Source organism: Hyaena hyaena, unplaced genomic scaffold (genome assembly GCF_003009895.1).
Source record: "Hyaena hyaena isolate Hyena2069 unplaced genomic scaffold, ASM300989v1 scaffold_480, whole genome shotgun sequence".
NCBI lineage: Eukaryota > Metazoa > Chordata > Mammalia > Carnivora > Hyaenidae > Hyaena > Hyaena hyaena.
Genome location: NW_024081108.1, coordinates 1,114,440 through 1,186,528, shown reverse-complemented (window position 1 = coordinate 1,186,528; position 72,089 = coordinate 1,114,440). Strand labels below are relative to the sequence as shown.

Genomic DNA, 72,089 nt, shown 5'->3' with positions numbered 1-72,089 from the left:
TAAAACACTCTTTTTACAGCAGGCTAAGAAAGGTTCAAGAACCCACAGGACTGGCTGCAGCAGAGAGAGGATACAGGTGTGAGAGCTCCATTCAGCAGAAGTGGCTGTAATTGAATGAATGGACTCTTTTGCAAAGGCTGAGTGTATAACACAGAGAGTAAGTCAGCAGTTTATTACAGGGGTAGAATTTAAAAAAAAAATGAAAAGAACAAAACCAAACAAACACCCAGAGAAAAAGCAATCATCAGAAGCCATGAGACAATAAAACCCAACAGTAGTCAGAAACTATGAATGGCAAAAGCTAAGAAAGACAATGGAGAGAATCGAATAGCAGCTACAAAGAGTAGCTGAGTCACCAGAACGGTATAGGACTGCAATAGGGATCCATGGCAGCAGAGAACACAATGGCATAAACTGCTAATGTCCTGAATGACCTTCCAGATTCATTCCAGTGGGGGTAGGGGGTCTGGCTGCGGGACAGTATTTGTCTGCCTTTCTTTAAAGCCCTATCACTTAAGCTTCTCTAGCATGTTATTTTCGCTTGTGATTTGAAAGAGCATATCATCGTAGCCACTAGGATTAATTTGAAACTTAGAAGTGACCTTGGTACTTTTTTTCTGATAACGTGAGGAGAGTGCCTTGTAAATCTCCATCCACGGATACAGATATAGAAAAATGTTCTGTACCAAGCGACTTCCTGGTGCGGAACCCTACCATCATCTTTCCATCAGGTGTGTGGAAATGTAAGTGTTCATTCTTGGAGCTGACCCCAGTCTACCCAGGGCTGTTCATGGTTCCAGAATCATATGCAGTGCCAAGGCATTACTCAGGTGGAAGAAAGGTCCATTGGCTGTCAGTCATCTCTTCACAGCTCTGACCATGCTCTGTCTGTGTTATCTCTTCAGGTCCAGCAGCTGTAAGCTGCTTCTGCACTAAGTCTGCAGGATGGATATTTTTACCCAGAATTCCAAGCTTGGGCTCTCATGTGCCCTGCAGCCTTCACTTTCTGAGGTCCATCTTGCTTCCTCCCTAATGATACTACCTGAGAGCATGATCTAGGTTCCGGCATCCAAAACCCAAGTCCGTTGGCCCCCATTGGCGTGTAGAATCTTTTTTTCTAAACTGAGAGAAGTTCTTACTTCAGCTTTCTCCTAGCAATTTTGTCTCTTCCTGCAATTTCTCTCTTCTACTGAGGCTTAGCCTTTTGAAATAAAAGCTAGAAAGTTTTCCAGGCAACTTCACTATCCATTATTAGTGCACACTTCATCTTGCTGTAGAAAGCACAGATCTGCCCACTTACTTAGAGGAAGGGAAAGGGAAAAATAAAAAGATAAAAGTTAAATGTTTCAAAGTATTTTAGTTCTCTTTTTTCTTCGATATCTGGAAGCTTGGGTTCAAATTTTATGCTCAATACACATAGCAATTATAGGTCCTTGAAGGGAGAACATTTACCAATTTATTTTTCTTAAGTTCTGATTTTAGATTCTTATTCTATTATTAATTCTATGAGGTAAATCATGTAAACAAATACATTTCCCTACTTATTCAAATCAGTATTGATTTTTTAAAAATTTTTAATGTTTTAATTTATTTCTGAGAGAGACAGTGTGAGCAGAGGAGGGTCAGAGACAGAGGGAGACACAGAATCTGAAACAAGCTCCAGGCTCTGAGCTAGCTGTCAGCACAGAGTCCGACGCAGGACTCAAACCCACGAGCCATGAGATCATGATCTGAGCTGAAGTCGGATGCATAACTGACTGAGCCACTCAGGTGCCCCAGTATTGATTTTTTTTTTTTTAACTGACAAAATTCACTGCAGTAGTGCATGTGGTAGCTAGGGTCCACTAGACTAAGGAATAGAGACATACTCAAGTTACCAGGACTCAAAGAGACAGAATCTGGCTTGGGAACTGCAAGGTCCATCATGCTGTTCAGCACTTCTTGTGGCTCAGTAATCTTCCGGTGACTTTTACTCTATGTTCAGCCATAACAGAGACTCAATGACTCTGTGTCTGATTGTGCTGTTCCAGGTGCCACCAATATACTGATCGTGCTCTTCCAACATAAGGGCATCTGCTTATTTCAGCTTCTTATTCTTGGCTTCTGCTTATAGACTTCTACTAATTACCTTTTCTCAATCTTTGTTTTTCAGTTTTTGTGTTTGCTACCATTTGAACACGTCCAAGGAAGGATGATATTCATCAGCTTAACTACAATTATTCCCAATTGAGTTTCTATGAAATATCAACTCATATGTTATTGACTAAATGGGTTATTGGCTTTCCTTGGATCAGATAACTGCCTTTGTTCATATCAGTTGTGACTAAGATGACTGGGTGATTTTATACAAGAAGAGAATTCTATGTAGAAGTAAAACTCTAGAAGAGTATTATAGACAAGAAGGGGTTGTTGGCAGACAGATATCCTTAGGCTTAGCTTGTTCAGTGCTACTGTCAATGGTAGAGTAAATAGAGGGAATATTGCTTTCAGAATATAAACATAACCTTTCCGTTATGGGATAAAACTTCATCCTGATCCATGTTAAACATGGTTGGGTTCCATAACCTCTATGAGGCAATGATCAGAGTCCATACTCGTTCCTTTCCCAAAGTCTGGGTTATTTAGTCTTAAATAAGACCTTATACAACAAGGTAGCCTGCGATTATAAAAAGAGATGACATGTTCTATTTGTCTCAAAATTATTATGACACAAGTTCGCTTTGAATATCCTCAATAGTCTCATGATGACTTCCGATCTCTAGATTATTTTATATATCCATTTGTCCAGCTTCCACCAGCTTGTAGATGCAAATATGGTCATGTTAAGAGGAATGGCCCACTAGTCATCAGCTTATGTCATCACCTGCATAATGCAGGGGTTCAGTCCTTTTTTGAAATCTCACTTTCTTGAGGTGTTTTAGGCATCTTCAGTGGGTGTCTCCCATATGCTCACAAACACACCCTGATTCAGCAACCACCCACCAGGTATCACATTTGCTCACAGGAACCTGGAACTCTTCCCCCAGCACCGTTTCCCTAGCGGGCTCTGTACGTGGCAATTTCTGCCGGGTTCCACTGATGTGCAGGGAGGCCTTGGGATCACTTGATGGGCGCTGCAGGCACCAAGTTCCCCGTAGACACTGCTCCTGTTCCGTGGGGCATCCCAGCTTCTGCTCTGTTCCATCGGGCATGGCAATCCGTACTGGTCTCAGCCATGTTTCTGCCTGCCAGGGTCTGTCACCAGACACTACCACAAAGGTAGTAAAGGAAGATGCTTCTTCCTTATCAATTCCGATAAGAGGAATCCAAGCCAGCAGTGTCAGTGTTTTATGGCTTGTTCAATTTTCACTTAGAGCCCTGTTCTTTGCTAGCTCCCAGACATCTGCTTGTAAATGAGAATGAGCTAAATAATAGCCACCAGGCGGCCCACAGAGCGCTATTCTCTTCCTAATAAGGCTCTCTTACACACTCAAGTCCCTTGTTTCTTACTTGGTCTTTCTTCAAGGTGATTTCTCCCACAAGGCGACTTTGTCTTCATATAAACGGTTCGTAGGGAGCTCACCCTACCAGTTTGGCAGACATCCCTGCTCATGCCTGAAACTTATCCTAAATTCAGATCGAGACTCTGAGCTATATACTTCTATACTCTTTGGTATATTGTTCTTTCCCAGCTCTATCTTTCGTAATAAAGGAGATCTTCAAGTAATGTGCACAGATACATATGCTCTTTACACCACTAAAACAGAAACAAGACATTCCGGTAGATAAAGAAGTGATAACATAGTGACAGAAAATACTGTAGAGATGAGAAAAACAAAACCGGCTTCATGTCAGAGCCAAATGCTTAGTCTAATACATGTAATTAGTTATAGACTTGCCAGGTTTCAGCAGCTTTGCAGAAATTATTGTACAAGTAACAAACCATTGCACTCCAGAATCTCAGAATAATTTAGAAAACTGTCAGTAATTCACAGAAGTGAAGAACAAATAGACTGAATCTATTATGATATCTCAAAGAGAGTGACTAAATTAGGTTTGCTTAAAGCAAAATTTTAATCCAAATTAAACAGAATTAGACAAAATAAAATGAAGTTTTAAGGACAAATGTCAAAAGCATTTGTTAAAGGATTCAAGAACAATTTGCCATGAACTAGGTTAAAGTTAATTGCAAATCTGATTATAATAAAACACTAATATAATTGATTAATCTGTTTTACTTCCTACTGAGTTTACATATTTCTTCAGTTTCTGTAGTACTTGCTAGTTATTTGTTTTTTGCTTTTTAATGTTTGTACCATTCCCAGAAAAGCGTTTATTTTCACAGTATGCATTCCAAATAGTATGATAAATGAGGGAGGAAATGAATGGTTGGCACATGTGAAAGAAGGAATGTTTCGCTTCAATATTTTGGCCTGTGGTCTTGCAGCAGCAGGGAGCAATGGCTGTGGGAGAGTCATGTACTAGAGCCGGACATTGTGATGCTGCCCTTGTTGGAGGTGTGAACCTGTACCACGCACTTCACATCTCCATGCCTCAGTTTCCTCATCTGAAAATGAGGATAATAATAGTACCAATCTCATAGGGTCGTGGCGAGGATTAGATGAGATTTCACATGTTAAGTCCTTAGAACATTGCCTGACAGTTGGCAAAGCATAATTAATTTCTACTATTATTCCTTTAATTTATGTATGAATACTCTTCAGGTAAAAAAAATGTTAAACATTTTTGAACTTTCAAAATTATCTGACATTAATTTGTTTTACATAAGCTGGAAACTAAACTTTTTCGGGATTGAAAATGTTTCATGCACTGAAGAGAAAAAATATTCAGGAGATGTGGTACTGAATTAGAAAATTCTGAAGCTAGGGACACACGGGTGGCTCAGTTGGTTAAACATCTGACTTCAGCTCATGTCATGATCTCACAACTCATGAGTTTGGGCCCCACATTGGCCTCTCTGCTGTCAGCACAGAGCCTGCTTTGGATCCTCCTCTCCCTCTCTCTCTGCCCCTTCCCCACTAGTGTGTGCTCTTTCTCTCTCTCTCAAAAATAAGTAAACATTTAAAAAAAAGGAAGAAAGAAAATTCTGAGGCTTGAGGGAAATCCTGGTGGCAGGAGATAGTACTGATGGGCAAGGCCAAAAGCAGTGGTGAGAGATCCCAAATTACAAAGGGATTAAAGAAAACCAAAGTCAAATATTACCAAAGACACACCAGAGATCCGGACACCATATGAACTTGCTCTTAATAAAAGATTTCAACACAATCTTTTGGAGAGTTTTTATCCTATGGAATGATTTCTGCCATTTCATAAATAGCCTGTATAAGCAGACACTTATAACGCCATGTCACATCCTTGAGGCCCACCGCTGATTTGTACCACAGGTATGGTTCACAGTTACATGTAAGTTAAGAGTCAGACTAGTAGAGTCCCACCTCAATCTCTCCTTGTGTGTGTGCTTTTCTGCATCCATTTCAGTGTCCTGCCCAAATATGTAGGTGCTCACACACAGTAGCTATTATCACGCTACAGAGCTCGCCCCCACATTAATGCTGTTGTCAGCTTACATTTATCACCATACTTGCATTGCTGTGTTTCTTCAAGTAAAATTCAGAGGACAGGAAATCCTTCTTATATTCAGGTGTTATATATGTCTTGAACAAAGAAAATAGGATTCTTTTTCTGCAGAAAAAATATTATATCCTGGCTGTGTCACGCATTTATGCAATCTGCCCAGTCTTGTAGGTATTTAAGTTTCCGGGCTATATTCAGAAACTTTGCTTAAGTCAAAACATAGAGAGGGGCGCCTGGGTGGCTCAGTCGGTTAAGCGTCCAACTTCAGCTCAGGTCATGATCTCACGGTTCTTGGGTTCAAGCCTTACGTCGGGCTCTGTGCTGACAGCTAGCTCAGAGCCTGGAGCCTGTTTTGGATCCTGTATCTCCCTCTCTCTCTCTGACCTTCCCCTGCTCATGCTGTCTCTCTCTCAGAAATAAATAAAAACATTTAAAAACTTTAAAAAAAAGCATAGAGAAAGTCTTAACAACTATAATCTTGGAAAAGATTTCAAAAAGATTGAAAATGCCCAGGAGTGACTTCAGAAGAATGATTGTAGCATTTCAGTGTGAAGAATGACACTGGCTGTTTGCTTCAGGTAAGTAATGATAATAAAGAAGTAGATTCCAATTTCTCGTTTGAACCTGAAGTGGGCACGTAATTCTTATTAAACATATTTCCAGTATTTATGTAGGTGACTTTGTGAACTTTTTCCTTTAACTGTTTAATGCCATTAATTTTATATATGATACGTGCATACATATATTGGGCTTTTAACAAATGCAGTACTTTGCATTGTTGGAATAAATCACTTTGCCATGATTCATTTTTTAAAAGTCTATTTTTTTTTGAGAAAGAGCAAGAGAGAGAGAGAGCAAGGAAAGGACACAGAGAGAGAGAGAGAGAAAGACAGAGAGAGAGAGCAAGAGAGGGGCAGAGGGAGAGGGAGAGGGAGAAAATCCCAAGGAGGATCCTCACTGTCAGCATGGAGCCTAACCCTGGGGTCAAATTCATGAACCATGAGATCATGACCTGAGCCAAAACCAAGAGTCATTTAACTGACTGAGCCACCCAGGCACCCCGCCCCCCAAATTAAAATAATGTGCTTTTTCCAAATTTTGAGAAACATCTTCCAAACATGGAAGCATTTGGACTAAATTGAAGAAAAATAAAAGGAGAGGTATAAACATTAGAGGTTAAAAGCAAATCTCTGAGCAAGACTGCCTGAGTTCATTTCTAAATCAGAAGGCCAAGATCCACAAAGCCTTGAAGCTACCCATGGCCTTAGCCCGCTTTTTCCCTCTCCCAACCAAGCCACAGGAGAGTAATATTCGTGATAACCCAACACTTACAGGTCCTTGCCAATGCACTAGGTATCATTTTAAATGTGTTACAATCATAAAATCATTTAATCCTCACAATAGTTTCATTTTACAGGTAAGAGAACTGAGCCACAGAGATAGCAAGAAGCTCAGGGGCATGCAGCTAGTAAGCAACGAACACAATACAGCATTCTGGCTCCAGAAGCTGGGAGCTTGGTTTGTACGTATTATATACCACAGTAAGGGATAGTAGTTGTTATAACAAAGAGAATGCACTCATCCTTAATGTTAAAGGACAGTTTAACAGTTCCCAGGTCTAGAGAGAGTGAGCAATCAATGAAAATTCATCAATAATATGTTTTGAACAAAAGACAAGACTCATATAGACATGTTCATATTATAGCAGCACTATGGACAATAGCCAAAGTATGGAAAGAGCCCAAATGTCCATCAAGTGATGAATGAATAAAGAAGAAGTAGTATATGTATACAATGGAATATTACTCGGCAATCAAAAAGAATGAAACTTGCCATCTGCAACAATGTGGATGGAACTAGAATGTATTATGCCACACAAAATAAGTCAGTCAAAGACAAATATCATAGGATTTCACTCTAATATGGAATTTAAGAAATAAAACAGATGAACACAAGGGAAGGAAGCAAAAATAAAATAAAAATAAATAGGGAGACAAACCATAAGAGATTCTTAAATACAGAGAACAAACTGAGGGTTGCTGGTGGGGGTGTTGCGTGGGGGGATGGGCTAAATGGGTGATGGACATTAAGGAAGACACTTGTTGGTGTGAGCAGTGGGTGTTATATGTTAAGTGATGAATTACTAAATTCTATTTCTGTAATCATTATTATGTTAACTAACTTGGATTTAAATTTTAAAAAATAAATAAAAGTAAAAAAGAACTGCTTATAGATGCAACTATGAAAAAACCCTACAATAATAAATAATTGCACAAACTAAAAGAAAGAAAAGAACATATGGTATAACTGGATGATAACTTAGAAAAATAAAGTTGGATTCTTATGTAACAAATTCCACAAAAACTACAAATAGTTCAAAGACTTAAACTTAGTATATAAAAAGATATAGCTACATAGAACAAAGTTTTTTTTAAGAAAACATACTCTTAGAGGGACCCCTGGCTATCTGAGTTGGTAGAGCATATGACTCTTGATCTCAGGGTCATGAGTTCAAGCCCCATGTTGAACGTTGAATGTAGAGCCTACTTGAAAAAAAAAACAATAAGAAAAACCATTCTCTTAGAATAGGACAGAGCATTCTAAGTATGAGATAAACCCATAAGCCATAAAACATAAGACTGATAAAATGAATCACATAAAAAATCTTTTAAAATTCTTGAATAGGAAAACCCATCAACAGTTAAGAAAAGTGACCAACGATAAACTGGAAAAAAATATTTGCAATTCTTATCACAAAGAGAAAACTTCCTTAATACATAAAGGGTTCCTTAAAGTCAGTAATAAAATGACCTAACAACCCAATAGAAAAATGGACAAAGATATGAAGACATTTTGTCAAACTAGAAATTAAACATGGCTCTTAAATATATGAAGAAACACTTGATTTCATTCATTAGAAGGGGCATACAAGCTAAAAGAATATTATAATACTATATTTTATGAAACTACTAAAGCACAGAAATTTTGATAACTTAATGTTATTCCTGAGGGTATGAGTCAGTAGTCGCTGTAAAGCGTTGCTAATGAGTATTACATAATTTGTTATCTTTCCGGGACATATTATAATATTATGAGAATCACATATGCCCATATATTTTTACCTAACAATTCCTTTTTTGAATTCTATTCCATACACATACTCACATATGAAATGATTTACATATATGGAAATTTATTGAACCATTCTTTGCATTAAAAATGTTTTTAAAATGCATAAAAGCCTCTAGAATACTGGTTAAATAAATTATCCTTCATCTAAAAAATGGAATCATCTATATAGTCAATGAAAAGAAGGAAGTATTTCTATATATACTTACATGGAAGCATTACTTACAAATATTGTGTGAAAATATTATATATATGAAAAAATTTTGAATATACTCAAAAATATACACACACCCAAATGGGAATACAATCTATACTGCTGTTTATCATATATATGTATATATATGCACCAAGTGAATAAATTAGTGTATATATAGTAAAGAATAAGTGGTATTTCAGAAGTAAGATTGTATATAGAAACATTCAAGGAAATCATCCACTTGATATTTGAGGATGCAAATTTCTTGTATTTCTTTACATTTCTCCATTTCTCCCTCCATATTGGCTTTATCCTAGGACTTGTTCTTCTATGGTTATGAGATGGCTACAGCAGTTTAAGTACTTACATGCAGACACAACTTTTAGCAAGAAAAAGACTGTCTCTTTTCAGGTTCACTTTCCTAGGAGTGAGGAATCTTCCTAGAAGCCCTCTAGTGGTGATTCCTTAATAACGCACTGGCCAGCTTTGGGATACCTACCCAGTTCTAAGAAAAAGTAATAAAATTACTGTAAATAGCTTACACCAGTAGTTCTCAACCCACGGTGATTTTGCCTTCAGTGGGGCATTTGGCAATATCTTGAGGTTTTTTGGATCAACTTGGGGGGAAGGGTGCCACTGGCATCTAATGGGTAGAAATCAGGAATACTGCCAAACATCCTACAATGCACTGAACAGCCCCCTACAAACAGGAATTATCTGATGTTGGGGCGCCTGGGTGGCTCAGGTCGGTTAAGTGTACAGCTTCGGTTCAGGTCATGATCTCATGGTTCTTGGGTTCGAGCCCTGGGTCGGGCTCTGTGCTGACTGCCAGCTCAGAGCGTGGAGCCTGTTTCAGATTCTGTATCTCCCTCTCCCTTTGGCCCTCCCCTGCTCACGCTCTCTCCTGCTCTCTCTCAGAAACAAATAAAACATTTAAAAAAAAAAAAGAATTATCTGATGTTAAATGTCAGTAGTATGGGGACATACTGCCTTAGGCTAATCATTGGTGGGGAAGGGAATCAGTGCTGGGGAGTCATTTACCAAGACCACTACAATAAGCTTGACTTGCAGAAGGTTATGTTTCTGAGCATATCCTTTCAAGTTATGCCTCCCCTTTTAACTTCGTACCCTAGGTCCTGTGCCTCCGTTTGTGGCTGGTATAAGATGATCTCCGAGACAGACCCCAGTAGGACCACATGATTGGAGTGGGAGTGATTAGAGTGGGAATAGGTCATCAAAAGAAGAGAATCGTTGTTACCGGAGGAAGGAGAACGCTTGTCTATGGATCTAAAGATGTCTGCTACACTCGAGTAGTAAGAATAAAGAGAAGAGGGAATATTTGAAAATATTAAAAGGATTGTTTATTCCTGACGATCTTCTAGAAGTGGAAGATGAGAGAAGGATAGTCTTTGGAGGGCTGATGATAAGACTTGTAGAAAAGGAGTAGCTGGAGGATGGTTTTTATCATTAACCGGGACAAAAAGAATTCAGGAAATGTGTGCTTATGTAGAAGAGAGATTAGTAGTGTTTTGGGTTTCACTTACTTTCATTAGCATTCATCTGGAAACAATTTTAGGATCAATTTTATAGCTACCTTTAAGTTTTATATCCTACTTAATAATGATAAGTGTCACCAACTCTGTTAGTCTGTTATAGGGAGAGAGATTCCTGGTTCCCAGGTCAGCTGCCATATTTGTGTTCCAAGGTTCTGAATATGCAGGCAAAATACCAAAATTATATTTCTGAATATGACAGGGAGACTACCGTCAACTCCCTCTCCCTTGTTAAAGTGCAATTATTCAGGCAGAATATGTTACAACCACTTCATTTCAGTTTTTTGGTTAAAATCACAATCCGGGGCACCTGGGTGGCTCAGTCGTTTAAGCATCCGACTTTGATTTTGGCTCAGGTCATGATCTCACAGTTGTGGAATTGAGCCCCACATAGGGCTTTGCACTGATGGTGTGGAACCGGCTTGGGATTGTCTCTCTCCTCTCTCTCTGCCCCTCCCCACTTGCTCATGCACACGTGAGTGCATTCTCTCTCTCAAAATAAATAAACTTTAAAAAATGAATAAAATCACAATCCAAATGTGCCTCTCTAAATTTATACCTAGGACATCTTTATTGAATTTTGTTATATTCTACTCATTATTGGAGGAGTATGCTCTGTTTTGGCATTACCTCCCCGAATTATTAAAAAGCCTAGGAACTTACTCAGACCAAGGAGACCTGTTCCAAGTCTAAACTGCTTAGCTACAGAAGAGAGAATTGGAGAAGCATACCAGTCCACTAACAGCTCTAGTTTGGGTTTATGGTTCTGTCTACTAATACAATAATTAATAGCTTGCTGTTTTATTTTTTTACTTTATTTTTTTTAATGTTTTTTATTTATTTCTAGGAGAGAGAGAGAGAGAGACAGCGTGAGCAGGGAAGGGTCAGAGAGAGAGGGAGTCACAGACTCTGAAACAGCCTCCAGGCTCTGAGCTGGCAGTCAGCACAGAGCCCCATGCGGGGCTCGAACCCACGAACCGCGAGATCATGACCTAAGCGAAAGTCGGACGCTTAACCGACTAAGCCACCCGGGCGCCCCAATATCTTGCTGTTTTAAATTGGGCACAGGTGACTCTAGTCTTGGGCCCCCAAAGCTATAACATTGTAACATATTTAAGAGCACACTCTCCAGGGCTCCTGGGTGGCTCAGTTGGTTGAATGTCTGACTTCAGCTCAGGTCATGATCTCAGGTTTGTAAGTTCGGGCCCCACGTCGGTCTCTGTGCTGACAAACAGCTTAGAGCCTGGAGCCTGCTTCAGGTTCTCTGTTTCCCTCTCTCTCTGCCCCTCCCCTGCTCATGCTTTTCCTCTCTCTGTCTCTCAAAACTAAAGAAATGTTTCAAAAAGTTAAAAAAAAAAAAAAAAGAACACACTCGCCAAGACAAGTAAGATGAGAGATAGAAAAGAGAAAATCTTCCGTGTAAGCCACATGTTATGCCACATAGGGATTTGCCCCTGTCCCCAGATGCCCCCTTTCTTCCTGGCTAATTCCTGGTATCTTTGGTGTTCTTTACTGCCAGATGCCATTATTTGAGACCATCTCAATCCATTAAATAGATAGTAATAAATTGGAATATTAGAAGAAAAGAGGTCAAGGTCTTGGTTCCTTTCCACCCAGGAGGCTCCTTGTTTTCTAAGAAAATTTGCATATGAAGAAGCATTGGGAAGGGCGGCCTTTGTCAAGCCACAAAATAAAGGGTTAGGGATGCTTGTGTTCTTACATTTACATAACTGAAAGCAGCCACTAGGGTGATTCTTCTCAAAAAAAAAAATGTGCTCTAAAGAGAAATTTTGTCTGTACTTAGGGTAGTCGCTGGCAATTTTTAAATTTGTTAAAATAAATGTCAAGTTCTACCTAAACAAGCAACACATCACACTTCTTTGTTCCACTCTCAGTGGTGAGGTGTTTTAATCACTTTGAATTACACCTTGCTTTTAGTTTCTTGAACCAACTAAATTGAACCCCCTACCCCATTTGCAGGGTATTAGTTGTAGGTTTATCTCAACAACCTAGGCTTAGAAATCTTTGAACCACCTGTAATTTTCTTTCGCCTGAGAATCTTCTAATCACTTATTTTCCTTTCTTACCTATCCAGACTTTGTGCCCTCATGTAAGTATCATACCAATTTCATCAGCTTGGATGTTATTTATTTTGCAGATGTTAGAAATAAGCCCATCAACCCAGTCAAAGGTGGGACACGGAGACTCGGAGTCCACTGAAATGAGGCTTTAATCAACGTTCTTGCCAAGAGTGTGTGTCTGATGGACAGGCACACTCAGGGCAGTTACAACAATTTATCCTCTGGCATGCAAGTCCCTCCCCTGGTTCCTCACTGGTTGAGTACTACAGAGATTACAGCCTTACCCAGAAGTCGCCTATGCCCATGTAAGGCAAAACGTAGTCTGATTGAAACAATGTACACTCCCTGAGGTGGGACAGAGACTTTTAGTAGCTCCTCCCTTTGTTCTTTGGCGTATGCTTATTGCAAAGCCCCTGAAAATAAGCCCGTGAAACTAAGCCCTTGAAAGGGAGAGGGGAAGAAGAACCAGGAAGTGAATTGTCTATGAGTTTGGGACTCCACTGGGCGAGGGGCGGGGGAGGGGTTCATACATATTTCCAATATGTTGTAAACCTATTGTTAATAAGACAGCACAGCTTTTATTTGGTATTTCTGAAAATGAATAATCTCCCTTACTTCCCAGATATTCTTCTCCTAGACAGCAGAGAGCTATTCTCTCTCTTCATTTCAAACCTACAGAATTGACGACCGTTACATTCTATAGATGTGTTTTTCATCACACAAGACATCTCTGTTAGTCTCCCAGTGTATAACATTCCTCTATTACTCCTTAAAAGTCTTTTGAGCAATCTTGAGTCTTCAGTCTTTGTTTGCTATTTCTTCACAACCTTTGGTATGCTACAATATACACATAATCACAAAAATTTCAAACACAATGGATGTGTAAAACATGGAAGTCTCTGCATGATCCCCCTCCCCCCACACACACACACATTTCCCAGAAATAACTATTGTTAATACATTGATATGTATCCCTCTGGGTATTTTCATATCATTGTTCTTTCAAAATATGCTCAGTTTTACTCTATTATTAAAGTTTATTCATCTTATAATATTTAGGTTGGTTAATCTGGTTAATTACTCATCTATGATCTTAATTAAGCTTTTTTGTTTTTCTTTTACACTAAACACTCCTTTCTCAGCAGCACATCACTCCTTCCACTTTTCAGTAACCCACCCTTCCCTCTCCTCCAACTCTCTGACTCACACCGAAGTTACATTGTTACAAATTCTATCCCTTCCCCAGGCAGAGTTGACTGGTCCAAAAGGAGTATATAACTTAAGTCAGGCCAGACATAACATCCCACCCTTGCTGGACTTCATCAATGGGTCTAGAGGTGGGCACCTGACTTAGAACTAACTCTTCCTTCCCTGGGATTACTTTAGCATAGGACCATGGGAGTTGGTGCTATTATGGTGGCAAGTCCTACAGTATGACAGTGACCTGTGGAGTTTTTGGCGGCCATGTCTACAATTTGGAGACAGTTTGCAGTGAGAGAGAATGAAGCAGACATGCAGAGCACAAATAAGAGACAGGGGAAGTTTTGAAGTCACTCAAATTCCCTATTCCTGAGACTTAGCTTCACTCTGGTCTTTTCTAAGTTCTTCCAATTAAAAGAGACTCTCAGGTAATTTCCCTCTTTTTGCTTACGCTAGGTCCCTAAATAACAAATTCTCTTTAGTTTAACGATACTCCCATTTCATCCCTACTGTCTCTGAAACATTTCTTTGTTTTAACAAAACAAAACATTTTGAAGTATGTCATTGAGGTTACCCAGAGTGTTCTGAACTTTATTTTCACCAATAGGTTCCTCAAAACTTGTAAATATGGTATGTTATTTCTTCAGGGAACACTCATGAAGCATTAACTGGATCAGACTTTCAGTACATTTTCCTTGTTACCAGTGAATGGATGAAAACATGCAGTGAGCAGAAACACAATCAGGATAATATCATGTTCTTTGAGTTAGAAATCACCAAGACTGGAGGCACTTGGATGGCTCAGTTGGTTGAGCTTCTGACTTTGGCTTAGGTCATGATCTCACGGTTTGTGAGTTTGAGCCCCACATTGGGCTTGCTGTTGTCAGTGTGGAGCCTACTTCTGATCCTCTATCCCCCTTTCTCTGCTCCTTCCTCTGCTCCCCCCCCATTTGTGCTTTCTCAAAAGTAAATAAACACTTTTTTTTTTTTTTAAAAAGGAAATCACCAAGACTGGGGTGCCTGGCTGGCTCATTTGGTGGAGCATGCAACTCTTGATCTCAGGATTGTGAGTACAAGCCCCACATTGGGTGTAGAGACTGCTGAAAAATAAAATCTTTAAAAGGAAAAAAGAAGGGTACCTGAGTGGCTCAGCCAGTTAAGCATTTGACTCTTGATTTCAGCTCAGGTCATGATCACATTTCATGGGTTCAAGCCATGTGTTGGGCTCTGCGCTGACAGTGCTTGGGATTCTCTGTTTCTCTCTCTTCCCCTCCCCTCCTCTCTCTCTCTCTCTCAAAATAAATAAAATAAACATTTTTAAAATTTTTTAAAAATTAAAAAAAGAAATCACCAAGACTGATTTAAGTAAGAGTCATGCAAACATAGTCCCTCATCTTATACAACTGTAATGTTCATAGTTTAAAGCACATTTTTTTATCAATACTATTCACAATCTCTTGATAAATTACATGGTGTATTAATTACGAGTATTCAAGCTAGTAATTCCATTTGGCAGGTTCTGACAGAGTTCCTTAACGTTAATTTCTTGAAAATTTTCTTGAAGCTGGCAAAGGGTCATAATTTTAAATCAGAAAAGATCACTAACCCTTATTAGTTACATATGACCAACAATATATAAGAGGATTTTTAGAGGTTCGATCTCTAGGACTGCAGGGGAGGGTTGGAGAAAAGTGTGATCTAGGAGGAATACAAAAGGGGTTGCAACAATATCTACAACTCTTAAAATTGTTTTATTAAGTAATCTTTATGCCCAATGTGGGGCTTAAACTCATGAATCCAAGATCAAGGGTCACATTTTCTACTAACTGAGCCACCAGGTGCCCCTGTGACACTTTATTTTAAAAATAAAACATCTGGGGAAAAAACAGCTGGTTAAAATTTGAGGAGGCTGGTTATTAAGAGTCTAACTCTAAGCTGGTGAGTCCCAGATATTATTTTTAGCTATTCGAATGTCACTGTGCTTGTTAATTTTGTGTGTCAACTTGACTAGGCTAAAGGACGCCCCAATAACTGGTAAGTCATTTTTTTGTCTGTGTGTATCCGTGAGGGTGTTTCTGGAAGGGATTAGCATTTGACTGATAGACTGAGTAAGATTGCCCAATGTGGTTGGGCATCATCCAATCCACAAAGGATCTGAATAGAGCAAATAGATGGAGGAAGGGTGAATTTTTTCTCTGTTTGAGTGGGGACATCTATCTTCTCCTGTCCTTGGACATCAGTGTTCCTGGCTCTCCAGTCTTTGTACTTACACTAGAGCTTACACCATTGGCTCTCCTGGTTCTCAGGCCTTCAGACTCAGACTAATTGTACCACTGGCTTTCCTGATTCTCTAGCCTGCAGACAACAGATTGTGAGTCTTCCTGGCTTCCATAATTGCATAAGCCAATTCCTATTCCTATAAGTCATGTGCACAGGATATGTATACAGATACATATCCTATAGTAGGATATTATTCTGTTTTGTTCTGTTTCTTTGGAGAACCCTAGTACAGTCATTTAGGGTCACTTAATGGGAAGGTCTTGTCCTAGCAGCCAGAGCTAGAATTTAGTCATGGGATTCGGAGACTATGGGGTCAGTTTGTTTAAATGCTGAGTTTTTTTAAATCTATTCTCAATCCAAAAAATAGCAGCAACATTATAAATAACATAAAGTATAATTTCAGGATTTTAGCATTTCCAAATATAGAAATGAGTAAGCCACCCATCTAAGTATAATGATAAAACACACTATTATCCTAAAAAGCAATAATAATCCTGTGGTTTGGGACATATGAGTTCGTTATACAGCAATTTAGAAAAAAAATGTGGAAATCACAGCTTAAGTTGCGAGATATATCACATTGCAATTTAATATTTTTCACCCTTTGATTTACATATTTAGCTTAATACACTTCCTCAGGGTTTTATGACAAATTATGCCATTATATCTTTTCCAATTTATTCATAAATTATGATTCAATCATGAACTTCTCCAGGCCTCTTCAATGGCTGGCACATACTTGAAACAAATATTTCATTTGAAATGTACTAAATATAGGTGTTCTACTTATATATCAAAGTACACCTGCCCAAAATTTCAAACTATTATCTACGTAGGTTGCTTGTTGCTTGTTGTACATTCTGGGGAGTACACTCTGACACAGAGCTGGGGACAGTGAGCCATTCGTTAAAGGCAAATCTCGGTGGGTCACCATTGTGTTGACAGTAGTTTATCCCCTGTGCTGCTCAGATCCACTTCTTTTTAAGTAACTTGTTTTTTCTAATTGAAACATAGTTGACACACATTACATTCGTTTCAGGTGTACAGACCCACTTCTTCACATATATTCGGGAACACCTCCTCCCAGAGCCCAGTGAACCTGTTTTCCAAGGGAAATTTGGAAGTGGGAGATACGTGGGAGGAATCGCAGATACCACCACAGCAGCTGACGTCAGGTCTGTAGCTGAGTCCCACCATTTCCTTTCCTCACTATCCACTTAAGATTCTCCTCACCCTTAGAGAGCACCTGTGGTGGTCTCAGTAGTTTGCCCCATGGTTTGGCCCAGGTCCTTATCCAATGAGTCTGGTTCCCAGGGTGCCATGCCTTCCTTTGTCCACGTGCCTTCAAAATTAGTCAAGGCAGCCCTAGGAGGCACTCAGGTGGATCTCCTGGGTACCAAGCATCTCCTCCCTGCCTCCACTGCCTGATAGCAGTTACACTTCTTCCTGTCTGGCAGGGTCAATGGATTCTGACAGAATGATGAATGCTCTTTTTGTCTGCCAAGTTGGAGCTTGACAGTGGCAGGAACTAGATCAGCCTTGGTGAGTGAGTTCATCTTTGGTGGGCCTTGTACAGCCTCCATTCACTGCCACCTGGGTGTTCTGTTCATGCATCCATTGCGCAACCGCTGAGGTAGCTCATGACAGAGGCTGGCCAGCATCAAGTGGCCAAGCCATTTTGGCTTCTTGGTAGTTTCGAGTCTCTTCCATGGTGGATGCTCTCTGGGGGACATTAACATGTGACGCAGGGACCCTCATACTTATATTCACAAATGTTTATCTACATGTTCTACCCCAGATCTGTTTGGCTCTAATCTTCTAGTATTTCTTTTTTCAGGCCCCTTTCTAAGAGGCTGAGCCATTGACCACTGATATGGGTTTTTATACATTCTATCCCTGGGCCACTTGTTTTCCACACAAATCAGAGGACCCAGTACCTCTGTGCTCATTGGAGGAATTTCATTCACCAGTGACTTTTATTTTTAAATTTTTATTTTATAATTATTTTAATGAAAAAAATTATTTTTAACATTTATATATTTTTGAGACAGAGAGACAGAACACGAGCTGGGGAGGGGCAGAGAGAGAGGGAGACACAGAATCTGAAGCAGGCTCCAGCCTCTGAGCTGTCAGAACTGAGCCCGATACAGGGCTTGAACCCACGGACCGTGAGATCGTGACCTGTGCCGAAGTCGGACACCCAACCAACAGAGGCACACAGGCGCCTCTATATTTATTTATTTTTGAGAGAGAGGGAGTGCTCGAGTTGGGGAGGGGCTGAGAGAGAGATGAGACAGAGGATCTGAAGCTGGCTCTGTGCTAAAAGCAGAGAGTCTGACGTGGGGCTCAAACTTATAAACAGTGAGATCATGACCTGAGCTGAAGTGGGATGCCTCATCAATGGACACTTGGACTGCTTGCATATCTTGGCTCTCGTAAGTAATGCTGCTATAAACATGGGGAATCCATGTATCCCTTTAAATTAGTGGTTTTGTATCCCCCCACCCCTTTTTTATGTGGGCTCTACACCCACATGGGGCTTGAACTCATGACCTGAGATCAAGAGTCACATGCTCTACCAATTGAGCCAGCTAGGCAAACCAGTGTTTTTGCATTCTTTAGGTAAACACCCCAGTAGTGGGATTGCTGGATCATAGGGTAATTCTATTTTTAACTTTTTGAGTAACCTCTGTACTGTCTTCCATAATGGCTGCACCAGTTTGTATGGCCACAAACAGTGCAAGAAGGTTCCTCTTTTTCCACATCCTCACCAACATCTGTTGTTTCCTGTGTTTTTTATTTTAGTCATTCCAACAGGTATGAGGTGATATCTCACTGTAGTTTTGATGTGTATTTATCTGGTGATAAGTGATGATGCGCATCTTTTCATGTGTCTATTTGTCATCTGTATGTCTTTGGAGAAATATTTATTCATGTCTTCTTCCCACTGTTTAATTGGATTATTTGTTTTTTAAGTGTTGAAGTTTACCAGTTTTTAAAAATATATTTTGGATACTAACCCTTTATCAAATATGTCATTTGCAAATATCTTCTCCCATTAAGTAGATTGCCTTTTAGCTCTGTGGATGGTTTTCTTTGCTGTGCAGAAGCTTTTTATTTTGATATAGTCCCAATAGTTTATTTTTGCTTTTGTTTCCCTTGCCTTCAGGGGATGTCTAGAAAAAAGTTACTATAGCTGGTGTCAGAGAAATTACTGTCTGTGCTCTCTTCCAGAATTTTTATGGATTCAGGCCTTACATTTAGGCCTTTAGTCCATTTTTAATTTATTCTTGTGTTTAGTGTAAGAAACTGGTCCAGTTTCATTCTTTTGCCTGTTGCTGTCCAGTTTTCCCAACACCATTTGTTGAAAAGACTGTCTTTTGCCCATTGGATATTCTTTCCAGCTTTGTTGAAGATTAATTGGCCATATAATTGTGGGTTTATTTCTGGACTTTCTATTCTTTTCTGTTGACCTATGTGTCTATTTTTGTGCCAGTACCTTATTGTTTTGATTCTATAGTAATACAACTTGAAGTCAGAAATTGTGATACTTCCAGTTTTGTTTTCTTTCTCAAGATTGCTTTGGCTATTTGGGTCTTTTGTGGTTCCATATAAATTATAGTATTGTTATTCTAGTTCTGTGAAAAATGCTTTTGGTATTTTGATTGCATTAAATGTGAAGATTGTTTCGGGTGGGATAGACATTTTAATAGTATTTGTTCTTCCAATCTATGAGCATGAAATGTCTTTCATTTCTTTGTGTCATCTTCAATTTCTTCCATCACTGTTTTATAGTTTCCAGAGTATAGGTCTTTCACCTCTTTGGTTAGGTTCATTCCTAGGTATCTTATTTCTGGCACTTACCAGTGTTTAAGGCCACACCCATGTGGGACTGCAGTGAACTTCTATTTTCAGCTTGCACCCACTTATTGAGTGGACCCAGCCATGACTCAAATTTAAGCTTTCCTCCTCCACCATGGGCAAGTACTCCCCTTGTATCAGGGATTAATGGCATGCCAGAAATTGTTTTTAAAAGGAGTAAAATTCTCTGCTGCAAATGTCATTGCCTTTCTCTGGAATCCCAGAGGCTTACATTGTGATTATCCTACTGCAGCTTGCCCAAAGTTCCACATGGCATCTTTTACCACTACTGATACTTCTAACATCATAGGTCTTTTAGTTCAGTGGTCCAAAGGGCAGGACTGTTTGCACCATAATCTGGTCCTCCTCTAGAACACTTTCTCCTCTGGGCCCTATTCAAAGCTAGCAGCCTTTATCACTTCATCCCAAAAGCAGAATATGCTGCCTTCGGAATCAGAAGAAGCATGTATCTGATGTTATGCTTTCTTTTTCGTTGCAGTGTGAGATGCAATAATTAGTCCCTTAGTTTGGATGAGATACCTTGGCATGCCACTGGCCATCGAACCCCTAAAAATTGTATCGACATGTCAGGCTCCTGAATCTTAGTAGGATTTATCTTCTACCATTTGGTGCTTACATGTCCTATCAAAATATCCAATGTGCTAGCCCATTTGCTCATCCAGTTTGATTAGAATGACGTCACTGATACAGCAGGTAAATGTGAGATTCTGCCAGATGTCCATTCAAGCCTCATGGGGCTATATTATGACAGAGGCATATAATATACTGTATTATAACATAGCCTGAGGGCAAAATTATAAATGTATATATCCTGTCCATGTAAATACAGTCTTTCTTCTTTCCAATCCACATTTTGGATATGGATGGAAAAGGAATTTCAGCAAATTAATGGATATATATGGTGTGCTGTGGCCATATTAATCTGCTATAGCAAAGATATGTTTGGTAGAGCAGCAGCAAATAGGGCTTCTAGTTAGTTGAGTTTCAAAGGTCTAATATGATTTTGGTGGGGGAGGGGAATCTATGCAGTTTTTAAATGAGCAAGACTTGCAGATTAAATCGAGATATATTGCAGACCACCATCTTTGCACCTTTTTGAGTTTTAGGAGCGGTAGTACCATTGTTCCCAGAAATATACTGCTTCTGGCTTATTATCTTAACTGGAGTCAGTGGGGAAAGAGGAGCCGTTTCAGAGGTTTTCACTTGTTCTTGACTACTATGAAATCTTTTCTCCCAAGAACCAAAATTCCGACTTCCAAGTATGACTATTCCAGTTATATATTCAAGGAATGGTAAAATAACCACCAGGTGGCTTTCTTAATACAGTGGATTTACTGCAAGCTAGACCCTAACCAGGAATTACTTGAATTCTGTATGCCCTCATTCTAAGAGAAGAGCCAAGATGATGTTTCAAGGCTCTGAGTATCAATGTAAAGTCAGACATGAGTCTAACAATATTAGAAATACTCAGGTATTACCTTTTCCAAGGTGTACAATTACCCGAATAAATGGCCATAGATCCATTTGAGGAAGAACTAGGAAAACCATTTCCCCATTATTGTACATGGTTCCTTTCTCTCGGGCATCCAACGTCTTCAGTCAATAGATTTGGAGTCTGAAAACTGTCACAGGTCCAGAAATTGGGCAAAAGATTGTGATGAGTATATTTATTTTGGTGAACACTGAGAAGCGTATACAATTGTTAAATCATTATATTGTACACCTGAAACTACTATAGTAGTGTATGTTAATCATAATTGGATTAAATAATTGTGATATTTTATCGATACAACTGCCTATTATTAGGCTTTCCTATTAGCCATCATAATTTTTTGACAGTACAAATCAAATAGTGCCCTTGTTGGCTGCTGTTTTACACCTAAAGACTTCATGTCTTATTAACTGTTAACAGAACTATAATTCTCAGGGACAGGCCCTATTGGCTGCTACACACTTTTTTAAAAGAAATTTAAGTCTTTTTTTTCTTTTAGTTTATTTTGAGACAGAGAAAGGCAGAGAGACAGAAAAAGCACAAGCAGGGGAGGGGCAGAGAGAAGGGGAGACAGAATCCCAAGCAGGGTCCACACCGTCAGTGCACAGCCCAATGCAGAGCTTGAACTCACAAACCGCGAGATCATGACCTGCGCTGAGATCAAGAGTCAGATGCTTAACAGACTGTGCCACCCAGGTGCCCCTAAACACTTTTCAGTTATCACAAATATTCTTGTCAATCCTTATTGATTCAAAGATTATCTAGATGAAGATCTTACAAGTGTTTATTACACCGTTTCAACATTTTGTAAACTTAAAGATTTCTAAAATAAAAAGTAGGGTAGAAACCAGTGATAAAAATTATTAACATTATATTCTCTTAATTATTTTTAGCACTCATTGCTGATGAGCTTGTGTGACCTGCCATGTCAACATAACACTTTTGGAGAGCAGTGTGAATTCCAATATGTATAAAGAGTAAACGTTTTGTTTATATTGTATACACTGTTCAATTCCATTGCTGAAAATTCATCCTGAAAGAATCATCTAAAGTATGAAAAAAAAACCATTCTCATGAACGTATGTATTATTCATAGTAGGAGAAAAGTGGAAATAACCTGAATGTATAACTGTGGGGAATTGGGTAAGAGAATTGTAATATACCTACTCAGTGGAATATTCTGAAGCCACTAGTGTTACCAATGTTGTGATGCACTAAGGATGACAGTATTACTTACACAGTATTTCTGGCCAAAATGCAGAAACCCAAAAATGTTGTATCCACATAAAAAGATCACAACAACCTTATCAGCTCAGCACTGAGTGTCAAATTGTGGTAAGAAAACAATCCAATAAACCCAATTAAGGGATATTCTTCAAACCTACTGTCCTTTATTTTTTAGAGTATCAATGTCTCAAAAGGCAAAGAAAAACTGAGACATTGTTCCAGATTAAAGAAACCTGAAGGGACATCACAACTAATGTAATGCATGATCCTGGATGGGGCTGGGGTCGGGGGGGATGGGGAACAATTCTATGAAAGTAATTATTGGAAGAATTGGCAAAACTCAAATATCAATTATATGTTTTAGATAAAAGTATTGAATCAATATTACATTTCCTGATTACATTAATTATATGGCTCTGTAAGAAAATGTCTTTATACTTAGAGGGAATGTGCTGAACTATTTAGAGGTTATTATATCTGCATCATGTTTTTGAATGGCTCAGAAATAATGAAAGATTGAAAACCAAGCAACATGTTAATGATTGGTGAATTTAGAAAGATTTGTGGGAGTTTACTGTTGCAACGATTCTGTAAGTTTGATAATTTTTCAAAATAAAACGTTTAAAAATGTTCTCCAGTCTGTAACCAATGTTGAATTTGAAAAATTTGCAATAAAATAACATGTGAAAAAATGCCCAGTTCGAAATTGTATGTGCCCTACAATGGTCAAAGCATAAAGTGTTGGTATGTTGGATATACGGGAGTATTAGAAGAGGTTTTCCTTAAAAATATTTTTCTTTTACATTGTTTGTTATATTGTATTTAAAATGAAACCATTACATAAGAAGAAATGCATTTCAAAAATCAGCAAGGGGAAGAACAATAAGAAATAACAAGAATAACAAAATAATTATTAAAGTTCCACTTCTGCTCCACGGTTTCTTAACCATTTTGAAAAAAACATTTTTAGTTTATAGATTCAAAGCAAATTAAGCTGTTGTTCCAACCCTATAGTGGGTTTAAAACCCAGCTCTAAATTAAAAAACAAATAATAATAAAACAAAGTCAGCTTTGGGTGTGGGTGTGATTTCTTTTTTTTAATGAGCTAAGCACCGGCCTTTTAAGTAAGGTTATCTTCTATCAGATATCTATCTGATTTAGTCTCCCAAAACAGCAGCATAATTCCAAGTGTCTTTATAGTACATTAAATACCTTTAGCCCCTAGGCAGGTTCAGAAAATAGCATGAATTTCCTATATTAAACATTCTCTTTTCAGCTTAAGAAACAAAACAAAGAGCTTTATTGTGGTATAGTTGACATAGAATGTAACGTTGCTTTTTAAGACAAAAAAATAAAATAAACAAAAGTAATAAGCTAAAATATTTAAAAGCTTTCACTCAAATACATCAGTCCAGTATTGTTGATTGCTCTGCCTTTCAAGTACTAAATTTAGCCAATTTTTTGTAATTAACAAAACTAATTTCCCCATTGGCTTTTTAATTTTAATAATGGTTGTTGATATTTTCCTATATATTTCTAAAAATCTCTCTCAGAATGTAAAAATTAAGCTTTATTAAGATGATGTGACTGTGTTTACCCATCTTGCCATTTTACTTTATTATAAAATGTAATAGTTACCACATTTAACTTTCATCTGAATAAATTCTCTCTACTTATCAGAGGTGTGTGGGAGGAAGCATATAAGGATATAAGAAACAATTTTTAAACAAGGTCAGATCATTTTTTTTAAGGTGCCATTTCCATAAATTGTCTGACAAACTAACAATTGATTTCATAAGTTTGCTCAAAAATGGTATTTTGTCATTTCCCAGAAGTCAGTTTTTACAAGATAAATATACCCAGTCTGCTAATATGCATATCTGGATCAAATCCTCCCCCCTTCCTAAAACCTGATAATCTCAGGTCCTGATATGATGAAGTACAGACACTTGTTTCCTAATTTTCCATTTCAGAGCTCAGAATGCTGTTGGTTAGTTTGCACTAAATGCATCCACAGGGCTGGCAAAAGTTCTTCCCAAATAGCGTGTCTTTTATAGTGATTTGTCATTTTTTCCCCAGAGACAAATGGCACTCTGAGTATTAGCATTATATTATAATTTATATTAATAAAACAATAATCATGGTTTTACATTAGCTACTTGAAACCCACAGGATCATATCAGAATTTTTAGTACATCTCATGTTTTTAAGCAATGTCCTGAATGAGGACTGGTATCAAACTCTGAAATTAAAGAGTTTAGAAGTAGATAAATCAAAAATTCCTAATTCATAGCTCTCTGAAGATTCAGTTGGAATAGAAAGGCACATGGCAAGTCCTGAAGAAGGCTAATTAGCCATTGAGACAAGGTCTTCAGATTGACATTTCCTCAGAGAATCATTACAGTCCAAAGACACAGAGAAAATCCAGCCCACAGGGGTAGCTTTCCACTTGCCAAGCTCAGAAAACGTAAGTATAAAAAGCTAAAAAACTTCATACTGTTTAACAAAAAAAAAGGACTGTGCGGTGCTCGGCTGTCCCAGTTGGTAGAGCAAGTAATTCTTGACCTCGGGGTCATGAATTCAAGTCCCATGTTGGATGTAAAGCTTACTTTTAAAACATTTTTTGAAAAATGGACTCTGAGCTGGGGCACCTGGGGGGCTCAGTCGGTTAAGCTTCCAACTCTTATTTCAGTTCAGGTCATGATCTCACAGTTGGTGAGTTCAGTTTAGAAGTTCAAGCCCCATGTTGGGATCTGTGCTGACAGCATGGAGCCTGCTTGGGATTCTCTCACTCTCCCTCCCTCTCTCTCTCTCTCTCTCTCTCATTCCCTGACTCACTCTCTCTCTCTCTCTCTCTCTCAAAAATAAACATTTTTAGGGGCGCCTGTGTGGCTCAGGTTAAGCGCTAAGCAGTTAAGCTTAATTTGTACTAAATGCATCCACAGGGCTGGTTAAGCGTCTGACTTCGGCTCAGGTCATGATCTCTCAGTTCGAGTGAGTTCGAGCCCCGCGTCAGGCTCTGTGCTGGAGCCTGGAGCCTGGAGCTTGGAGCCTGCTTCAGATTCTGTGTCTCCCTCTCTTTCTGTGCCTCTCACCTGCTCGCACTCTGTCTCTCTGCCTCTCAAAAATGAATGTTAAAAATTAAAAAAAAAAAGAAAGAAAAAATAAACATTTGTAGAAAAATGGACTCTGAGTAATATAACAGTTATGGATCATGTTTCCATATCAGCCCTGCATACATACAAATCAATATGGGAATATATGTTTATACATATGTGTATGACTGTGAACCTGGAATCAAAACAAGGTGAATTAGTTGTATAGTTGGTGTCCTCAAGAAACCATTTCCAATGAGGTACAATGGACAAGAGATGTTTTTGCACCAGAGCACCTTATCCACAGAATAATGCTAGGGTCAGATCACCAAGTATTGTGATTCTAGATTTCTCTTTTATAGATGGCAAGCAGGCCATCTGCCACCCATTAATATATTTCTGTCTTTAGACAAATTCAATGCAGGCATCTACTCAGAATGAAAATTCAGTCATGCCTCCCTGGGAGTTCCACTTAAATCTCTGAATTTTGAGTGTTCAAAATTCTGTAGGTTATTTCTAAATACTATTGATCTCATCCCATATGTTTAAATTTTTTCCTAATTTCAGTTTTAAAAGGTAAATTAAGTTCATTTGGGAACGACTTTATTTTTGTCCAACATACTGCTTACAATTTTTTTCACATACTCTTTGCAGATGATTTCTTTCCCTTTGTTTCAATGATCTCACTAACTAGGTGGTCCAGTCACAATCTAGTCAATATTATACAGTGTTAAGAGTCTTGAAGACCAAACTGTGTTCTTGGGAAAGTTATTTAACCTTAGTTTCCTTATCTATCTCAGAACATTGAACATAATATGAGGTTATAATCATGGAAAGTAAACAGCACAATGTGGTACTTGGCATATCACAATTTTTCTATTACATTATTAGTTTTCAGGCTAGAAATTTATGTGGTTTTTAAAATTAGATTTGAATTTTCCCAAATATTTGTTAGGAATTTACCTACAAATCATCAAGAAGCTAATATTTTACTAGTGGAGACAACTTGCAATTAATTAAACAATGTTTAATATGATATTGGGTTTAGAGCTAGGGTAATGACGTGGTCTGAAGAAAAAGCAAGAAAGGTAAGGAGATGAGTAATGAGTATACTAACTCAGGGTGGTCAAGGAGGTCTATCAGGAGATGGCTGTAGAACAGACCTGAGTGAAACGGGGGAAGGAACTAGGTGACAGGTTCATTCATTAGATGAGTGTTTGTTATGGTGCTTGTTAGCTGCATCCTTTTGGTTCTTAGTCACACTTCTTTCTATGGGTACTGAACTATTTATATTTCTATGACTTAGGAGGCCAAGCAGATTTTACAGTCCAGGAAGGAAGTGCCTGGGCTTCCCATGTGCTTTAAATATCTGCTAGTGATTACAAATTTCCCATGACTGACTTAGTACTTCTTGAATGGTTTGTCAGTTCTGTAAATGAATTTAATATTAGAAGTCCTTTGAAGAGGAGCAAGCATTTGGAAGAACCTAACAGAAGAAAGCAGCTATGATATGGAGGAAAGAATCTTGAGTCAAGAGAATTGGGTTTGAATGCCAGGTCACCACTGACTGTGTGGACTTGCATATGTCCCCTAACTGTACTGCATTTGTTTCTTTATCTCTAAAATGGGGATGATAATGTTTAAATCACATAGTTGTTGTAAAGGTCGAATGAAATAATTGATATGAAAAACACTTAGTATGCAATAGGAAATCAGTAAATGATACTTGATTTTGAAATTTTGGAGTATCCTTAAAGATAATGGTCTGCAGTGTGTCTTCTGCATAAAATAAGTCTTAGGATATTACACTAAATTTAAAAAGTAGAAATAAGAGATTTATGTAACTATAATATTACCTCATGATAATTGTAGTTAACATTGAGCTCCCACCATGTTCTAAGAACTATTCTAAGCATGTTACATGGATTAACTCATTTATTTCTCACACCGACCAAACAAGATAAGTACTATTATTTTGCCCATCTAACTCATGACAAAAATGAGGCACAAAGATGGGGCTCCTGGCTGATTCAGTCGGTAGAACACGTGACTCTTAATCTCAGGACATGAGTTCAAGCCTTGCATTGGGTGTGGAGCCCACATAAAAAAGTAAAAAATGAAGCACAAAGAGACTAATTAATCTGCATACTGTCATACAGTAAGTGGTAGAATTGAGATAACAAATGCAATAATTAAAAGATTACTTACCCCGTCCCAAGCCATCACCTAGGACTTTCCATTAAAAAAATTAAGCTTTTTTATTTTTTAAAGTTTATTTATCTTGAGACACAAAGAGAGGGAGAGAGAGAGAGAGAAAGAGAGAGAGCAGGGGGTGTGCAGGGGCTGTGCAAAGGGAGTGAGAGAATCCCCATGCTAATGGCGCAGAGCCTGAACCCAGGAACTGGGAGATGGTGCCAAAATCAAGAGTCGGATGCTTAACTGATGGAGCCACCCAGGCAGCCCCACCTAGGTCTTTCCTAAAGAAACATATCTGCAGAAATTGACAGTAACAAAAAAATTGAACTTAAGGCATGACCAAGTTTAAAGAGAGTGGGTAAGGTAAAAAAAAAAAAAAAAAAAAAAAAAAAACTCAGTGCTAATGTTAATTAAAGGTTGCTTTAGATTATATCTAAAGTGAATAGCCCACACTGTAATATTAAGGATCATTTACTTTATTATGTAATTTCGTATCTTCTTTCTGAAGATCTACTCATTTTAAGAAAAACAGTTGCTTAATACTGATCAGAGACTAAGAAAGTCACCTAAGAAGAACAGATCATCTAAAATTCCAAGGACTTTTTAAAAAAATACTAGAGTACAGCAATAATATTTTGAGGGATTGATTGTAACAGATGTGATCAGTTTCAGCCATAGTTGAACAACACCCAGCAAAACAATGACTCTGGTTATCTAGAAACTGAAAATTCCAATGACAAAGAGGTAAATAAATTATAAAAACAACCTATGTGTTCTACCAAATTATTTAAAATCTTTTACCATGAGTTAAATCTATAAAAGCTAGAATATACCAGCTTGAGGAATATATTATATAGCGAAAAGATCATGACTATTTATGCATGCTAAATGATAACCAATCATCCCAGGCTTACAAATAATAGTTACCATGATACTATACTGAACCATTAGTTATATATTAACTAACTAAATGAAGTAGAATATATTTCCATTCCATATCCCATTTCATATATCTTTTTATTGTCCTTTTCCTTAAGAATAAGCACGAATATGGTACTAAGATGACAAACGTAATTTTTTGTAGATTAATAGAAAAATAAAGTATAACATTCCTACTCTCCATATTTCAAATTGGCAAAAACAAAACGACATAAACACATAGATAAAAACTTAACTACCAAATCTTTGATATGGTAGAATATAATGGTGATATTAGGCAGAGACCCATCAATGTGCCATAAAAACCTATGCAAGGAAGTGTATACAAAAAGGAGAGAAATCAAGCTACAAAGAACAGAAGCATACACAAGTATTATAGAAGTATTAGGATGACTGACAAAAGTGGGTAGCTTTTTAATCAAAAGTTAATAAAATAGAAGCTATCATTAAAAAAAAGTTTTAAGAACATCATCACTGTCTTTCAGTCCCATAGGGAAACTGAAATGTCCTTATTTCTTTGCTATTATCTAGAAGCACTGTGGAAATACATCGATGTTATCACCACAAAGATAACCAGATACTACAAGAAGATACCACTGAGATCAACTGTAATTAGTTTGAATAGCTTAACAGTAGATAGTCTTTGTAAGTAGAATTCATTCACTTTTACTATTTTTTTTTTTAGAATTCCATCTACTTTTAAACCTACTAGAGCCAAGCATACTGGAAAAAAGCTTTCATTAATCAGCTCTGACATCCAGGGAAACCAAAACATAGGAACAGGCAATGGTTTTGAGTTCTTGTACAGTCTCAATTATGTGTTAGTCAACTCAAGCAACCATTATGTACTCAACAATAGGTATGACACAGGGCTGGACATCAGCAACACTATAAGCAGGCAGGCACAGGCAGCCTACTTCTACTGACTTTTCTAGTGTTAACATTCTTAAGAAATATGGAAAATAGTAATATGTCTTCCTCACTAGAACTTTATCGTAGTGCTCTACTAGATTTATCTTTTATTAACAAGCCTGTGCAGAATAACACTGTCTTAAGAAATAACAACATAGCGTCTTAGAGGAAAAAGAAATGTAGGATGCCAGTGTGGGGATAACCTTCCAATTGCCAACGATTGTTGTGAATATAACGATATTTTTCCGAACATTAAAGCCTCTGTCGTAGGTAGCTTCAGTAAGAAAAAAGTTGACTTGAAACTTTAAAATATCATTGGTGTACATGACAATGTGACGAAGTAAACAAAAGAAAAATTTTAAACATTGTTTTAAAAAACATCAGGGGAGAAGCACGAGGTTGCTTATTATGAAGCACTTACAGAGTCGGATGCATTTTCAAAGCTGGTTACAATCATTACCACAGCACTCCCTTGTGAGGTAAGTGTATTATCATCTGTGGTTCATAAATGAAAAAGCTGAGGCACTGAATCACTTGCCTAAGGAGAATGAGTCAACGTCAAGAGTCATAGTTGACCGACCTAACTTCTGACGGTCAGTCCAGGGCTTAGTCAGCGGGGGCCGGAGTGGCTTCCCTGGCTGGCGCCTGGACTTAGGCTGTTTCCGTTCACGCTGAAGTGGAACCGAGAACACAGAACTTTCAAATAATTTTTCCTTGTACTCAAGATTGAGCCCTGAGGTCTTATCTCAGGACTTGGGACAGGAAAAGCTGTCGGGTGCCCTCCCCCTCCCCCAACCTGTGGCAAGTGGGTACTGTGGGCGGTTCTGCCACCCCCTTTCGCAGTGATGGCAATGAGTGACCACCAGCGTTAGCAGAGCCGGGGGACGGGGGAGGGTGGATTGCTTTAAACAAGGACTCGCCATCGCCGCCTCTTTCTGCAAAGCGAAAGAAAATGGTGGGAAGTCAAACAAAATTTAAATAAACAGACGACTCGTCCTAGGACCTCGACTAAGCAAATGAAGCCTCGCTGTGCGTGCTGAGCCTGCAGTTCCCAACTTTCCGGGGAAGATGGGAGGACAGGGCAACAAAGGGCACGGCAGGCATGTCTGGCAGTAGACGCTACAGCAGCTATCCAGGCGGAAGAGCACAGGACTGAACACCAACCTCCAGCACGCTAGGGTCCGCCGCCGAGAACCGTGCACCCTGCCCACCAACCACGTGACAAGCCCCCTCCCCCCCTTTTCTTTAAACTTCTTTACCCTTAAAAAAAAAAGAGAGGGAGCCAGAGAGTGAGCGAGAGACTCCACTTCCCAGAAGCCTCTTGTTACCCACGCAGCCGCAGTCTTGCGCAGGCGCCGCCAGGGCCAAACGGACACGTCCGTCACGTGAACAGTAGCCGGCCAATCCGGTTTGAATCTCATTTTTTTCCTCTCACCCCTCCCTTCAGGAGCGGTTGTGCGATCAGATCGATCTAAGATGGCGACTGTGGAACCGGTGAGTATTGCCTTTGGCCCCCACCCCCACCGGTCCCCGCGCTCCGTCCCCCTTCGGACTGGGGGACCCCGCGGGACTGCGTTCCCGGCGCGCACGCTACCTCTTGCTGCCCCCTCCCCCTCTTCTTGGGTCTGACCTCTCCGCGGGCAACTGGGGACGCCCCGGCGGCTGGTCGCGGCGGCGTGTAGCGCACACGTTCCGGTGGGGGCCCAAGAGCCGGGGGAGAGGGGTGGGGGAGGGGCGGCACGGCGCCTCCGGTGAAGCCGCGAGGTGGTCTCTAAGGGTGGAGGGGGATCGGGGCCCTGGGCTAGGTGTGTGAGGTTTGTGTCTTGGCGATAGAAGGGTGCAGGACTGGCCCCGAGCGGGCGCTGGGATCCGCAGGGAGGGTGGGCGGCGAGCCGGCCTGGAATGAGATGGAGGAGGGAGGGAGCCCCGGGGTAGAATCACCCTCCCTCTTTCCCTCCCGAGCTCCAGCCTGGGGGTTCGGGTGCGAGACGCACGCGGGTTTCCTGTAGACCGGTGGGCCAGGGAGCCGGTGGGCGCGCGTTGCCGAAGGGTGGGTTGGGCGGGAGTGGTGCCGCCGCACGCGCGGAGAAGCTTCGACCTCGTCGTGGGGAGCCGAGAGGGGCAAGCGCATGTTACTCCAACGCGCTCAAGAGTTGCCGGGGTTGGCGGCAGGGGAGGCGAGAAAGGTTTGGGGCGGGGAGGGAAACCTCGTGTAGCGCGGTAAAGCTCCCAGAGTAGGAAGAAGGGTGTTGGTGGTGAGAAACGGGGATCACATTGTCCTCTCCCCTCCATGCTTGATACTGGGCTGTCATGGAGGAGGGAAGGGGAGGAGCGAGGCCTACTGATCGCTGCTGCTGGTCTAGTTGCCGGCGGGACCTGCTGCATTTCACACGCGCCTGTCTCCATTCATTCATCCTTTTCGCGCAGTGCGCACGTCTCCGAGAATGCGGTTGGCTCTTGATCCGTCTGCTCTTCCGAGCCTTTATCGCCTGAAAGATTTCTAAGGCACAGTTTATTGGAAATAGACACTTAACTCTAAAAATTGGTTTTACATACTTTTTTTTTTTTTCTTTACTCGTCCTACCGGCTTTCTTTTCAGTTTAGGCACCATCTTAAACTTAGTTGAAGCAAGCCGATCCCAGTAATTTGGTAGTTACCGCCCAAAAGAAGAGGATATCTTTGTCATAGTTTGGGTTTGCCGGCACTGGGTCACTGAAACTTAAAAGACTTGGGCTGCTGTTTTAGGAATGTCACATTTCACATCTAAGTGAAATTGTTTTAGAGGCATAATACGGAGTATTTTAAGTAGAAGACCTTTGACACCCTGTAACCAGTTCTACACCTTGTTGCCAGGGTTATTATTATTATTTTTTTAAAATTTTTTTTGGTATCTAATGGAAGTTTGTGACTTTTGATGACTTAACCAGTTTGCTTTGACTATTTAGAGACTTTTATAGCTAGCTCAAAATTAGCCATGGAAAGGCTTATAGAATACAAAAAGACTTATTTTTCATTACATTGGTGTAAACTATCTGTAGCTTGTTGCCAGAATTTAAGGCAGTTCTTCTGTTTGCTTATTTGTTTTTTATCGGTACCAGTTTTCATTTATGTTTCTGAAAATTAGGTTGGCTGCAAAACTGTCTCTTAATTTCCTGATACAGTTAACTCACTTTGGACCATTCATGTTACAGATAAAGATATAGGATGAATATGAAAATATTCCCTTTTAACAAGTTTCCATGTTCACTTTTTAAAACTGGATCTGCTTTCCTACCCACTGTAACCGGCATTAAAAAGCATTACAGCTGATAATAGGAACAAGGTTAACATCTCTAAGCTGTAAAATAATGTATTCTGTGAAGTTTACCAGTAATATTTCAGTCTTTTGGATTTTGCAGAGCTACGTAGTTTTGTTTCAAGAGCACAGAACAGAACTACAAAGTGTTGAAGGACTATTTTGAGTCAGTAAATATTTATAGCCTCTGTTATGTTTAGGAGGTTATACCAAATGTTCTTTAGAATACAGAGTTATGTAAAATGTGATTTTTATACCTTGTTCAGTGTAAACTCTTAAGGAACCTAATTCCCAGTGATGCAGTCAATGATAATGGTATACTATTCATTCTGGTGCTGACCCAGGGAAATTTGGATACTGCATTTAAATTTGGGGAGTAGGGAACCTAAAAACCTGAAGTGTGTAAAATGGAGAAAGACAGTAGTAGTTTGAGGATGTTTGTAAAGTAGACTGAAGTATTCATTTTTAGTAAGAATGGTGAAGTTTTAGTACTTATTTTTTATTAAAAAAGTTTTTTAATGTTTATTTTTAAGAAAGCACGAATGGAGGAGGGGCAGAAAGAGGGAGGCACAGAATCTGAAGCAGGCTCCAGGCTCTCAGCCGTCAGCACAGAGCCCGATGTGGAGCTTGAACCCACAAATCGTGAAATCATGACCTTAGTTGAAGTCAGTCGCTTAACCAGCTGAGCTACCTAGGCACCCCAAATTTTTAGTACTTCTAATGCACCCTTTTCACAGGTTTGTCTTTTAGAATTCTTTGACAATTTTAAATAGTGGGTGGAATTTTTTTTAAAAGCAGCCTATTAGTATTGATTAAAATTGAGGTATTCCTGCTGAAGCTTCCAGAAACCGTTTTTGTTCATTGCTGCTTTAGCCAGTGAGTTCCTTATTGCTTTTCAGTTGGGCATAATCATAAGCACTTAAAGAATCATGGGCTTTTCCTGCTTGTCCCACCTTTCATAGGCTTTGGGGAATTTTTATCTATGGAAATTAACATAAAATAGTCATTTTCAGTTTGATATTTGATTTTAATCAGGTGTGTCTAAGACATCTGTTATATTAAGATGTGGCTTACAAATATCAAATTTGTTGAGAAGCTTGATGGGGCAAATTAATGGAAGCATTTTACCTCTTTACAGGTAATATGGCAAAATTTTGAACATTGGGATCAACATTCCAAAGCATTCGTACTATCTTCTGGCACTGGAATTGTGGCTAGGTCAAAATTAGACTCAATATTAGTCATGAAGATGGCAAGCAGTTTCCCCAGGCCATCTTGCTTACAGTGGGTTATGTTTCTTTGTAGCTTTATTTTCATTCTTAATTTTGGGCTATTTTTTGACTTGTAGTTCTTTTTAAGATAAGAGGTTTTTTGTTTTGTTTTTGTTTTAGTTAAAAGGGCATATAGTTTTACATGTTTTTTACATTTCATCTCTTGGATTTTTAGAACCACATTAATTTTATAAGTGGAATTAACTTGGACAGCTAATCCAGTACTTCCATTTTTATCCTTCAGAAACTTGTTTTGTACTACAGAGTTTGTTTAAAGTAAATAAGGCTCACACGTGTATTGACTAATATGTTGGATATAATTTAGTGTTTTTGGTTAATCAGAGACTTGATTGGGACAAGCAGACCTTGCAAATTAATATACTTTTTAAAAATATTTATTTTTGAGAGAGTGCGTGATCATGTGTGAGGGAGGGACAGAGAAGAGACAGAAGCAGGTCCTGGACCCTCAGTGCAGAGCCTGATGTGGGGCTTGAGCTCATGAATTGTGAGATCATGACGTGAGCCAAAGTTGGTTGCTTAACTAACTGAGCCACCCAGGTGTCCCCTATACGTATTTTTGCCTAAGTGAAAAAACCTAGTACATGTATCAGAGGTCATTCATAAACCAAATAAATTTGGTTCTGGTGTTTTATATTTCAAATTTCACTTTATTTTATAGTTTGAATTAATAACTGTGCATAATTATATGACTTAGAGAAATCCAGTTTAGAAGGCAGACATAGTTTATACACAGAAGTTGCAGAGAATACAATGTTAAACAAATTAGGTAAGCCTAATCCAATTTAGACAGCAGAGTCTAGGCAAAATTTAAAAAATATATTGTTTAAGGTTAAAAATGTAAAAGTACCTGGATGCAACAAGTACCTTGTGAGGTGGTTATGCTAGCAGTGGCAATTTCTACTTTTCAGTCTCTGCGACTGCTGGAAATTTCCTAGTTTTTCTGTTACCTGTGAGTTTTTCCATCTTTGTAATAGAGACTTTCTGGAGAAATGAAAATAAGCATGGGTTATAGTCTGATTTTAATATGAGTGACCTTGACTGAAATTTCTAAGTCTAGTTGATAAAATGGGAATTAGAAGATATCTTACAGTGATTTTGATTTTCAAATACAGTATTCAGAGATGACAACTTGTCAGTTATGAAGAACTGGATAAAGTTAATACTCCATGAATGTGTTGCATGCAGGTGTATTCATGGATACATACATACTCACCTTTTCCTCTCTTTGCTAAGAAATTCACATAGCAATTATCAACCCTTGGCCATTAGCAAGAAATGGAAAGCTTATGATCTACAAACCTCAGATACTCTTCTCACTCCTATCCCTGTCATAAAAATCACTAGTGTTCCTTCAAAAGTTCCTATTTGTGTTTGGAGAAAAAAGAAAGGATCACTTTTGACTTTCAGGTATGTGGGAATGTGTTGGGTAAATACGGTTTTTTCCCAGTTGGAACTTTTGATACATTATTCCATAGAAACAATGAGAAGCTGTAATTTAGTTACATTGTTCAGTAAGTTTCTGACTTATTGAATGCTGACAGATGTAACTAGCATTGAATTTCCAGGGATATGGATTTAGAGTGCTGAGCAACTGACAATAAAAATGACCTATAAACGCAACCTATTTTTAAGAGTGATTTTTAATGTAGGCAGGTTTTTATTTCTTAATAATAGCTAACATATAGCACTAATGTGTGTCAGGCTTTGCATATATTAATTCATTTAATCTTACAGCAGCCGTATGAGGTAGGTATTGTTAATTCAGATGAGGAAACCAAGGCACAGAGAGATTAGGTAACTTTGTGTGACTAACTTGCTGAAAATCTCACAGCTAATAAATGGTGGGGTGGAGTTCAAACTAAAGCAGCCAGATTCCAGAGTATGTGTTCTTAACTGTGACACTGTCTTTCCATGTTGTGTTTTCCTTATGTGACCTGGGAAAATTAATTTGATGAACTTACTAGATATTATGCTGCAGCTGTAAAAGAAAACGTGTGGACATTTTAGGCTCTGTTCTGGAGTGTTTGATAACTGATGACAAGTACAGAATCGTAAGAAAATAGCACTGTGGTATCTGAATTCAAGGACTAAACAAGTAGTTATACATAAGGTTATATTTTAGTAACTGGTCTGGAATACCTTGGATAGATTTCTAAAGAAAGCGAATGGACATTTCCCTCCTCCTCCTTTTCATTTGATTACTGGACCTTGTCAATTCAAATGATTTGCCATTTAAAATGTTTTGGTAGTGAAAACAGTATTAGTACGTTTTTAACAATTTGTGAATATGGAATTTGCTCTTTACTTTTGTACTGTTACAATTTTGGTGAAAGGACTGGCCGAGAGATAAGCAGTGTTTTGAAAAACTTTGAATATATGTTGCTAATTTTAAAAGCTAAATTCTTTGAGGATGGAAATAAGACCATAAGATTTCTCTGAAACTCATGCCCTTGCAGTAATTGCTAAAGACTTTACTTTTATTAGATTTTTTTTTGACATTTATTCATTTTTGAGAGACAGAGCATGAGTTGGGGGAGGGGCAGAGAGACTGAGACAGAATCCGAAGCAAGCTTCAGGCTCTGAGCTGTTAGCGTAGAGCCCTGCGGTGGGGCTCAAACTCATGGACTATGAGATCATGACCCAAGCTGAAGTCCGATGCTTAACCGACTGAGCCACCCAGGCGCCCCTATTTTAATTTATTTTAAAGAGAGCTCAAGCACAAGCAGGGGAGGTGCGGAGGGAAAGGAGGAGAGAGAGAATCTCAACCAGGCTCCATACTCGTTGTGGAGCCGATTGAGGGCTTTATCTCACAACCCTGAGATCAGGACCTGAGCCAAAATCTGGGAGTGGGAGTGGGATGGATGGGCACTGCATCGACCGAGCCACCCAGATGTCCCTACAATAATTATGGAGCTAAAAGATCTATTTGCATGTTCTATTTTAAACATGTTACTATAAAGTGCTGTACAGAAATTTAAGTATAATCTTTCTGTACCCTGCTTAATTTAGTGGCACTCAGTAAGATTTTTATATTTATGTGAATTAATGTTAGTGTTACTATGAAGAATTTTTACGGGGTTTTACATGGTCATCCTAAGTAGCCACAAAGTCCAGTAACTTCCAAGTATTACCTAAGGAAAGAAAATTTAATATTTTATTTTTTATTTTTTGTTAAATGTTTTCTTTATCTCTGAGAGAGAGACAGCGTGAGCAGGGGAGGGTCAGAGAGAGAGGAAGATACAGAATCCGAAGGAGGCTCCAGGCTCTGAGCTAGCTGTCAGCACAGAGCCTGATGCAGGGCTCGAACCCACGAACCGTGAGATCATGACCTGAGCCAAAGTCGGACGCTTAACGGACTGAGTCACCCAGGTGCCCCTAAAAAAAGGTTTTTTTTAATGTTTATTTTTGAGACAGAGAGAGAAAATATGTGAGTGGGGGAGGGGCAGAGAGAGAGGGAGACAGAATTGGAAGCAGGCTCCAGGCTCTGAGCTGTCAGCACAGAGCCCAGCACAGGTCTCAAACTCACAAACCAGGTGATAATGACCTGAGCTGAAGTCAGATGCTTAACTGACTGAGCCACCTAGGCACCCCAGAATGATGTTTTTATATACATTAAGGAAAAATTTAAAAAAAATAAATGTATTAAGGAAAATATGTAGAATTATGGAGGAAACTGATTATATTGAATTACAGTAAGATTGAGTTAAAATGAAACATTAAGGATGATGCCTGGCACAGGCTTAGTCCTTTCTTTTTTATTGTGGAAAACCTATCTTCTGCCTATATTCTCTAGCCACCTACTTCCCCTTTCCAAAGCATCCACACTGTTGACCAGTTTTATTTTTTGAGGATTCTTTAAGGTAAGGGCTGTCCAAGAGAACTTTCCGTGACGGTGGAAATTCTATATTTGTCCTTTTCAGTATGTAGCCAGTAGCACCACATGCCTATTGAGTGCTTGAAATGTGACTAATTCAACCAAGGAAGTGAATTTTATTTTTTAAATGTTTATTTATTCCTGACTTTCTATAGATATATGTGTATATAATAAGATAGATATATTTTAAAAAATAATGGTAGTCAATTATATATGCTATTTTGGTACATTATGTTTTTCACTTTATTAGAGTGTTGCATATTAGCACGTAAAGCTTTCACTTTTTTTTTCTGATGGTGTGTACTTCATAGTTTGGTCTTAAACATAGTTACTACTTTATTGATCAACATTTGAATTGTTTCCAACACTTTGCAACATTTCCAACAGTCCATAGTGAGTTTCCATACATGAGGTAGTATAGTTCTGGCAATAAATTGAAATTTTAAAAACTCTATTGGTTAGGGCACCTGGATGGCTCAATCAGTTGAGTGACCGACTTCTCAGGTCATGATCTCAACGGTTTGTGGGTTCAGTTTGTGGTGGGCTCTGTGCTGACAGCTCTCTCAAAAATAAATAAACATTAAAAAATTTTTAAAAAACCTCACTGCTACTGGATAAAACAGCTTGTGACTGTCATTGGGCTATAATTATTTTTTTTAGAGCTTCCCCCCCTTTCTACTTTGTGAACAGTTTATTTCTAGAAAACAAAAGATACACCTGTGTATACGTTTTAGAGTAATAAACTGAAGACCTATGTACTAACCACCTGAGACATCATCATGTCCTTATGATGGTTTCAGCTTCCTGCAATCTCTATGAAAGCCTCTCTTGCAGAAACCAGTGGGCCAGGCAAAGAACCCTCATTTAGGAGAGTGGTTTGTGAGATTCTCTGTATGTTTTAAAAGTAGATTAAAGCTGAACTCCTGGTGTGAAATTTGGGCACAAAGGAGAGAAAGAGAGCTTTGTTAACACATGGTTAAGGTGAGTTAAGTAAGTTTAGATAAAAGTCTGGGCCAGACAAACCACAGCAATTAGTTGTGTTTGTTGTTTTTTTATAATAATAAGCATCTTTATCATCATAGTCATCAAACGAAGAATGTCATCTGAATCGCATTGCTCCAATCTGGATGTTGCTCACTATATCTGGTGCACACCTGCCATTATGCATGATTCCTCTCATCTGACTTTTTTGGTGTGCCTCTCTATTTGCTATGTTCCTGGTTGTCTTATTTGGTATCTTGTTTCATTTTGGTAGATCACATCTCCAGTAATTTTTTTGAGAAAAGATACATGAGAGTTAAAGATTTTTGAGACCTTACATGTTAAGCAATATCATATCTGTAGTTCAACTGCGTGTATGTAGAATTCTTTTCTTAGAGTTTTAAAGTCATTCCAGGTCATCATCTGTTGTGGCTGTGGTCAGAAAGTACTCTGATGTCTACTTTTTTTTTTTTCGTGTGTGTGTGTGTGTGGTGTGTGACCACTTCCCCAGTTCCTCTACTTCCCCCCAGAATTTTTTCTTGTCCCCATTTCACAGTGACATGCTTTATTAGTATGGGTGTTTTCATTCATTGTGCTAGGTATGCATTGTACTTTTTTAATGTGGCAACTCTTATCCATCACTTCACATTTATTTGTGATTCTCCTCTCCCCAGTTTCTCTTTGAAACACTTATTCAGATATTGGCGCATCTAGCCTGGTTCTCTGAGTTTTTTTAGTTTAAATTTTGCTTTCATTTTCTATCTCTCTATTTTCTGGGAAGTTTTATTTTCCAACCTGTATCATAACTTTAATGTCTAGATGTTCTCTGTGGTCTTCTGAATGTTCACTTTTATAGCTTCCTGTAATTGTGATGCAACATTTTAACCTTTTGAAGGTATAATAGGTACATATTTTTATTAAAAAGAATTTTCTTTTAATGGTTTTTATTTATTTCTGAGAGAGAGAAACAGTGCCAACAGGGAAGGGTCAGAGAGAGAGTGAGACCCAGAATCTGAAGCAGGCTCCAGGCTCTGATCTAGCTGTCAGCACAGAGCCTGATGTGGGGCCTGAACCCACAAACCGTAAGATCATGACCTGAGCCAAAGTTGGATGCATAACCAACTGAGCCACCCAAGCGCCCCAATAGGTACATATTTTTAAAGGCATTTTCTTTTCTCTATCTGCTTCCTCCAAGTTGCTTAATTTTCTTTTTTTTTTTTTTTTGAACTCATGGCAGCAGTCCTAGTGCGGTAGAGGGAGAGAATTGAGGGATCTAGTTATATTTCAAATAGCTTTCACCAAATTCTCTTTAATTTACCTTATCTTCCTACTTCACTCCTAGTTCTAAAGGTGCTTCCAGCTTTGAGACTTTAAGGATTTAGCTGTATACACTTATCCATTTTGTGTTCCAGCTCTTTTCTTTTTTTTCCTTGCACTTCCCATAGTTGTGGACTTAGAAAAATATCTGTCATCATTTTAGTGGGATTTTGAGAGGCAACAAAATTCAAGTCCTATAGACAGATCACTGAATAGTGACAGATCACTGAAATAGACTGAGCAGTCCAGAATTAGACTCAAGTATATATTTTGTTGTTGTAAATTTGGAACATTTAGATCTGTGCTGGGGTTGGGGAGGGTGGTGGAATAAAAGTCATCTGTAATTACAACAACTTAGGTTTTCTTTGGTATTATTTTGGTTTACTTGTTTGAGGATTCTATTTTCTCACTACATCTCTTTGTACCTCTTTCTTTTCATCATTTTTTAAAAAACTGTGTATTTACTTTTGAGAGAATGTGTACATGGGAGGGGCAGAGTCTGGTGGCCAGAGGATTCCAAGTGGGCCCCGCACAGACAGCAGCAACCCCAGTGCAGGGATTGAACCCACAAACTGCAAGATCATGACCTGAGGTGAAGTTGGACACTCAACCGACTGAGCCACCCAGGAGCTTTTTTCTTTTCCATTTAAATAGAGTATTTTTTAGAGCAGTTTTTAGGTTTACCACATAATTGAGAAGAAGGTACAGAGAGTTCTGGTATATCTCCTGCTTCCATATGCATAACCTCCCCCACAATCAACATCCCACACCAGAGTAGCACATTGGTTATACCAGATGAACCTGCATTGACACATCATTGTCCCCTCAAGTCTTTAGTTTACTTCAGCTTCACTCTTGGTGTTATACAATCGTTGGGTTTAGAAAAATACATAATGACATGCATTTATCATTATAGTATCACACAGAATTAGTTTCACTGACTAAAATCCTCTGTTCTCTGCTTATTCAACCCTCCCTCCTAATCCCTGGCAACTACTAACCTTTTTACTCCCTCCATAGTTTTTGTGCCTTTTCCATAATGTCCTATAGTTGGAATTGTATTTTTTCAAATTGGCTTCTTTCACATAGTAATATACATTTATGGTTCCTCCATGTCTTTTCACAGCTTAATAGCCATTTCTTTTTGTGCAAAACAATATTGCATTTTCTGGATGTACCATAGTTTATTTAGGACTTCTTAAATTAAAAAGTGTGTCCTCTCCACCAAAAAAGTAAGGTGCTTCTTATTTATACAGTTTTGTAGTCTACTTTTTCCTACATTTACATTAACATTTTAAAATAATTTCCTAAGCATCCCTTTTAGTGCCAATATCATGAACACCAGAATGCATCTGTTACCTTATGGTTGTATCTTTTGATTTATATTATCTTCCAGAAGAAATCAACTTATATTTCTTTAAAAAAATTAGAAAACCAGGGAAAGTCACAGTTTTCAAATGTCCCCAGGTTTACAGAGTACGTTATATCCTTCCATTTCCTGAGCTTACGTTAATGAACTATCAAGCTTTCAAATATAAAAAGAGCTAGATTCTTTAATTATACCTCTAAGAGATTTCTTCAAAGAAAGTATCAGGACATTAACAGTTTTATATTTTTTTTATGTTTAAATATTTGAAGCATGAAGGGACTAGTTTTCTTATTAAAATTAATAGTTTGGGGTACCTGGCTGGCTCAGTTGGTAGAACATGTGCATCTTGATCTCAAGATTTTGAGTTTGAGCCCCACATTGGTGGTAGAGCTTACTTTTAAAAAGCTATAAAAAAAAAATACTATTGAAAATATAAACTATATAAAACATAAAAATATAAACTATAAAGCTATCGTTTATATCCTAATTTTAATCTTTAACTTTTAACATTAGAGAATCTTTTTTAAGTGTATTTATTCATTTTGACCAACTGAGCAACCCAGGTGCCCCTGACATTATAGATCTTTTATTTATTATTTATTTATTTTTTAAATGTTTTATTTATTTCTGAGAGAGAGAGACAGAGACAGAGACAGTGTGAACAGGGGAGGGTCAGAGAGAGAGGGAGACACAGAATCTGAAACAGGCTCCAGGCTCTGAGCTGGCTGTCAGCACAGAGCCCGACGCGGGGCTTGAACCCACGAACTGTGAGATCATGACCTGAACCAAAGTCGGACGCTTAACTGACTGAGCCACCCAGGTGCCCCTGTAGACCTTTTAAAAAACATGTAGAGGGGCGCCTGGGTGGCTCAGTCGGTTGAGCGTCCAACTTCGGCTCAGGTTCCTGGGTTCCAGCCCCGTGTCATTCTCTGTGCTGGAGCCTGTTTCAGATTCTGTATCTCCCTCTCTCTCTGACCCTCCCCTGCTCATGCTGTCTCTCTCTTTCTCAGAAATAAAACATTTAAAAAAATTAAAAAAAAAAAAAGAAAAAACATGTAGAATTTAGAAAGAATTCAGTTGCTTAACTGTGCCATGCAAAGATTTATTTTAAGTTTATTTATTGTTATTTTTTAAATGTTTGTTTATTTTTAAGGGGTGGGGGAATAGAGGTTCCAAGCGGGCTCTGTGCTGATAGCAGAGAGCCCGATGTGAGGCTCAAACTCCTGAACCATGAGATCATGACCTGAGCCGAAGTCAGATGCTTAGTTGACTGAGCCACCCAGGTTCCCCAAGGTTTATTTATTTATTTTGAGAGAGAGAGGAAATCCCAAGCAGGCTTCATGCTGTCAGTGCGGAGCCAGTGCGTGAAGCTTGAACCCAGGAATCATGAGATCATGACCTGAACCGAAACCAAGAATCGTGCACTTAACCGATGAGCCACCAAGGTGCCCCAGGATTGAATTTTAAACTAACATTCTGTCAGTGTTATTACATCTTAGTTATAGTTTTAAAAACAATAGACTTAAAGAGAAGCAGCAGTTAAATTCTTTAAAATGTCTTTCAGGTTGTAATTTTAAAGCATTAAAGAATAGTTGAAATATAAATTATTTCTCTACTGGAACCAGTGTAATAATTTTGTGCAGTGAAAATGCTTGTCCTAACATCATTTTAATGTTATTTGAAGTACTTTTTAATTTTGTGTAATGTTTAACTTCTGTAAATTTCCTTAGTTATTTTAAAATATGAGTCTCTGGTAGCATTTGGTTAAATAGCACTGACATTTCAATTTTATCATTAGCCTGTTGTCATTCTGGATCACGCATGTTTATTTCTTATGTCTCTGTTATCATACTTTCCTTTTGGAATTTAAGATCTTGTCCTAAGCAACATAAGATGTGCAGAATCATTTGGGTGGCAGGTTATCTTAAATGAAACAAGGTACCTACAACTCTTTCTAGTGAAGAGTTAAAGATACATTCATCCGAGTTTTGAAATTGCATTCCAGAAGATCAGAAATTCAAATGTGGCCTGTAGGGATTTTTTTTTATAATATTAGTAAAATGTGGTTAAGTATAGCTAGTCATTAATTTTAGTGAGGTAATTAGGTTATTGTTACTTAAGTAGATGGAACACCTATTCAATTTTGCAGCACTTTTAGATGCAACACAATTTGTACAAACTATTACAGCTCTTCCCTCTGTGCCTCTGCTTCCAGTATTTTTTGTTGTGTAGGTGTCATTTTATCATCAGCCGAAAAGAATATTAGAATAAGTAATGTCTTTTGAATCGGAATTGGTATATAGGGTCCCATCTCACAGTCCTTTACATGGAAAAATTTCTCTATTTGAGCGGTGCTTTAAACTTAAAAGGTTTGTATTTTGCTGAATCTGCATATGTTGTTTTTCTACTTGAACTTTTTATTTTAGAGCACAGTCACTATTTTGATCCTTTATTACCACAAGGAAGAGGATCTGCAAAATCCACAGCCTCCATTTTTGTGATGAGTGATGCTAGATTAGCTGGTATCATTTTAACAACCAAAACAATCGATTTAATTACTTGTGATACTTTTCAGTGTTTACCCCAAGTTTATGTACTTTACAAAGCATATGAAGTATGCCTTGAGAGAGTGGTAAAACCATTTGTTCTTGTGTATTACTTAATTACTTATACTAATTTACTTATGGGAGGGTGCTGGGGGAAATATATTATTTGGAAGAGACCTGGGAACCAAATGTTTGGAGACTAGAAGAGTTGAGAAAAATATCTTGTTGCATTCTGTTTACATATCGTACTTGTAGGAAGTGATTTTCTCCTTCCAGTTATTTGTATTCATAAAGAGAAGATTTTATTTTTACTTGCCTGTAGTTCTGAAGTATTTGACCATATGGGCAGTATGCCATCTTGCATAGTAATATAAACTCACTGTAATTAATCATTGGCATTTACTTGCTTTTTTCATAGTGGGATTTTGTGTGTGTTGGGAGTGTGTGTTGCACCATTTTATGCCTTTTTTCCCCTAGTTTATTGGCAGTGGCATGCGCTTGCAAGATAGTGAAGGTATTGAGCCTGCGGCTGTGGTACAAAGCATAGTACATACTGTAGGGGTATGCTGCCTGGAAAGGGTATTTTGGTAACCATATATAATTTATCCTCCAACTCTGGGCACTTTTGAGAGTGAATGAAGGTTCTAATACGCTGAAACAACAAACAGGTAAAAGCAGGACATACAGTATTCCTATCATGAACGCTGAGAGTCCTGGATTCAATGTAGAATACATTTAGGCCATATTAACTTCCCAGCACTTAAATTTTAAGAGCAGAGAGAATAGTAGTTTCACAGTATTGTGAAGATTAAATATATAGACTGAGTTAATATAAATATTGAAATAATGTATATAAAAATATGTAGCACATTATTTGATAGTAACTGCTTTGTAAATGTTACCATCAAGTAAAAACTCAAGAGTTTGGATGAAGTGTGAGGATGGGTGTTACCACTTTAATTTCTTTTTTTTATGTTTTATTTATTTCTGAGAGAGACAGCATGAACAGGGGAGGGTCAGAGAGAGAGGGAGACACAGAATCTGAAACAGGCTCCAGGCTCTGAGCTAGCTCTCTGCACAGAGCCCCACGCGGGGCTTGAACCCACGAACCATGAGATCATGTCCTGAGCTGAAGTTGGACACTCAACCGGCTGAGCCACCCAGGTGCCCCTGGGTGTTACCAGTTTAAAAGTCGTAAAACACCATCCTTTTCTTATTTGCTTATTCTCATTATTTCATGTTTAATATATGTAGTGCCTTCAGTTTACTGAAATATTGAGTAATTTGTAGAGATAATTACAGTTATCTTTGCCATAGTAGCATTTACATTTCTCTTAAGGCCGCAACCGGTCTTTTCTAATTCAAAAAAAAAAAAAAGAGTGAAGGAAGGAAGGGAGAATATAAGGAAGTGTGTTACCAATGATACCATTACCCATTATTTGGTGTTATGTTGAATTTGCCTGAAATTATGCAACTGTGAATAGCAGAAGTAGGATTCCAGTATGGGTAGCATGGCTCAAGAGTATGAGATCTAAAGCCAGTGCTTCTCATACTCTGGCAGAATGTGACTTTGTTTTTATTTTGTTTTTAAACAATTTTAATGTAATGTTTTTGTAAATCATGGAAATAGGATAAAGAAAAATGAAAAAAAAAAAGCACAAAAATGTAAGCTTGAATTTACTATTATTAGTTTGAACAGGTACAAAAATACTGTCAGATTTCTATGAAGTAGTCTAAGTGTTTACTTTCCATTTTATTTATTTATTTTAAGAGAGAGCACGTGCAGGCCCTTGCTGGTGGGAGTGGGAGAGGCAGAAAGAAAGAATTCCAAGCAGGTTCCACACTGTCAGCACAGAGCCCCATGTGGTCTGGATCTCAAACACTGTGAGATCATGACCTGAGAGAAACCAAGAGTCCTATGCTTAACCGACTGAGCCACCCAGGCACCTCTGCTTTCTATTTCTGTGCCTAACCTCATTGTAGACTACAACCAGCAGAATTCTGTGGATCACACTTTGATTACTGTTTTAAACCCTAATAATGTCAGGGAAACTATCGATTTTTGCTTACTTCAAATTAAGGTTTAGGGGATGCCCCAAAGTATGGAAGGTGGGGAGATTCTGAAAGTTCTTAGTAGTAATATTTGTTCAGTGAAGTAATGGAGGATGCTAATTGGGTATCCTGAGGGGAAGACTCATAGTTATTTCTAGAAGAGATCGTTTGTGTGTTTGGGTTGAGAGTTAATAACAAATCTTGAATGTTCATAACCATGGAAAAGCACACCCATGGTTTTAGAATTAAAATAGTGTAGGTTTGAACATGGCTAGAAGGAAGAACCTAAACTTTAGTCAGATTAGAGAAATAATACTATATCTGGGAAGTATCTAGCTTTCTAATATTAGGATTGACCCACAAAGTTCATATTGTGTTTCATACATGTGCTGTTTTTTTTTTTTTTTTTTTTTGCAGAATGTTACTACATTCTGAGATGTTGTAGCAACATTCAAAAGCTGCTGGAGATTCTTTGCAGCTAATTGTTAGACTTGTCCCACTCTCGCACTACTTTTTTTTTTTCAACTTTCTTCTCTTGCTATGACAGCTGTTGAGCCCTGGCACCACTAAATTATAAGACAGCATTTTTATTTGAATCACATTAACTCAGCAAATTTAAAACCAGGTTTAATATTTTGCACTTAAACCAGTTGTCTTTTCTATTCCCTTGTCATCAGTATTTAACCATTTTGATCTGTCAGTGAATGGCTTCCATTGCTCATAAGATGAAAGGTACTCTTTTAGCCTGACCTTTGAGGCCTTTCACAATCTCCCTTCAGCTCACTGTTCTGGTCTTGTCTTTGGTTTCATGAGCTCTCTCTTTTAAGTGTCATTGGTTCCTTACCATCTTCTAGTTAAGCACTGCACAGGGGATCCCCTGGCTTTATGCTCTCCATTCTCCCCAACATTGTAACCACTTGCAATGTGTTATACAATAGTTTTTCAAGTATAGTTTGTCTTTTAAGTTAAAATGTATTTGATTACTTTGACCAAAATTAACAACACAGGAAACAACAGGTGTTGGCGAGGATGTGGAGTAAGGGGAACCCTCTTACACTGCTAGTGGGAATGCAAACTGGTGCAGCCACTCTGGAGGACATTATGGAGGTTCCTCACAAAGTTAAAATAGAACTTCCCTACAGTCCAGCAGTTGCACTACTAGATATTTACCCAAAGGATACAAAAATACTAATCTGAAGGGTTACATGCACCCCAGTGTTAATAGCAGCAATATCAACAATAGCCAAATTATGGAAACAGCCAAGTGTCCATTGGTGAATGGATGAAGATGTGTTGTGTGTGTATTTGTTTGTGTATATACACACTGGATTATTAGCCATAAAAAATGAAAGAAATCTTGCCCTTTGCAATGGCATGGATGGAGCTAGAGAGTATTATGTTAAGTCAGAGAAAAACCAGTATGGTTTCACTCCTATGTGGAATTTAAGAAACAAAACAGGTTTATAAAAAGAGGCAAACCAAGAAATAGGCCCTAGACTATAGAGAATAAACTGATGGTTACTAGAGGGATGAGTTAAGTAGGTGAAGGGTTTCAGGAGGGCACTTGCTGTGATAACCACCCAGTGTTGTATGTCAGTGTTGAATCACTAAATTCTACACCTGAAACTAGTACCACACCGTATGTTAAATGGAATTTAAATAAAAACTTGGAAAGAATGTATCTGATTACTTTGAGAGTAGCTATCATCTGTTAAATTAGCCTTTTCTGTTTTTGCATAATTTTAAAATTTAGGAATACTGGTAAAACATGGATATTTAAGTTGTAATTTCCAATGAAATTTGATTACAGAGGAGACCACCAAGCTGAGAGAGTAGGTATAGGAATGTGGTGCTTTGCACTAAAGAATTTTGTTTTTAAATTGAACATAAGTTTAAAGCTGTTTTATTGTCTGCTCAATATATGAATCAACAATAAAAATGACAAGTTATAAAATAAGTTTTTTAGTTCTTCTACAATCATAGAATAATCATGTTTCCTTGCTGATTTGATGATCTTACACATTTAAAAATAACCTATTGAATAAGTCATTAAACATACCATGAAAACACCTGCTATGGAGTTTTCAGGGAGAATTTTGTGAAGTTGCTATTAACAAATATCAGATAGCCCTCCTGTACCTATTTCATGGTAATCCTAAATCTCAGAAACCTGGGTAGTTAATAGCTTTACAAATAGTTTTAAGTGGAGATAAAATCTTAAGATAATTTTATTTTCAAATTAAGTTTATATTAGAAGTACTTAGCAAATTAGGAACGATAATGGGTCATTTGGGGATTTGATACAGGCTTATGCTTAACTGAGGAGTGGAGCTGAAAGTGTTTTTTTTTGTTGTTTTGTTTCAGTTCCTTAGAAAAATAAATTGTATTTCTTTGTTCTGGTTTGGCATATGCTTGTAATTATAAATCATTTTTTGATCAAAGAATTTAATATAGTATGGCCATCATTCTGGACATCGTTTCTCATTGTATATGTTGCCATAAATTGAAAAGTTTGTGTAGGAATTGGACTTGCTCCATAGAATGGACTACTGCCACTGAATTAGCCTGAAAGTTTTAAATAACCTACATTGATATTAATTTTCTTGTGTTATCTAAGTTAAAAAAAGCATCCTATTATATGAATCAATGTTAAGAGGTTTTATAACAACAAATAAAATAAAGAAATGAACAGGAAATGATTTTATAATGAGGCATGCCTCAGCAGTCTCAAGCATGTCTTTTTTTTCTTTGCAATAATTTACAACATAATTGCAAGAAACTTAGAAAGTGACTGTTTGATAGTAAGCTTTTTGGCTTAAATTTCTGCTGATTAAGAATGGATTGGTGAGGGGATCATGGGTGGTTTAGTCAGTTAAGCCTCTAACTCTTGAATTCGGTTTAGGTCATGATCTCACAGTTTGTGAGATTGAGCACCGTGTCTGGCTGTATGTTGGCAGCATGGAGCCTGCTGGGATTCTCTCTTCCCTGTGCTCTCTTTTTTTTTCTCTCTCTTCTCATATGTTTTACCTGTTTTATTTTTTAAATGTCTGATATGAATGAAATCATATGGTGTTTGTCTTTCTCTGACTTATTTCTCTTAGTATACTACACTCTAGCTCCATCCATGTTGTTGCAAATGGCAGGGTTTCATTCTTTTCCTTTTTTTACGGTTGAGTAATATCCCACTGTGTGTGTGTGTGTGTGTGTGTGTGTGTGTGTGTGTGTGTATTTACCACATCATCTTTATCTATCAGTTGATGGGTATTTGGGCTCTCTTCGTAGTTTGGCTGTTGTTGGTACCACAGTGTTTCTTAACCATCTATTTTCCCCCCTCTATTTGTTTGAGTGTCTTCTGTTGACCTATCTTTGAGTTCACCAGTCTTAAATTCTGCTGAGTTGAAGTTCTTGTTAATCAAATTAAGAGAGCTTTTAGTTTCAGACATTGTATTTTGGCAGTTCCATAATGTCCATTTGGTTCCTTTTAAAAATAGATTTCACTTTCCTATTTTTTTTAAGTTTATTTATTTATTTTGAGAAAGAGAGAGAGAGCACACAAGGTGGGGAGGAACAGAGACAGGGAGGGAGAGAGAATTCTAGGCAGGCTCCGCACTGACAGCGCAGAGCCCAGTGCGGAGCTCAGACTCCAGAACGATGAGATCGTGACCTGAGCCTACACCGAGTTGGATGCTTAGTTGACTGAGCCACCCTAGCACCCTCAGTTTCATTTTCAGATACTCTGGTTTTTTGACCCTCCCCTCCATCTTCAATTTTACTATACTAGTCTTGGTTATTAAGAGTTTGCTATCTTACCATAGTAATCATAGTTATTAATTTCTTTATTTGGATCATGTCTAGATGTCTTTCTGTGGACAGGTTAATCTCTTGATCATTAGTGACTTAAAAACTTCTTTGCATGTTTAGTAATGTTTGATTGGTAGGGGGTTGTAAATAACATTCATAGAGACACAGAATTATGTTATCTCCTTCTGAAGAGTGTAGAGTTTGATTCCTGGAGGCAGTTTATAAGTAGATTACCTTGATATTGTCAAAGATTGGTTTTAGGATTTGTTAGACAGATGTGTTTCACCTGATTCCTAGGGCATGGCCTTTCTAGAATTTCATCAGAAAGCTGAGGATTTTACCCACCCACTCTGACTTGGTCTTAACCCAGTCTTCCTTATGTTATTCAGCCTTTGAAGTCTTGGTTCAGCTGTCCCTCTACCCTGAACGCCACAGTTTAGGAACTAGCCAAGTTCCTGTGAGGGATTTTTATGTAGATTTTTGAGGCTCAAACCTCTGCAGCCCATTTTTCTCTAGTACTTTGTCTCCCAGAGCCCTCCTGCCTTCTTAGTCCCTAACTGTTCCCAGTTTATTCATGGAGACTGCCTGTCTGGAGACTGTCATTAATTTTAAGCTAATGGGTTAAGGAATGGTGCTTGGTAATTATATGAAGATGTAAATTGACTGATAGAAAAATGCTGGTAAAAAATGGTGATTTTTTTAAAGCATTGACTGTAAATTTTAGGGTTTTAACTGCTTTGTACACGTTTAAATTAAGTAATCAAGCCAATAAATTCCTATTGAGTATAGCACTTTGCTAATTGGCATTACAGTTGTGAGCAAAATCAAGACCTAGCCCCTGCTGTGAGTGGCTTCTTAGGCTAGCAGAAATTAGTTCTTGGACATGTCATGTTATTAAGAAAAATGTATTTTGTAAGTTGAGTATTTCCCTCCTACCTGCTAGGAGATCTTTTAGATCCTACATAATTGATTTACATAATCTTGTTAATGTGAACATAGTATCTCGAGTGTTTTGGTGCTTTAAATTTGACCCCTAGACTCTTGTTGTGGTCCCCTTTTTGAACAAAATCAGCTTTTCTTTTAGCTTCTGGTGCCTTTCCTTGGCATTCTGTTTTGTTGACCATAATTTTTAATAGGGCGAAGAGCTACAAGAGGACTGTAGAGCACACAGATGATCCACATGCACCTTTTTTCCCCCTGACATTTTTAGATGACAATATTAATTATGTCTAGCCAAGAAGATTTAGGTTCAAGCCAGTGTCAAGCTTTTTTTTTGCCTAGGGCCAGTTGAAAATGAGAGAAATTACAGAACTTTTAGGTTACCATATGTTACAACAGTATGACATGAAGGAAAGACCTGTATAGTATTGGCTTGATCACTTTATAAAGCTATTAGACTCTCCAGCTTTAGTTGTATTTCCCCCCCACCCTCCAAACCATACATAGTAATTCAGTAGTGTGTTAAGAAAGACAGCTGATTTCCTTAACTTTGTTGCATGATGTCTAATCTTTCTGATACTAAAATGTGTAAGTGAAAGATAACTGTATATGATATGGTTATTGTCTTTTTAAACTTGAGAAACCCTTTTCTCTTAGTGAAGAGATGGCTAGAATGGAAGAGTCTGGTGCTTTTCTAGAGCTTGGTCTGTGGTCTGTTTTATGAATTGCTTCTGCTGTAATTCTTTGTTCTTAGAGAAGGAACATTGGCAATATTAGTTCAATTTGATTTAGAGTATTGTTATCATGAAATTTAAAATAATGTTTTGTTATTTTCCATCAGGAAACCACCCCTACTCCTAATCCCCCGCCTTCAGAAGAAGAGAAAACAGAATCTAATCAGGAGGTTGCTAACCCAGAACACTATATTAAACATCCTTTACAGAACAGGTAAGCCTTCTGACATACAGGTTTTCTGACTTAGGCAGTAAGGTAAATGGTGAAATAGGATAGCTTTGGAGGGAATGACTGGGTGAAACTAATTTTAAATGTATTAGGTTGAGGATTTCATTTTCATTTGGATAACGGTTTCTAGTAAGCAGTTTTATGTGTGAGTCTTGAGCTCAGAAAGAACTGGTTGAGACATTGGGTTTGAAGTTCATCAGTATTGGGTGGTAAGTGAAACTAGTAGTAACTGAAGTCTCTTTAAAGTGAATGTGACTCAAGATAGAGGCTTGGGATACCAGCATACAAGGGATTTTTTGGAGGGAGAATGCCTTTTAAGGGTTTAGACATACAAACTTGTATAAACTAGGATAGAGTGGTGGTCATGGAAGCAAAGAAAATGGTTTGTTTTAAGGACAGGTAAGTGGTCAATAGCCTATGTGCCTCAGAAAGGCCAAATACCCATTGGATTGAGCAATAAGCATCTCAGAATGGCCATTGGATTGAATGGTAAAGTCTTTGCTAATGTAGGAGAAAATGTAGTAGAATGTAGATGATGGAAAAAGATTGTAGTAGTTTGTATAGTGAATAGAAAATATATAAATGAATTATAGAGAAGATAAGTGACTTGAAGTTGGGCTGAGAAGGAGAAAACGCTAGGGGGTGTGGAGTCTGGAGGTTAGGTTTTTTTTTTTTTTTTTNTTTTTTTTTTTTTTTAAAGTAGGCTCCACAGCCAGTGTGGAGCCCAGCAGTGTGGAGCTTGAACTCACAACCCTGAGATTAAGACCTGAGCTGAGATCAAGAGTCAGGCACTTAACTGACTGAGCCAATCCCTGGTTGGTTTGTATTTAAGCCAAGTTAGGAGAAGCAAAGAGGAGAGCTTAAGACGAGTTAAGTTTTGGGGCACCTGGCTGGGTCAGTTCGTGGGTCACGTGACTCTAGATTTTGGGGTTGTGAATTCAAGCCCTATGTTGGGTGTAGAGCCTACATTAAAAAAAAAGATGAATTGAGTTTCATAGTTACATTTGACTATAGCTCATTATATAGTTTTCTCAACACCACCCCACCCCTTCCCAGTATGTTTGTATTTTTATGGTTTATAGAATGAAAGTTAAAATGAATGTACTGAGAGCTGATGGTGGGAAGAAAAAGGCAATACAGAAACATTGTAAGAATCTTGAGGAAAGTAAATTGGAATTAATTTCTGAGAATATTTAAGTGTTTAGGTCCCTTTTATTCTCCTACCCCAAGTCTTTAAATTTTTTTTTTACTGCAGCTACTTTAAAGATTCTATAAGTCTGTGTTTTCACAGCATGCTTTGTTTTATTGGATTTTGCAGCTACTGCAGTTTTTACAAATTGAAGGTTTGTGACAACTCTGCATTGAGCAAGTCTGTTGGTACCATTTTTCCAACAGCGTTTGCTCATTTTGTGTCTCTCTGTCACATTTTGGCAATTCTTGCAAAATCTCAAAGTTTTTCATTATGTTTGTTGCGGTGACCTGTAATCAGTGATCTTTGGTGTTAGTATATAATTGTTTTGGGGCACCACGAACTGTGTCCATAAAGATGATAAACTTAATAAACGTATGTGTTCTGATTGCTTTCCTGACCAGTTCCGCCATTTCTCTCACCCTCTTCTGTTCTCCCTATTCCCTGAGGCACAATATTGAAGTTAGGCCCGTTAGTAACCCTCAGGTGAAAGGAAGAGTCCTTACATGTCTCACTTTTAAGTGCTAGAAATGATTAAGCTGAGTGAGGAAGGCATGTTGAAAGCCAAGATAGTCCAAAAACTAAACCTCTCACTAAACAGCCAAGTTGTGAATGCAAAGGAAAAGTTCTTGAAGGAAATTAAAAGTGCTACTCCAGTGAACACACAAATAATACGACAGTGAGACAGGCTTATTGCTGAAATGGAGAGTTTGAGTGATCTAGGTAGAAGATCAAACCAATCTCAACATTCCCTTAAGCCTAAACCTAATCCAGAGCAAAGGCCTAATTCTTTTCAATTCTGTGATGGCTGAAAAAGATGAGGAAGCTGCAGAAGAAAAGTTTAAAGCTAACACAGGTTTGGTTTATGAGGTTTAAGGAAAGAAATCATCTCCTTTACCTAGAAGTGCAAGATGAAGCAACAAGTGCTGGTGTAGGTGCTGCAGCAAGTTATCCAGAAGATGCAGCTAAGATCATTATGAAGCTGGCTGTGCTAGACAGTAGATTTTCAGTGTAGATGAAACAGCCTTCTAGTGAAAGAAGATGGATGCCATCTAGATGGACTTCCATAGCTAGAGAGAAGTTAGTGCCTGGCTTCAAAGTTTCAAAGGACAGGCTGACTTTCCTGTTAGGGTCTAATACAACTGGTGGCTTTAGGTTGAAGCCAGTGCTCATTTATCATCCTGAAAATCATAGGTCCCTAAAGAATAATGCTAAATCTACTCTCCTATGCTTTAAAAATGGAACAACAAAGTTGATGATAGCACTTCTGTTTGCAACATGGTTTACTGAATATTTTAAGTTCAGTATTGAAACTTGCTCTGAGCAAAAAGATTCCTTTCCAAATACTACTGCTCATTGAAAATGACTCTGGTCACTCAGGAGTTCCAGTGGGGATGTACAAGATTCATGTTATTTTCGTGCCTCCTAATACAACATCCATTTTGCAGCTTAGGAGTACTTTTTTTTTTTTTTTTTAAATGTTTTTACCCATTTCTAGGAGAGAGAGAGACAGCGTGAGCAGGGGAGGGTCAGAGAGAGAGGGAGTCACAGACTGAAACAGGCTCCAGGCTCTGAGCTGGCAGTCAGCACAGAGCCTGACGCGGGGCTCGAACCCACAAACTGTGAGATCATGACCTGAGCGAAAGTCGGACGCTTAACCGACTTAAGCCATCCAGGCGCCCCACTTAGGAGTACTTTTGACTTTCAAGTCTTATTATTTAAGAAATAGATTTTATTAAGACTGTAGCTGCCATAGACAGTCATTCCCCTGGTTGATCTGGGCAAAGTACATTGAACACCTTCTGAAAAGGATTCACTATTCTTTTTTTCTTTCTTCTTTTTTAAAAATTTTTATTTTTGAGAGAGGGAGAGAGTATGTGGGCAGGAGAGGGACAGAGAGAGAGAGAGAGACAGAAGATCCAAAGCAGGCTCTCTATTGACAGCAGAGAGCCGGATGCCGGGCTCAAACTCAGAAACTGTGAGATCATGATCTGAACTGAAATCAAAGTCAGATGCTTAACCAGCTGAGCCACCCAGGTGCCCCTGGTAGGGATTCACCATTCTAAGATGCCATTAAGAGTATTGTGATTCATGGGTAGAGGTCAGAATATCAACATGGACAGGCATTTGGAAGAAGTTGATTCCAGCCCTCCTGGATTACTTTGGGGGTTCAAGACTTCAGTGGAAGAAGTAACTACAAATGTGGTAGAACTAGCAAAAGAATTAGAATTGGAACCTGAAGGTGTGACTGAATTGCTATAATCTCATCATAAAAAACTCAATGGGTAGGAGTTGCTTGTTATGGATGAGCAAAGAAAATGGTTTCTTGAGATGATACCTACTCCTGGTGAAGATGCTGTGCAGATTGTTAAAATGACAACAAAAGATTTAGAATATCACATAAACTTAGTTTGGTAAAGCAGCAGCAGAGTTTGAGAGGATTGACTCCAGTTTTGAAAGAAGCTCTGTGGGTAAAATATCAAACAGCATCGCATATTATGGAGAAATCATTTGTCCAAGGAAGGGTTAATCAGTGTGGCAATTTTCATTGTTTTACTCTAAGAAATTACCACAGCCACCCCATCCTTCAGGAAACATCCACTGATTTGGCAGCAGCCAGCAACATTGAGGCAAGACCTTCACGAGCAAAAACATGACTCACTAAAAGTACAGATGATGGTTAGCATTTATAGCAATAAAGCATTTTTTTTAAGTTTATTTATTTTGAGAGAGAGAGAATCTTAAGCAGGGCTTGGGCTCATGAACTGTGAGATCATGACCTGAGCCAAAATCAAGAGTCACATGCTTAATTGACCGGGCTATCCAGGCGCCCCAAGCAGTAAAATATTTTTAAATTGAGGTATATACATTTTTTAATACATGATCCTATTGCATCCTTACTATACCATGGTATAGTGTAAACATAACTTTATGTGCAATGGGAAACCAGAAACTTCAGTTGATTTTATTGCAGTATTTGCTCTATTATGGTGGTCTGTAACTGAATCTGCAGTATCTTGTCATTTCTTCATTATCCTGGTAGACTTATTGAAATTAAAGTCCAAATGTGTTTTATGTAGTTTTTTGTCAGAGACCTTTAAGTTCAGCATTTCCTGTAGTGAGGAAGAAATTAATTCTCTAGACAGTGAGGATTGTCAGCTAGTGAGTGAGTTATCAAAGATCAGATAGTCCATAGAGGTATAATTCATCCTCAGGAAAGCATTATACCAAAGTCGGACACGTTGATTATCAGCAATTGCATATAATTCAGCCTAAGAGCACCAAGACCCTTAAGGTATTTTTCATCTTTTTGGTATTACCTTATAATAAAAAGTCAACTCTGTATGCCTTCTGTCTGTCCTGAACCCAGTTTTTAGTGTTATCATTGTTGGGAGAAGTAATCAAGACATAATCCCTCACAGTTTGAATAAAATCTGGAGTCCTGAAAAGTCATGAGGGGCCCCCCGGGTGGCTCAGTTTGTTAAATGTCTGACCTCAGTTCAGGTCATGAGCTCATGGTTTTGGGGTTCCAGCCCTGCATCTGGCTCTGCTGACAGCTCAGAGCCTGGAGGCTGCTTCGGTTTCTGTCTCTCTGTGTCTCTCTCTCTCTGCCCCTCCCCCACTCATTCTCTTTCTCTCTCAAAAGTAAGTAAACATTAAAAAAAAAAAAAATTTTTTTTAAATGTCATCAGTAAACAGACCAATTAATCCTAAAATGGTCTCTGAGGATTTCAGTTTCTTTATGAATTCTACTTGGGTAAAATAGTATCATTTAGAAAAATATTCCAGAATGCTGTATGCTCACATTTTGGTAGTTTGCTCATTATTTACTAAATCTATAATATAAGAAAGCAAATTATTGGAGTACAAGTTTATAAAGTAAATATTCTCTGATTTTCCTCAGCTATTCTTTTTTCCATTTTACTTTTCTCCATTCTGTGCAGTAGTCAGTGTTAAATTTGGTTTGTAGTCTTCCAGAGCTTTTCGATGTACATATCTTTTTCTTATACAGATGACCTTTTTTGTTTGTGCAGGTTTTGCCTCATTATTTTAAACTATTGCCTTATATCAAATATATTCATTTGAATATATAGTCATATTTTATCAGGCTTGTATTAATGAGTATATTTTTTTCTATTTACAATGTTGTAGTGTATGTATTTCTGTATTTTTGTGTGTGTGTGCACTTCTGTGAACATATTTATAGGATAAGTTTCAGATTTCTTAGGTTAAAGATTTACCTTATAGGTAATTGCCAAATGATCCTCCTTTTATCAGTTTAGGATCTTAGCAGTTTGAGAGTTCCTGGTTTCTACATCTTTGCCAGTTGGTGCCATCCATCTTTTTAGTTATTGCCAGTTGAATTGCTCCTATTCCGATTTATAAAACCAGTGTCTTATTTTAAATTTGCATTTCTTTTATTGAAGTTCCAAAGCAGTTTCATATTTACTGATCATTTTTTGCTTTTATCTGTGGATAGTCTGCTCAGTTCTTTTGTCTGTTGGAGTGGAGGATGGGTATCTTTTAAAGATTATTTCCACGCATTGTAATTAGGGATGCTAAGTCTTCCAGGTAGGGCATTAGGTTGCAAATGAATTATCCAAATCATTTGTCTTTTAACATTGTCTGTGGAATTATGTTTTTTACAGGTCATGTTTTGGAGGGGGGATGGGGTAGAGGGAGAGAAAATCTCAAACAGGCCTCCATGCCCAGCGCTAGGGGAAGAGTTGGAGCAGGGGGGCACAAGGCAGAGAGGATGGACTTGATCTCCTGATTTACAACTGTGAGCCAGAAATAGAGTTGGATGATGCTTAACCCAGGCGCCCAACAGATTTTTAATATTTATGTAGTCCAGTATCATCTTTCCTCCATGGCTCTGCATTTCATTTCCGTCTTAGGGATAACTTGACCCACATAATTACCCCCCACCCGTTTTTTTTGAAAGTTTGTTTTGAGAGAGTGTGTGCACACAAGTGGGGGAGGGGCAGAGTTAAGAGGAATAGAGAGAGAATCCCAAGCAGGCTCCTTGTGGAGCACACAGGGCTCTTTCTCACAGCCTAGAGAGATCAATCAGTCTTAACCAACTGAGCTACGCAGGCTCCCCTACCTACATACATATTCTATTTAATAACTGCATGTAGCCTCTTTTATGGATGTATATTTTATTTAAATCAGCAGTTCTCAAACTTTTTCGTCTCTGGACCTTTTTATACTCTTAAAAGTTATTGAAGGGCCACCTGGGTGGCTCAGTCTGCTAAGCACCAGACTTAGGCTCAGGTCATGATCTTACAGTTCATGGGTTCGAACCCTGTGACATCTCAGAGCCTGAAGCCTGCTTCAGTTTTGTATCTCCCTCTCTCTCTCTGCCCTGCCCCCGCTCACGCTGCCTGTCTCTCAAAAATAAACATTAAAAAAATTTTTTTTATTGAAGATGCCACAGAGCTTTGGTTATATAGATTTTTATCTATTTCCATTTATTATATTAGAAAATAAACCTGAGAATATGTAAAATTAAATACTCATTGAAAAAATCCATTGTATGTTAACAAATATTTTTATTAATTTTTGTAAGTTTATTTATTTTGAGGGGGGCGGGGGCAGAGACAGGAAGAGAGAGCGAGAATTCCAGGCAGTCTCCACTCTGTCAGTGCAGAGCCCTATGGCGGCTCAAACTCATGAACTGTGAGATCATGATCTGAGCTGAAGTCAGACGCTTAACCGACTGAGCCACCAGGCACCCCCACATAAATATTTTATATGAAAAAATATTTTAAAAATATAATGAGAAGTACAACATTTTTGCATTTTTATAAATCTCTTTAAGTGCCTGACTTAATAGAAGTTAGTTGTATTTTCATAGCTGCTCCTGCATTCAGTCTGTGGAGGAGATAAGTTGTTTTATATTAAATACAGGAAAATGTGACCACATATGTTCATGGCTGGAAAAGGGAAGGGGATTTTCAATAGCCTTTCAAGCTAATTACAGGTATTCTCCTTTGATACTAGGTTTCTTATAGGTCACCAGTAGTGTAGAATCTGAAGCCATATCCAAGAACCTTTCTTTCTTTTTTTTCCCCCAGTATTTTGTTTTTGAGAGAGAGAGAGACAGAGTATGAGTCTGGGAGGTGCAGAGAGAGAGGGAGACAATCTGAAACAGGCTCTAAGGTCTTAGCTGTCAGCACAGAGTCCAACATAGGGCTCGAACTCATGACCTGTAAGATGATGACCTGAGCCCTGAAGCCAAAGTTGGACACTTAACTGACTGAGCCACCCAGGTGCCCCTCCAAGAACTTTTCCTACTCTGTTATATTAAAAATCTTTCAGTTTATCTTACATTTGAAATGCATCTTTTACTCATGCATGATTTTGCAACACCACTGGTCATTTGAAAAACAGTGAGTTATTCAGATCTTCTGCATATTGATACTTTTCATTATAAAAACAGTAGTATTCATTAATATCACTACTAAACTCACTAAACTTTAAGTTTGTCAAGCTCAACAGGGGCACATGCAGGATTTCCAAAATTCTGATTTTCTCCTGAGAGTCCACAGTAAAGCATCAGGCTCACTTTCTTCATTTTCAAGAAATAGCCATGGTTTATCTGTCAGTCATTGTTAAAGTGGTGTTCCATGAAAAAAGTGGCTAATTCATTTCACAGTTCAGTTTTTTAAGCATTGTTCTTTGGTATGCAGAAGTGTTGTTTTAGCATTTTTGATTTTTTTTTTTGCAGAGTATGAAAAAGACTGTACATAAGTTGAAATTTAATGAAACCAATAATTATTGCTTCATCAGTTGTATTCTTCACTAAAACTGACATTGTTGTTACTATGAGAGGTGGTGGTAATAAAGGGTATAGTGACCGCTATTACCATTTGGTACCACTATATGAAACTTGCTAAAGCACCAGCGCATTTACCACACCATTGCTTTTGTACCATTAGTATAGATGTCAACACAGTTAAAAACGAAAGAATGCTTTAGCATTATTATGAAAATAGTTTTTACTTATCACAGCTTCTAAAAGGGTCTTGGGGTCCCCTTAGTGTCTGCACATTTTGGTAACTGTGATTTAAATGATCTGTTGTTGAAGGCCCATTAAGATGTTTCCCAATTTTCCAGCATTAAGAACATTCTTGTACAATATTTGTGCCTAGTCATCTAATTATTAGGATAGATTTTTGTATGTTTAATGGCTGAGTGCAGTAAAAAAAGACAAAAAGACAATTTTAGTGTCATTTTAATTGAGATATAATTGACCTATAACATTAATTTCAGATATACAACATAACTCAGTATTTATGTGTATTGTGAAATGTTCACTATAGGAAGTGTACATTATAACATCTGTCATGATACACAGTTACAAAGTTTTTTCTTTGTGACGAGAACTTTTACTGTTTACTCCTCTCTTAACAACTTTTACATATATAGTACATTGTTATTAACTGTAGTCACCATGTTGTATATTACACAGTTATGAGTTATTTATTGTATAACTGGAAGTTTATACCTTTTGACTGCTTTCACCCCTTTTCACTCTACCCTCACTTCTAGCATCTAGTCTGTTCTCTGTGTCTATGAGCTTGGTTTTTTTAAGATTCCACATATAAGTGAGATTATATGGTATTTGTCTTATTTCTTTGACTTAGTTAGCATAATGCCCTCAGGGTCCATCCAGTGTTGCAAATAACAAAATTCCCCCCTCCCTTTTTTTTTTTGTGGGTGGATAATATTCCATTGTGTACATACAACACTTTCTTTATGCATTCATTCATTGATAGGCACTGAGGTTGTTTCCACATCTTGTCTTTGTAAATAATGCTGCGTGAATATATGGGTGCATATATTTTTTTGAGTTAGTGTTTTCATTTTTTTTTCAATATATACCCAGAAGTAGAATTGCTAGACAATATGGTAGCTCTAAGATTTTTAATTTTTTGAGAATAGATTGAATTAATTTTGGAAGACCAAATTATAGTACTTGACCTTAAGTGTGTGTTTAATAGTTTTTATGCCTTGGCTTTTTTCTTTTTGCCCTTGATAGTGGGTTGGCAAATTCAGATTCTCAAGTGGATGTTGAAATGCATCTCATTATTATGTTAGATTATCCAAGCATTAATCATGGAGTTATGAAATACATGTTATCTGTTTGGAAACGTATCTTTAGGTAACATTTTTGTCAATGAAAAAATAAAATTTTCCTTTTGAGTTACCTTTGGTATAGTAATTCAGACAATATAATTGTACTAAAGATGTTATTTTGTGATATTAAATATAATTTTGAAGTGACAAAAGTTTATCTTCCAGATATTAGTATAAAGCTTTTTTAACAGAGGTATATACAGACATGTAGAAACTAGTATACATTATTTCAGGATATATATCTGTGGTAGCATTACTCCATGAATCTCTTTATTTTATTTTCTCATTGGTGTGTTTGAGTAAACAGGGACTTTATTAATAGTTTCCTCCCTTTTTTAGAAGTCCCATTTTCACCTCTTAGCTAATATCTTTTTATTTCTCTGAAAATCCAGCTTTCTTGTTCCCTACTTTCCTGTCTGGTTTAAGTACTTCTGCTCTTTTTTCATGAGTAACTGCTGAATATCTTGGTTATAGCACTTATTAGCACACTGTAATTGTCTCTCTGCTACATTTCTGTGAATTACTCTAAGGGCTGAACCTCAATAGGTCTCTAAAGTATACAGCAGAGAATCTGTTATGAAGTAGGTATAAAATATATATTTTAAAAATGAAAGAAAAAACTCATTATTTGTCACTCTTAATATTTACCATTTAAAATTGTTTAAATTAAGAGAAATTCAAATTTTTAATTGTGTTAAAATACATAGATCATAAAATTTGCCATCTTAACCATTTTCATCTTGCAAAACCAAAACTCTGTACCCATTAAACAATTATGCATTCCCTTTCCTTCTAGTCCCCTGCCCTTCTACTTTCTGCCTCTGTGTTTGATTACTGTAGGTACCTCATACAAATAGAATCAGTACTGTTTTGTCTTTTGATGAGCTTATTTCACTTACTGTCCTCAAGGTTCATTCTCAGAATTTCCTTTTTAAGTCTCATAAGTATTCCACTTTATGTTCATTTATACCACATTTTGTTTATTCATCTGTTAGTGGACATTTAGGTTGCTTCCTCCCTTTGGCTGTTGTGAAGAATGCTGCTAGAAATGTGAATGAATTAAAACTACCATTTTTTTTTAACGCTGACCTTTTACTTTTAGATGGGCACTCTGGTTTTTTAAAAATGATAAAAGCAAAACTTGGCAAGCAAACCTTCGGCTGATCTCTAAGTTTGATACTGTTGAAGACTTTTGGGCGTAAGTAACCATTTTAGGATGTTTATTTTATGAATTGTGTAATTTTTCATTTTAAATCATGGATAAATGAAGGGTAAGGTGAATAGTTAATAAATATTCATCTGTAGACCTACCTGTTTGTCCGTCTCCTCACAGCTCTTTATTTTTCATCATTTAGAAAGCTCCAGTCTTGTCATCCTTTAGCCCTGTGTATTTTGTTTATTCCTTGTCCCAAGATCTCCTTTCCTTGAGAATCCTTTATTGCTTCTAGAATTTTGAAGTTTGTTGGAGCTTGTCCTTTTCTTGGTTGCCTAGATACATCTGTCACATACTCCAGAGCTTTGTTAAGTTCCCATTTGTGCAAATTCTTTTTGGTATAACTCCTGGGATTTCTTGTGATGGGGTTTCTGAGATTTCACAAACTGAAATCCTCAAAATTCAGGTTTGTCCCAAGTATCTGTGATGTTAGTTGATCAACTTCAAGAAGAATAGTTGAAATACCTTTGAGATTTTGTTTTAGATTTAGCAAAAAGTTCAGATATCAGGGTCAAACCTTTGCTTGATTCAAAATATAAAATTGTGAAGTCTTCAAGACGTTTTATAATACTGATTCTCTAAAAACAAAGTTAATTTAGTATGTAATTTTATTTGAAAAATAATTTCCATTTCAAAGATAAAATGTGTTTATGAGCTATGAATTAACTAGTAGTTACCTAAAAATTTTAATTTGTACATCTAGTATATTTTTAGATCATATATATCTGTATTGAATCAGTGAGCAACTCTTCTGTATTAACATAACCACCAGAGTGTATTAACATTAACTGCCTAAGTGTATTTTGCCCACACTAAGAACAGATTGTCAGAAGATTCATACATGTATACTTCCTCCAGAACAGAAACAATATTCTTCTGTGTGTTTCCAGTGCTTTGCCCATAATAGACATGTAGTATACCTTCGGATCACTGGAAGAAAAAAACATTGAATAATTAGAGAAAACTATAAATTGTGAAATTTTAAGAGTGGTCACTTTATATTGGAATCATTGACTGTTTTGTTTTTTTTTTAAGTAATGGAACTCTATTTAAATCCCCAGTAATTCATAGGTCTGGTTGTCTGTCTGGTTAAACTAAGGTTATTTTACCCTTCATCAAAACATCAAGTGATTTTCTTCCTTAATTGTATTTGAGTTCTCCAGACCAAGTCTGTGGAGGAGGAAGAGCAAGAGTCTTGAAACATTTCCCCCACTGAATCAGAGCCACATATATCTAGTATGGTTAGCTTTCACCATTTTACATAATTGCGTTTCTAAGTGGACCTCTAATTTAGAATATGGTCGCCTACTGTAGTTATGTGTAAGCAATATCATTGCATTGTGGACTTTTATATTGTAATTTAGACATATGAAGGAATCCTTTAGCTTTCTGTAAATATCTAAGCACTTCTTAATATCTCACTTTTTTTCTGGCAGATTTAGTGGTAAACAACTGTTGAGCCCTTTGGGATTTATGAAGTTTTGTCTGTAGTGTTCTAATTCTGTTTAAATTGTGTCATTACTAATTTTCATTACTGTAAACTTGCTAAGAGACCTTAGAGCAACATGATGGAGAAAGGAGGCACCTAGAGAAGCATTGGTCATTTCTACCTTGAATGCCATTGAAGACAACCATTTCTATCCTGTCCATTAATTTTATAAAGTGGTGCTAATTTTATAGTTATTGTTAGTATCCAGGCCTCTTGTGTTGCCCAGAGGAAGGTGCCATTGATAATGTAGTTTGGAAAGAGTGACCATTAAGTAGAATAACTCGACAAACCTTATTATTCAGCCCTATGCTACCTTTCCCCAAATTGAGTTTATATGTTATCCTGTAGAATGTGATTCAAAGAATGCCAGAATCTTTCTTAAGACTCTACTTGAAGTATTTCTAGACTGGGTTAAAATAGTGTCAAGAGAATCTGACTAAAGATAATAGCATGGTCTGTGGTCTGCAGATGGAGTAAAGATCATATTTCTGCATCTAACATTGGAGACAGGCAAAGCATTCTTACTCTGTTGCTATTGATATAACAATTTTGTTACAAGAAACTTTAGAAGATCAAATGATTTAGCATTCTACCTCTAAGCTAGTGAATATCTAAGTCATCTCAAGTGTTAAACTGTTACGTTAGTATTTGGGGAAAAGTTTAGAAATACAGATTCTAGGGTTCTACTCTGTATATATTTTTTAAATGAATGGCTTTTTTTAAGGTTTTTCTTTTTTAATTTTGAGAGAGAGCGAGCGAGCGTTTATTTATTTATTTGTTTTGAGAGAGAGAGAGAATGAGAATCCCAAGCAGGTTCTGCGCTGTCAGTGCAGAGCCAGATGTGGGGCTTGAGCTCATGAACCATGAAACCATAACCTGAGTCGAAACCAAGTGACTGAGCCATGAAGGTGCTCCTCTAATCCCCTATATTTAAGGAATTAAGGATTAAAATCACAAGGAATAGGTCCTGGAACTGTTGTTTTGTTTTCAAAGCTTCCCAAATGATTGCTATGCTGATTGACTAGTAATGATTGTGATATTTGAAGCCTATTGGTCTGTTCTACTCTTGGATATCTTCATGGATATTAATGTTATTTTATTTCAGTCATGCAGTCCTGATAGGAAGTTTACCTTGCTTTCTCTTGATTTGTCTTTTTGTGTATTTAAAACTACTTGTTATTAGCCTTATAAATTCTTTCATGTACTTAAAGGCCATCTCAAACCTCCTAGTCTCAGTTTCTCATATAAACATATGGATGCATTAAGTTAACTAATGCATCAAAATATATTTTTGTCAAAGTAAAATCATTAAAAATAGTGTCTTGAAAATCCTCAAATGCTGATTCTTGTACTGACCATTATTAAGGTACCTCTTTGGTCCAGTTCAGAAATGGACTCGTAAACATAAACTTTTATCTTTTGAGTTTTATCACATTCTCTAAATGTATATGTGAGCGCCTAAACTCTGCATTACGTATTTTATGTTTATATTGTCCTTTTCTTTTACCTAGTCTGTACAACCACATCCAGTTGTCTAGTAATTTAATGCCTGGCTGTGACTACTCACTTTTTAAGGTATGTTTAATTGGTGATTTCATATATCAGAAGACTGGGCCATTTAGTTATTCATTAAGAACTCTTGTCAGAAACTTAGGAATAGTTAATGCTCTGAGGTTTGGAGAATAATTAAATTAGTTTTACTAGACTTTAGCATTAACCAGTTTTGCCCTACTGCTATATATAATTGAAATTGAGAGTCTGACTCTGTGGGCATACACTGGTTGATTTTTGAAGAGAGCTTTGATATCCAATCTAGGCTCTTTATATAGATTTGAGTAGCCTGAAGTCCAGAGTTTATCAGGAATTCTTAACTTGGGATGCATTGATCCTTGGGATATTTATAAATGGGTTCTGTCAAGTCGTAGGAGGGTGGGGAGTCATTCATTAACTCTGAAATTGCATAATTTTTGCATATATTTTCTAGGCATAGAAATGTATGTAATTTTTCAAAGGTATATGTTACTCAATATTCAAGAACCTCCAAATTGAATGAAACCCAAGGTCTGATAGCTAGAAGTATCATAACAGTTTTATGGAGAATAAAGTAACAAGTTGACAGAACTGTTGCTTGCGCTTTCTAGTGATCTCTTCAGTTAAAGTAACAGTTTTGTCTAATATTGTTATCTATTAACCTTGTAGGATGGTATCGAGCCCATGTGGGAAGATGAGAAAAACAAACGAGGAGGACGATGGTTAATTACATTGAACAAACAGCAGAGACGAAGTGACCTGGATCGCTTTTGGCTAGAGACAGTAAGGTTTTAAAATTACAGAGTAGTTTTGGCATGTTAAAACTTAATTTGCATTACATTTTACATTGGTTACTTATTTGAAAAGATATTTTCACGCTGTAAAATCTAAGCCGGCAATTAATTTTGTTCTGTCATGTGAGTACTGTATAGTTTACATATTGGTATAGTGAAACCGTGTGCCACATTACAGATCAGATAGAAAGTGATTGGCAGTTGACTCTTACCTTCCACAGTAAGCTCATCCTGTCATTTCATTAACTTCAAAATTACAGAGCCTCACATTTTGTATGATGTAAGTTTTTACAACCCTCTTAGAATATTACTTCGTATACTAAATTCTTTATATCACTAAAGCAAACAGTGAAATTGTAGCTTGATATTATTCATCTTATATGTTATGATATAATCTGGAACTTTTGGCTTTATAAGACATAAATTAGAGATAATTGACATTTTCTATAGTGAGAGAAGTCCTAAACCCCAAGCTATCAGGAATAGGGATGATAGTCTCTTGTGTATTCTCAGCATTTGGTACGGTGTCTTCTTTATAGTTAGCGCTTGTTAAGCAGCTAGTGAATATTTGAATGAATGGGTGTGTGTGTGTGTGTGTGTGTGTGTAAATGGAGAGGCTTAATTTTGCTTTTGGGGGAGGTTATCAGTAAATACCATTTTAGAATTCCACATTAAAAAGTCATTTCAGTTTTGTAAGATGACAAGTTCTGGAGATGGACGCTTGTGATAATTGTGAATATACCTACGCCACTGAACCGTTCCCTTAAAAATGGTTAAAGCGATTTAATGTCATGTGTCATCTATACTCAAAAATTTTCTAATGGTTAAAATGGTAATTTTTTTTTAAATTCTTTTTTATTAAATGGTAAATTTTATGTATATTTGCCACAATAAAAAAATTAGAAAATGCTCACGAAAAACCACAAGAACAAGAGGCAGTTAATCTAACCATGAGTAACTATTCAGTTATTATTAATATAATGACAACTGTTCAGTCATTCTATTAATATTTGTTTGCTGGCAAGTATAAGCAGCAGCAGAACAAATGAATATTAAGATAATTTGCCTTTATATGTCCCCTGATAACAATTGCCCCATTTGCTGAAAAAGTTAAAACAACTGCTAATGTTCTTGTTATTAAGCAAAGAAACACGTGAATTCTTAAAAAGTCAGGACAAAGAACTGTAAACATAAAATTTAGACTTTCAAGAAATCAGTTTTTGATTTAAAAACTGTTTCTTAGTTTTGTATGCATACGGATATGTAAGGGACATTTGCAGTTTAATAAGCAATATATAATCTATTTAATTTGGGATTAAATTTTTTTTAAGCTGCTGTGCCTTATTGGAGAATCCTTTGATGACTACAGTGATGATGTATGTGGAGCGGTTGTTAATGTTAGAGCTAAAGGTGATAAGATAGCAATATGGACTACTGAATGTGAAAACAGAGAGGCTGTTACACATATAGGGTAAGTTTTGCTGTTTGTATACTTGCTTTAAAATATTAAGATAACTAAAGCAGAAGTACTGTTATTTAAGGCTTTAAAAATAAGTGGATCTGTAAATCATGATTTTCCCTGTATTGTTTTCATCAACACTTTTATAGTCTTGAACTACTCCACTGGTTTTCAGTGACTTGTTCATATTTTTTAAAATTTCTCTAAAATTCTTTTCCCTAGCAATGGAGTATAATCGCCAGAATACTGAATTTTGACATTTAGCATTTTATTCATTTATCAAATGAGAATATGAAGTCTTTTTTGTACTTTAAAACCATAACACGAATAAGTAATACCCATAATAATTCAGTGAACGTTGACAAACGGTATATGTGCATCCTGTGCATGTGTGTGTACACTGTACATAACATTTCTGTCAAATTTAAGCAATAGTATCTTAATTTTGTCCATATTTAAAACCCACATGTGTATGTTTTTACATTTTTCTTTTGGTAAATATTATTCCTTGCAAAAATTGCCTGTTGCCTTTCACCCAAAATGTTGGTCAGTATTAACTTGGAATTTCTTTTCACTACATTTAACTTAGTAAAATTTGACTTTAAATTTTGTATTAAAATTCTGCATTGGTCACAGGTCATAAAATGTTTGGTTTGCCTTTTGTGATTTCTTTTTTTTCCAAACATTATGAATTCTATGAACATAATTCCTTCTGGATTAAAAAAAGTCTGAGGATTTTCCCAGTTTTACTCTACAGAGGTTTTCTGTAAAAGAGAGAAGTTGACTGTTACTTTGTCATCATATTCTTTTTTTTTTTTTAATATTTATTTTGAGAGAGAGAAAGCATGAGCACGGGAGAGAGGGAGAAAGAGAGAATCCCACGCAGGCCTCGCCCTGTCGGTGCAGAGCCCCATGCGTGGTTTGATTCCATAAACTGAAATCATGACCTGAGCCGAAATCAAGAGTCAGACATTTAACCGACTGAGCCACCCAGGTGTCCCAATTTGTCATCATATTCTTAATTTTTCTGTCAGCATCAGGACTTAATAGTTGTGGGATTTCATATTTGAAATCAATTTAAAAAAACAAGTATCAATTTCTTTCCTGTGAAAATCGTGTATTTGTGTCAATATTAAAAGTTACCAAAATCTTTGTAAAACATTTGACCTCAGTTTTTCTAGGAAAGATTATTTATTTATTTATTTATCTATTTATCTATTTATTTATTTTGAGAGAGAGACTGAGAGCACAGGCAGGGGAGGGGCAGGGAGAGAGGGAGAATCCCAAGCAGGCTCCATGTGGGCATTGCGCAGAGTGAGACTGAGAACTCAAACTCAGGAAACTGTGAGATCATGACAACCTGAGCTGAGCTGACATCAAGTTGGTACAACTTGAGCCTGGCTTAACCAACTGAGCCACTCAGGTGCCCTGGGAAGATTTTTTTTTCCCCCTCCTCTTCCAAGTTGTATGGCTCAGTGCTCTGGCTTTCTAGCATTTTTAATGAAAAGGAATACATTGTTTCATAATATACATTATCATGAAATTATTTTTAGAACTTTCATATGAATGAAGGTAGTAGAATCTTCTGGAAGGTGCAGTATGAATAAAACTGCCATAGTATCATATTGGAGGATTTAGTGCCATGAAAATATGTATTTATTTTATTTTGGTGCTTATTTTGAAATTTTGCTATTTTTTTCTTTAGAATATATGTCTAGATTCTTAAATTTACTTGTGATGCTTTTTGTGATCTGTCCTCAATTTTATCTTGTTAACCTTTTTGCTCATGTTTTCTTTCCTTATGAGCTGTAGCCACACAGCCTTATTTTTGTTCCCCATCCTTCAGATGTGTTTCATTTTCTCAGCATTTTACTTTTAACCCCATGACTTTTAAACGGGAACTTTCTTTGATTTCACAGATAGGATTAGATCATCTTTGTTATACAATATCACAACCCCTATACTTACTCACTTTGGCACTCATCATAGTTTATTTTTAAAATAGAGTCACATGTTATTTGAAAAGTAGATTGCAGAGTTAGTATATAAGGCAGAAATCATTTATGTCCTAAATTACCCTCAAAATACCATAAAGTAATAAGTATGATAAATGTAATTTGCACTTTTATATAATATCTATTATGGTTTATATGAAAAATATAATTGTAGCACTTTAGATCAGAGAATTAGAGTAGACCTATGTTGGAAATTAATTTTGTATACATTAATTATGCATGTGCTATGCTTTACCCTATGTATATATGATTATTTGTTTAGAGATAATCAAATACTATAAACATCCAGGAACTGTCTAAACTTTGCTTATTATTGATTTATTAATAGTTACAGTGCCTGATAACATAATAGAGTCTCAAATATTGTTTCGGTGATTAGCCAAGATTGTTGTGAAAATGAAGAGTATATTTTGTTAAAAGGAAAAGTATGCAATGTCCTGTTTCACTCTGTAGATATTTTTTTATATATAAAGAATAATACTGAATTTGGTGTGTGTGAATAAAAATTAACAGCTACTTTTTTTCTTTTGCTTCTTCTAGGAGGGTATACAAGGAAAGGTTAGGACTTCCTCCAAAGATAGTGATTGGTTATCAGTCCCATGCAGACACAGCTACTAAGAGCGGCTCCACCACTAAAAATAGGTTTGTTGTTTAAGAAGACACCTTCTGAGTATTCTCATAGGAGACTGCGTCAAGCAATCGAGATTTGGGAGCTGAACCAAAGCCTCTTCAAAAGCAGAGTGGACTGCATTTAAATTTGATTTCCATCTAAATGTTGCTAAGATATAAGAGAAGTCTCATTCGCCTTTGTCTTGTACTTCTGTGTTCATTTTTTTTTTTTTTTTTTTTTTTGGCTAGAGTGTCCACTATCCCAATCAAAGAATTACAGTACACATCATCCCCAGAATCCATGAATGTGTTCCTGGCCCACTCTATTGTAATAGCTTAGTAGAATTACCATTACAAACACACTTTACCCATCCACAATATTCAAAAAAGAACTTGTATTTCTATACCTTAAAGGAAAAAAATTCTGTTTATGTTCCATTGTATGCAGGAGCATATTTTGCTGGTTTGAAAGAGTATGATGCATACAGTTTTCTAGCAATTTTCTTTGTTTCTTTTTACAGCATTGTCTTTGCTGTACTCTTGCTGATGGCTGCTAGATTTTAATTTATTTGTTTCCCTACTTGATAACATTAGTGATTCTGATTTCAGTTTTTCATTTGTTTTGCTTTTGTTTTTTTTTTTTTCCTCATGTAACATTGGTGAAGGATCCAGGAATATGACACAAAGGTGGAATAAACATTAATTTTGTGCATTCTTTGGTAATTTTTTTGTTTTTTTGTAACTACAAAGCTTTGCTACAAATTTATGCATTTCATTCAAATCAGTGATCTATGTTTGTGTGATTTCCTAAACATAATTGTGGATTATAAAAAAAAATGTAACATCATAATTACATTCCTAATTAGAATTAGTATGTCTGTTTTTGTATCTTTATGCTGTATTTTAACACTTTGTATTACTTAGGTTATTTTGCTTTGGTTAAAAAATGGCTCAAGTAGAAAAGCGGTCCCATTCATATTAAGACAGTGTACAAAACTGTAAATAAAATGTGTACAGTGAATTGTCTTTTAGACAACTAGATTTGTCCTTTTATTTCTCCATCTCTATAGAAGGAATTTGTGTTTCTTATTGCCAGGCAGTCTCTATTGTGTCTTTTTGTAGTGTCTTCCACGTGAACAGCATAAGTTTGGAGCACTAGTTTATTATGTTATAATTTTTAATAAATTGAATAGGTAGCATCATATGTATGGAATTAAATTGATGTGGCTATCTTTGTTTTTTGATACAGGAAGGCATAGTCCTTCAGTCATAGGTAAATAATGTACTCTTAATGTATTAAAACACGAGAGAATTGTTATCTTGGTGCATTACCATTTGATTGGTAGGAATGGTAGTTGTAAAACTTGGTTGCTGAATTGAGATGTTCTTTTGTGAGTGTCAAAATGATAGCAAAGGGAAAGAGTACAGGTGGTGGGGACATAAACATTAAGAATTTTGTTA

The 72,089-nt window shown here is 37.3% G+C and overlaps 1 protein-coding gene across 2 annotated transcripts; it reads left to right on the top strand.

Annotated features, from left to right (window-relative positions):
• Positions 1 to 30,210: 30,210 nt before the first annotated feature.
• Positions 30,211 to 71,667, top strand: EIF4E (eukaryotic translation initiation factor 4E). Of its 2 annotated transcripts, XM_039254239.1 has the most exons (8): positions 30,211 to 30,235; positions 31,204 to 31,250; positions 52,064 to 52,170; positions 62,622 to 62,717; positions 65,733 to 65,796; positions 66,421 to 66,534; positions 67,877 to 68,016; positions 70,560 to 71,667. In XM_039254239.1, exons 2-8 carry the CDS (start codon positions 31,233 to 31,235, stop codon positions 70,672 to 70,674), a joined length of 654 nt encoding a protein of 217 aa, XP_039110170.1. In that variant the 5' UTR covers positions 30,211 to 30,235; positions 31,204 to 31,232; the 3' UTR covers positions 70,675 to 71,667. The 2 variants fall into 2 exon arrangements, with proteins under 2 accessions (XP_039110170.1, XP_039110169.1); XM_039254238.1 differs by lacking the exons at positions 30,211 to 30,235; positions 31,204 to 31,250 and adding an exon at positions 31,861 to 31,942.
• The last annotated feature ends 422 nt before the right edge of the window (positions 71,668 to 72,089 follow it).

Bases quoted from the DNA above. Each gene is read 5' to 3' on its own strand.
- EIF4E (XM_039254238.1), top strand. From the start codon at position 31,886: ATGTTACTCCAACGCGCTCAAGAGTTGCCGGGGTTGGCGGCAGGGGAG. The intron at 31,943-52,063 runs GTTTGGGGCGGG...ATTTTCCATCAG, and splicing joins CGGCAGGGGAGGCGAGAAAG to GAAACCACCCCTACTCCTAA. The intron at 62,718-65,732 runs GTAAGTAACCAT...TCTTTTACCTAG, and splicing joins ACTGTTGAAGACTTTTGGGC to TCTGTACAACCACATCCAGT.